Source organism: Rousettus aegyptiacus, unplaced genomic scaffold, assembly GCF_014176215.1.
Source record: "Rousettus aegyptiacus isolate mRouAeg1 unplaced genomic scaffold, mRouAeg1.p scaffold_m13_p_17, whole genome shotgun sequence".
Lineage (NCBI taxonomy): Eukaryota > Metazoa > Chordata > Mammalia > Chiroptera > Pteropodidae > Rousettus > Rousettus aegyptiacus.
Window position 1 is genome coordinate 21,153,598 of NW_023416292.1, and position 70,553 is coordinate 21,224,150.

General features: G+C 55.0%; 2 protein-coding genes across 2 annotated transcripts; one reads left to right on the forward strand and one right to left on the reverse strand.

The window, feature by feature from the left end:
* The first annotated feature begins 2,600 nt into the window (after positions 1-2,600).
* DPT (dermatopontin) lies at positions 2,601-18,712 on the forward strand. The gene is made up of 4 exons (XM_036234687.1): positions 2,601-3,027; positions 9,816-9,941; positions 15,930-16,037; positions 17,830-18,712. The coding sequence occupies exons 1-4, from the start codon at positions 2,723-2,725 to the stop codon at positions 17,894-17,896; spliced, it is 606 nt and encodes a 201-aa protein (XP_036090580.1). The 5' UTR covers positions 2,601-2,722; the 3' UTR covers positions 17,897-18,712.
* Positions 18,713-37,856: 19,144 nt separating this feature from the next.
* Positions 37,857-41,423, reverse strand: LOC107512753 (lymphotactin). The gene is made up of 3 exons (XM_016148601.2): positions 41,186-41,423; positions 39,760-39,874; positions 37,857-38,822 (listed from the first exon to the last, which is right to left on the reverse strand). The coding sequence occupies exons 1-3, from the start codon at positions 41,244-41,246 to the stop codon at positions 38,663-38,665; spliced, it is 336 nt and encodes a 111-aa protein (XP_016004087.1). The 5' UTR covers positions 41,247-41,423; the 3' UTR covers positions 37,857-38,662.
* Between the last annotated feature and the right edge of the window lie 29,130 nt (positions 41,424-70,553).

The window sequence follows — 70,553 nt, forward strand, 5'->3', positions numbered from 1 at the left end:
AGTGTGCACACCGACGACCTGGAGCTCCTGCCGGCCCCCTGTCTCCCCGCCCCGCCCACCCGCCAGACCCACCTGTCAAATGCCAGTGCAGACCAGACGCCGTCGAACACACCCGCCCTCCATGCTGCCCGGCGCTGCTCAGAGGCGCCACAAACACCGTGAACACAACGAGCAGGAGAGCAGCCGTGTGCACAGCGTGGCCCCGGCGGAACGCAAAGGGACCGGAAAGACTGAAGCACAGACCGGAGAGGAGCGGGGTGCAGAACCACAGGGCGCTGCCCAAGTGTCTGTCCCAGACAGGCGGTCGCACCACCGCCCACGGGAGCCAGGAGGCTCTAGGGGGGCCTACGGGGAAGGGCGGCACCGTGAGCTTCAAAGTCAGAATTCTTGGGGTCAAACCCCAGCTGCCTCGCCACCTGGCTGTATGACCTTGGGCAATGACGCAGCTTCTCCACGTAGTCGTCTCGCTCGTGAGACGCGTACAACCCCGTCTCAGAGGGCTGTCGTGAGAGTTAAACGTGATGGGGAAAGGAGAGAGCCCAGCTTGGCAGCTCCGTTACACCCGCAAAGTGTGCCTGCCCCTGGAGTTAAGCTCGGTACCCCCCGCCTTCACACCAAGCAACGGGAAACTGTTTTCCTCTGTTTTGGGATCAGGATATTTTTTAAAAAACAGATTTATGAGCTGAGACTAGGCAAAACCAATGTTTACTCTCTCGGGCCCCTTTTCACTAATAACTTCCCCTATGTGCTATTTTTTTGTTTTCCTGATTTCTTTAAAGTGAGATGTTTATGTGATTATCAGGCTGCCCCTAAAGGATTGGGATTTAATGGAGAATTCTTATTAGCATTCGCTGTCAAAGCCAAAATCTCCTGCAACAATGTGCATTTACCACTCACTACGCGCCTGACTCCTTTCACGAGTTTCATGCTATGCTGGTGTGTTTAATCGCCACAATAACAACATGAGGGAGAAACGTTCGTTTTCCCGTTTTACAGAGGAGGAAACGGAGGAACCGGTCCACGGCTCAGGGGCCGGGGACCCCCGATTTAGCATGTCTGTTGTGGAGCCCGGCAATCAGCATTTAACAAGCTTCGCAGGAGCTTAAGAGAGAATCAATCCACGACGGTAAGAGGCTTCCTCCAGAACAACCCTGACGAACAGCCAGGTCACCGCCGAGGACATGCGGGTGGCCGACAAACACGTGACAGGGTGCCCACGTCGCAGTCATTTACTAGGGAAAAGCAAATCCAAACCTCGCCAAAACACCACTAGCGAAGTGTCAACCGGCTGAAACGGCTAAAGTGCCTGGCGGAGGCGCACATGGCTCAGCCCCGGAAGACCTCGGCAGCTCCTCATCCAGCTGAGCATCCGCAGACCTTTCGACCCGGCCACCCCCACTCCCCAGCATCTGAATAAACAGAAAGCTGTTCGCAGGAAAACCTGTCCACGTTTCTCCCCCTCCCCCGTCCCCTCCCCTACTTCCTCCTCTGGCAACCACAAGTCTGATCTCTTTTTTTATTTCTTTTTCTTGCATCTATAGGAGAAGACGGGGCTGCTAGCTGACCCTACGGCAGCACCCACTTCGCAATATACATAAATCAAACCATCCCGCTGTCCACCTTAAACTTAGACGGTGATGGCCGCCAGCTATTTCTCAATAAAACTGGGAAAAAATACAACAAGTATTAAAAACAAACAAACAAAAAAAACTCGTACGTGGATGTTTATGGCAGCCTTACCCCTAAGTACCCCAAACTGGGAAAGCCAGACGCCTTTCAGCTGGGAAATGCACAAACAGCCCGTGGAGCGGCGCGGCCACAGCACACACGCAGCCCTGGGACGGGAGTGCTGGGCGCCCCTCCGGGAAGTGTCTTTCTCCGCAAGCCGCAGACGGCTACGGTCTGACACTGTTGGTCTGACTTCCTGGAAAAGGCAGCGTGAGGGAAACAGGCGAGGAGTTCCCAGGGCTGGGGAGGGGGCGGATCTCACGACCCAGGAGCGGGAGGGGGTGTGCGGGGTCCACGGAACTGTCCTCTGTCCTCACGGTGGTTAAACGACCACACGCTGGACATGGTAAAGGATGAGCTTCGTCACACATGGATTAAACCTCAGCTAAACAAAATGTGGGAGGGAGAGAAATAAAAAAACCTCGAAAGAGGAAGCGTGGCTTCACGTGGATCAGACTCGTCACGGAGCGGTTTCCACAGCAGCTGGGCCCAGCTTCATGTGGGCACGACGCTGGACCAGTGTCCCCACGGGCCCCAGGGCTGCCACGTGGGGCGCCATTCCCGGCACTGCCCCCCCGGACGTGCGGGCGGTGATGCACGGCCAGTCTGGGGAGCAGCCCCGGGGGTCTGCAGGCGGGGCAGGGCGCAGGGTGGCGAAGAGCCCAGAGATGACGGACGGACAAATGGACAAACGGACTCTCGCCGCTTTCCTCGGGGGTATTTCTAGGGAGTGCGAGGCCTCTGGCTTTTACGATCTCCCTGCAAAGCTGAGCTCGCTCCAGGCAGTTTCTTCCACTTTCCTAGAGTTCCACCTTAAAACGAGCCGGGGGACGTGTGGCCGCATTTCCGCACGGAGCAGTTTTGCATTTCCAACGATGACACACTGCATTGGCGCCTGCGCCCACATCTGGAGGCCACATGTCGGCTGCAGCTGTATATAAAACGGTCCGCCCAGCAGGCCCGGGGTGACACGTCGGACAGCAGCCAGGGCAGCATGGGCCTCGCTCTCCTGTGGGCGCTTCTGCCGCTGGCCACCGTGGCCCAGGGCCAGTACGGCGACTACGGGTACCCGTACCAGCAGTACCACGACTACGGCGACGATGGCTGGGTGAACCTGAACCGGCAGGGCTTCAGCTTCCAGTGCCCCCACGGGCAGGTGGTGGTGGCCGTGAGGAGCATCTTCAGCAAGAAGGAAGGGTCCGACAGACAGTGGAACTATGCCTGCGCGCCCACGCCGCAGAGCCTGGGGGAGCCCACGGAGTGCTGGTGGGAGGAGATCAACCGGGCCGGAATGGAATGGTAAGGGCGCCCCGGGGGGCTGCAGGTCCGCCCCCGCCCGCCCACCCCAGCAGACCCTCCAGGGACTAGAGCACAGCATGCACGGGGGTTGCGGGCCCGGGCACAGCCCCCACCCACCCCGGCAGACCCTCCAGGAACCGGAGCACTGCGTGCCTGGGTCAGGGCGGGGCGGCTGCCTGGCCCACTGCGGCCCAGGCCCAGCACCCAGGACGGCAGGCGGACCCCAGGGTCTGTGCCTCCCGGAGCAGCCGACTCCCGGTTCGGGGAGGGACCCGTGGGGGCCTGCCACACGCTTACAGCCCGCAGAGTTGAGCACAGGGACCGACGGGATCTCGGTCACCTCAGGGCAGTCTAGCGTCGCTGCACCTCGGTTTCGTGATGGTTTATTCTCACTGTGTGAGGAAAGTCCTGGCCCACCGTAGTTTCGGGGAAATAAACGACTGGACTCTTGTGACCGACAGTTTGAGAAACTCTGATTTGGAGCAAGGGGAAGGCGGGGAGGAGACAAAAGCGTCAGGCAAGGAGAAGTGGACTTCGCCCTCTGCTCTTGGCGTAAGGAGCGGGGGCCTGCCTTCTGTCTGAGACTGCATCGGGTTCCGCCGCTGGGAAACTTGCTAAAGGCTCTTGGGGAGAAGGGCGCCTCTCCCCGCCTGGCTCCGGCTGGCCCCAGCCTGGGCCCTGCTCCGGGGGTGAGCGCACGCTCGGCCAGGCCGGGAGCTGACTGCTACGTGGGGACTCAGGGGGCGGGACCTGTGGCCGGGGAGGGGGACCCCCACCGGCAGGCTGCTGCCCCTGTGGCATCTGCAGAGACATACTCTGGTTCGCAGCAGGAATGTGGTGTGGTGGGGGTGGGGGCGGTCAAGCACCGAACCCTGGGGGTCCCTCCACTAGCAGACAGGACCACGATGGGCCGTCTGGGGGGAAAGACGCTGAGGGGTGGGGGCGCCAGGCAAGAGAGCGGACCCCTGAGTCCCAGGGGCAGGCGCCTCTTACTGAGTGCCGGCCAGGGCGGGCCACACGCAGAGAGCTTCCCGCCCATCACCTGTCACTTCGCTCACACGCAGGACAAGCCACTGAGCCACATTACAGGTGGACAGACTGCGGCCTGGCGGGCCGTGGGTCCCCCAGCCGAGGTGGGGCAGAGCCGGGACCTGGACCCAGAGAGCCTTAACTGTGGTGCTGGGCTGCTCAGAGCCGCCACCTCGGCACTGGGGGCTGCCAGCCGAGCCTGGCCCTGCATGCACGGAGCTCGGGGCTGCGTGCCGGGGAGACGGGGTCTGCAAGACCACTCCCTAAGCCCAGCTCTAGAGGGACGGGGCCAGCGTGGTCACCACGACCGAGGAGGGGCTCAGGGCAAGGGTGGGGGTGGGGGGGGAGGGCTGCACGGCAGCGGCCGGTGGGGGCCCATCCTCGGGCCCTCTGCGTCCACCCCGCCACCCCTGTGGGCAGATGTAGCACCCCAGACCCCTGCCGATGGACGGCTAGCTCAGGGCCCCGCCGCGCCTGGATGACTGACAGCCTCCTCGACGGCCTGGCAGTGACGTCGTCACAGCTGTCTGCCTAGGCCTCCTGCCCAGGGGCCTCTGCGGGCGGGGCGCATGTCTCAGGCCCCTTTTTAGACCCGCGGTGAAGAAGCCCTCAGAGACGGTTCCTGAACCCCAAAGGACAAGACCTGGGCTGTGAGTCAGGAGGCTGGGACTGGGTCCAGTCTGAAGACAGCCTGCCCGGGCACCCAGGTCAGCGGTTCCCCGCCAGGCGCCCAGCCCTGGCGGAACCAACCGCCGGACCGCGGGCCTCGGAAGGCTGCACACCTCGGCCCTCCAAACGCCACGGCTTTTTCTTGTGTCCTGTTGTTCTTTCTGTTCACCTTTCCATTTAAAAGAGGCAAACGATGTTTAGTTTTTAACCCAACAGCTTGTGACTGGCTTGTCACAACCCCCAAGCCACCTGAACAGAGGGAGAGAGCCCCATGAGACGAGGGACCCTCTCGCCCCTACTCCCGCTCCAGGCTTTTGCGTTCGCAAACTTGGCGAGGCGGGGGTGCGGGGGGTGGGGGGGCGCAGGTTCCTCTCCCTCCACTCATCACGGCACAAGATGCACAGCCCAGACGTGAAAAGGGCCTCTTTACCCTGGGACTCAGCTGCCCCAGGGCTGATACCAATGGCCCCAGAGGCGATTTTTAAGGTAATTACTGCTTTGAGCAGAGACTCCCATTTCCGGGAAAACTCGGGGGGAAAGAAGTTGCCCACTGGGTGGGGGCCGAGCCCGTCTTCCCCACGGCTTGCGGGCTCGTCGTCTGTTCTAGGGGAGAGGTGGTGCTCATGTGCAATCCGGCTACCTCGGACGCCTAAATTAGCTTGCGGGTTTATTTTAAGAGGTGGGGGGAGTCTCGAACTCCTGCAAGAAAAGCCCAAGTGCCTCTCCAGGGCCAAGCAGAGCACAGAGCACGGTGATGGCCAGGGGATGGCGGGCGGTGGTGTGCGGCCTTCCGAGACGGTGCAGTCCAGCCGTTCATTCTCCAAGGCTTAACAGTATGTAGAATTTGCTAAGGACACTTGCCAGTTAGAGCGTGGCCTTAAAAGCTGCTTCCATCACGGCTGAGGGGCTGGCTGCGGTGGCTCCGTTGAAAACCAGGCTGGTGGAGTACACGCTGGGAGCTTGAAAGGCAAGTGGCCTAATGGTCTTAAGTGCACGAGCAGGCTCACCGTGAACGGCAGCCAGGAGGCTTCGCCTACGTCCCCTGAGAGGCACTTCGGCATCTCGGGGTGTGACTCGGCTGTGCTCAGGGCACCCGCTCTAACGCGTGGGGCACAGGCTGGAGGACAGGAGGGTCCTGCGTAGAACGAGACGAAGCGAGCACTTCCTAGCGTGGTTCGGCTCTCATGGGGCAGGAGGGCCTCCAGTCTCCGAATCAGGGAACCCTGGTTCGTCGCCCCCATCTTTGCCGCCTTTTAGCACAGTGCCCTCGGGCACTCGGTTCCCCAAACTAGCAAAAAATAACTAAAAAAGGCGTGACACCCACTTCACAAGTGTTAGGGACCCTTGCTGTGACGCCCAGCCCGTCACAAGGTGGTGAAGGAGGGCTTAGCCGGTCTGGAATCTGCTGAGGCCGACTTTGGACAGGCCAGCTATACACACCTTCTGACTAGTGGTGCTTACTCTTTTCCCTGGGCTTCAAAAAACCCCAAGAAGACGTGCTTAGACGGGACGAAAGATGACTCTTTGAACTTGTGAATTCACCAAAGACAAGCCACGTGACAAACAGACGAGAGCCATACCACGGCTAGTGAGCAGCAAGGCAGGTCTGAAGCTAGTCAGGTCCCGCATCTGGCTCAGCACGGCACACGCCACCCCATCCTGAGTCGTGGTTCTGGGGGCACGGTGCCCGCCTCCTCAGAGGGGCTTTCTCGGACCCCCGCCACTCCCCCGCCTCTCCCCGCCTGCCCGGTGCTCCCTGTGGTGTGCCTGTCATTACCCGGTCGTAGCCGGGTGGAGCCCAAACCAGACCACCTGAGCCCACGGCGCCGTGGGTGGACATTCCATGCTGGCGTTATTTTCGTTCTTGGATAAAGCCGTCGGGAATGCCCGGCTAATGGAGATGCCATATCCATGTAAGGCCGGCTCCTAAGGGCAAGAAGGCTGAGTGTGGGAGGACAGGGTCATGGCAGATCCAGGATGCTTGCCAACTCTCCGACTCGGTCACTCTCCTAAGTACTAGGAATCACCACTGGGGAGCTTTGTGGAATGGCTCTTGGCTGTGCTCATCGGGGTGGAAAGGTCCACTCCTCCCGGCAGGGCGTTTGCTCCTGCCTGGGTACTTGTCAGACATGCCCTTCCTAATCAATACATTTCCTAGGATAACTCCCTCCGCACGTGTGTACGTGCGTGTGTGAGTGTGTGGTGTCTCGAAGTGAAGGGAAGATTACGAACCTCGAGTCAGACAGCAACTTCCACCGTGACGTTCGGACAAGGCGCGTCGGCCTGCTAAGGCTCAGCTTATGCTCCCCGAAGACGAACGCCTGGGCCTGTGGGAGTTGCGTGAGGTGGCAGGCCTGGGTGACCGGCGGAGCGCCCTGCGGAGGATTCCGTCGGTTCTCCCAAGCTGACTTCCCCACGTACCACACCGAACGGCGATGGAAGCGGGGACCTGATTATCTGAGCCCGCCTTACAGCATTGTTTTGATGATTAAAATAATCGGCATATGTACAGCGCTTGCACAGCCCCCGACACATGGGGAGCCCTTGAGAAAGGTCACTCATTTTTACTATCATGACTACTCTGTAGACAGTGAAACGCAAAGAGATAAACGCCACCCAATTACGCAGCTGGAGTGGCAAGGCGAACCGCCGGGTCGCCAAGGGCCCTGGTGTGCGCTGTGCTGAGGGGCGAGCATGTGCCTCAGTTACGGTCGGTGAACACGAACTGCATAACGTGAGTGTCCCGAACGTCGTCCCATTTTCGAATCGGCCCTGAGGCGGCGCCAGGCCCCTTGGTTGACAAATACTGCAACGACGTGCTCCTGAGGTCCTGTGTGTAGGCCTGCAACCCCACACGGCCTGCAGCGCGCCACACTGACCACAGGATGTGCGTGCGTCCCCTGAGATGGCCCAGGCCTCCTCAGAGGCCTGTGGGTAGACGCGACGGCTTAATGGGGCAGGAGTCTGCCCTTGGGGAGAAGCCGTGTTTCTCCCCGCGCTCCGCTCTACGTCTAAATTTCCTAAATCTCCGTGGTACCGCATTGTCCACGGCTGAGAGCAACGCAAAGAATTCTCCCCAGGGAAAACAGAACCCATGGGAGTCAAAGCTTCACGGGGCTTTAGGCCCTCGGCAAGCTGGGTCGCGGGAGAAACTGGGGAGTACGGGGGCCTCTGCCACATGCTCTCCCCGACACAGGGAGCTGGGGATTGGCCTGGGGACGCGTCTGTACGTGTGTGGATAACGGACGATGTCCTGACCATTCATTCATTCATTCATTCTTCCATTAAACGTTTACTGGGCCCCAGCGTCAGGCACAGCGGGGAGGGGAATGCGAGCTGAAGATCGAACGACCCTTTCCCTCTAGGCCTTTGCCGTCCACTGGGGGCTCTGAGGCATGCTGAAGGGTCACGAGGCTCGGCTCGCTTCACAGAGGGGTGTTGGAGGCAGGAGGGGAGCTGGGGAGCAAGGGGCGGGTGGCTTCTGTTCTGTCGCTGACCTCTGCCGTCTGCCCCTGGGCCCTGGGTCTGCCACGTCCCAGAGTGAAGAAGACCAGGTCACCGGCGGGCACAGGGCCACGTCAGATCCTCACGCGCGTCCTCGACCTCCAAGGCTTAGCCCTGCACGGTCGGCGAGGACCGTGAGCGGGTCCTGGCCCCGGGACGTGCGTGGCTGACCGGGCGCCCGGCCGCCTTCTCCCCACATGGAGGGACAGTGATGGACACTGTCCACGCAGCCGTCCACGCTGGTTGGTTGGATGGACGGATGGATAAATAAATGCGCATGTGAAAGAATGTGAGCAGCAAATGAGTGAAAGGGGCACGTTTTCCGGCCGGAGACAGGGAGTGTATTGAACAGCTCGCCTTCTCAGACCCACGAGATCGTCTCCAGTCAGTAGAAAGAACAGACGAAGCCCAGCCGCCGACGGACGTGCAGACCGTGTGTCAGCGCCGTCCCTCCCGCCCGTCAGCACACGGTCCTGACTCTTATCTGCTGTATTTTCTGGAAACTCATCTTTACCTGGAACACAGGGTTGGGTCCCCACAGCCGTTGGGCTATGACACACCGACAGCTGCCTATTCTGCTCACCCACGAGCGGGAACATGGCCAGCGGCCAGGCAGGTGGGCGGGGGACGCGAAGGGCCTGCTTCGGAAGGGCTCGCGTGTGATCTCCCGGTGCGTGAGGCGGGTGCCCGGCCGCAGCCGTGTGGGGAAGAACATTCTCCCCACCGCGGCGAACCACAGACCTAGACCAGACCAGCCCGGACAGAATAGAGCAAGCGAAGACCCAGGTGGCCGCGGGGAGGTCTGAGGACAGAGACGAGCGCGTTGTCTTACCTTCTGTGAAGGATCAGACCCCAGCAGCTGAGGTGAGAAAGGGGCCTTAGAGGGTGACTGAGGAGTTCGGTGTGCCAGGACCTCGGTGGACACTGGCCGCAGAATTCAGACCCAAACGCTTCCCGACCCCGAGGGGCGTAAAGTCGAGGGGGTGGCAGGAAGATCGCTGACCGGCAGCGGAAACCCGGGGTGTGTCCACTGCTCTCCGGCTGGATCGGCTGGACAGGCCACTGTGACCACCCAGGCCATGCCCGCGGTATGAGGGTCGAGCAGATGAGCGTCCTTGGGCTTCATCCCCAGGGCTCTGCTCCGAAGCAGGAGAAACCTTCACTGGAAGTTCACCGACAACTCCTGGGGCTTCGCTCTACTTTTTATTTCGAATTCAAGCAACAATGAATTATAACACCTTTCATTTTAAATGGCATGAATAATCCGATCGCGCATTTATGAAACTCTAGATACCTCTCTATCCATCCACGTCTGCACCCGTCCATCTAACTGTATATTCACAGAGGTCGAACGGGAGCAGCGTCCCCAAAATTCCTTCATCTGAAAGATCCTGAAATGTCTGAATTTAATGGTGAGCGGAAATCCTTGTTACAGACACCGCGACTTGCTTAGTTGCGTTAAGATGGAGCAGGCCGTCAGGAACGTGGGGGGCAGCCACCTCGGGAACGGGGGAGCCGGGGTCCGCGGAGGGGCCCGTTGGCGCCTTCCCGTCATTGTTCACTCGGGGTTCTTCTCGTCTCTGCAGGTACCAGACGTGCTCCAGCAACGGGCTGGTGGCAGGATTCCAGAGCCGCTACTTCGAGTCCGTGCTGGATCGGGAGTGGCAGTTTTACTGTTGCCGCTACAGCAAGAGATGCCCGTACTCCTGCTGGTGAGGCCGCGGGTCCTGCTGGCTCCCGGGGGCGGGGGGCGGCGGGGGAGAAGCTGGGGCGGGGGGCGGGCCTCGGTGGGACGCATGCTGCTCGGACACCATCTCACACCTGGAAGAACTCTTGCGCATGCGTCGCCTTCTCTGCTCCTCGGATGGCCTTCGGGGAGGGAGCTGCTTCCCCGTCATGACCCTCCTATCTGAACCCCCCTCCCGCTGCGTTCGCCAGCCTTGGTCCCCTCCCCAGGGACGGGACGCCGTGGCTGGGGACGCTTTTCTCTCCCCACTGTGAAAGCCGCTGCGCGGCACGGAGCTGACGTCGTTCGGGACAGGGAGCACCCCCCCGTCGGCCCTGCGTGCGCGGGGCTGTGCGCGCTTGCCGGGGACCCAAGTGCTGCTGCCCACTCGGCCCGTGCCGTCCCCCGCGGGGCATCGCCATTTCTGCCGGGAAAGTGAACCCCTCACGGACGTGGGCGCCTCACCACGGGGGGCGCCCGCCAGACTTGACACACGTGGACTCACACGCGCTACTTACCTACGAGAATTCGCATTCCCAGTCTAGTCGGTCGTCTGCAAACCACAAACGTGTCGCTGAGGAAGCCTCAGCCCCCCAGAGACCGCCCGCGATGACTCCCCAGCCTCCGGAGCCGCTCCCGCCGCTGCCCGCCGGACGCCCCACCCCTGGCCAGCGCCGTGGCCGCGACGACCGGGTCCCAGGACCGAGGGTCTGGACGCAGCATCTGGTCCCTTCTCTGAAGGGCTCTTCCCGGACCCCTGGCCTTTCATTAATTCATTAGATGATGTGTTCTGGCTCAAAACGTGACGTCCTTCCTCAGAGTCAACATAGGTGACTGGTCAGTCTCACATTGACCTTGACACGGTGCCGGCCACGTTGCAGGCTCCTCTCTCCCTTATGCTCAGGCCAAACCAGAGACCCGTCTCCTTAATCCCTAGACGGCTCCAGTGAGCAAAACACCACCCAGACCAGTTCATCAGAATCTTCGTCATCCACACCAAGGCTCCTGGTCACAGCTAATCTTTAACGCCGACTCCACTGTCCTGATTGAATGCAGGATGGGTAGTGTTGGCACGACCTTGACCTTCGCCTGTGAAATCCTGGCAGGGGCAGCATGACCTCACAGGCACCTCCATGGAGGTGTCTGTCCCCCCCACCCGCCCCTGCTGCCCAGACGCCCACGCCGCTCGCAGAGCCCCGTGAGAAGGGCAGCTCCACGCCGGTCCCCTCCCCCCGGCAAGCGGGACGCTGTCGTTGCCGAGACGCAGACAGCCGCACATGCGGAAAACAGGGCCGGCGGGCACAGTTCAGAGCGGCTCGCATGGAGCCCAGACGCCGCCGGGCCCTGCGTGACACACGGCGCCCGAGCCTGGGCACCAGCCCCTCGCATGGTGCGCGGGGCCAGTCGGGCCTCCGTCGGCCGCAGTGGCAGCCGCGGTCCGCGCACCGTGTCTGCTGAGGAAGCCGCCGGCTGCCTGCCCACGGTCACGGCTCCCGCCTCCAACGGCAGTGGCTTCAGAGTGCGCCCGGCGGTCTGAGTCAGGCCAGGCGCTGCGCGCCCCTCAGAGCGGAGCGAACCTCGCGATCGCAGACGGACCCGTCCGCAGCCACAGGCGGGCATGCCGCCCCCTCCTCTCTCCCCGTCCTTCTACCGCGCCCCCTTCACCAGACTCTAGAAACGACTGTCCATTCCACTATTCACGAACTCATGTACTTGGCCAACGAATGCGAGTGGATATAAAAGGAGCACAGTTCGCAGGCTTCGATTCAGTTCCTGACGACGATGCCGACGACGGTGATAACTTGTACTTACTGAGCGCCTACCAGGTGCTCAGGTGGCAGCCTGTTTACTTCCCTCACAGGCGGAAATTGTGACGCTGAATCACACAGTATCATAATTATGTGTGACGCACACCGAGGGAGCTAAATGCAGGAGCTGCGACCTGTCCAAAGCTCCAAACTCGGATCCCACGGGTCTCCCTGCCCCAAACCCCCGTGCTCCTTGCACAGCCCTGAGCTCTCCCGAGCTGGAAACAAGAACTACGCGGAGGGAGGAGCAGGTGACGGCGCCGCCGGCTCCCGGTCCTGGGGACAGAGAGGAGAGCGCTGCTCTTAGCTGGACGGAGGCTCCCACGGCTGCTGAAAGCCAGTGTGCGTCACAACGAATGTGCTCACTGGCCCGGCCTGGGCCTGGACAGTGAGCTAGCTAGACACTCTGCTCCAAGAAGGCAATTTGGAAAATACTTAGGGACTTTCCTCTTCTAATTTAAGCCACAAACATCTCTGGGACTGTGTTCTCTGGGCGGTGATACATAGTAGTCCTTTTTGAAATATGAATCTCTGAAATGCCCCGGGAGGATGGACGTGAGCATATGGCATTCCTTCTCAGACGCCGGGGCTCAGGGCGTCTCCACAGAGGACGCTCTGGTGTCCTCAGAGGCCCTGGCCACTCGGTCCCACTAGGCCAGTTTCCCCAGCTCTCAGGGGGAGAGGCCAGGGTGCTGTTCCTTTGAGGGCGCCTTCCTCTGTGGATAACCACGCCCGGGTTCTGACCATCTCTTCTCTGCAAAACCAACTCAAGCAGGTTCTGATGCAGCTCCCATTGGCGAGGTAGTTTATCCTGAAATAGTCTCACTCCTTGTCACCTGGGAGAGCAGAAGGCAAGGGGACCGGCCACAAACAGATGCCGCTTATTCAAGAAACTTCAATGATCTGCCTGTCGGAAGCGGACGGGCTCTCTTTAGCTGGACATAGAACATAGGAAGAAACCACAAACTCCTTCCTCTAACTCCGAAAAACCACATCAGCTCTCAACCAAACCTGTGACAATAAGTGAAACGAGCCTCTTTAACTAAACCGTTTCTCTGCCCGCCTTTCTAAAATGAGCAACACGCCAACAAACTGGGCTGAGCCCGTGATGCCTCCTGCCCTCAGGACACCTCACGCCGTGCGACGTGCCGGCCAGCCATCAGACGCCGATTCCAGGACGTCTGCTGGCCATGTCAGTGGCTGTAAGAAGCGCAGGTGAGAAAACCCTCGACCGATCTTGAAAGGCCCTTCCGCGTACATGGGTTTTCTGCAGCTCACCAGGAAGATGTTATTGGATCTCATTCAACCTCCAACCTCATCGAACGCAAGAAGCTGTACGAGTGGTTCTGCGTTGGCCAGGTCTCCCTTAGCGTGCGCACCCATCCACCCACGCGCACACGCGCACACATGCACATGCACGCACATGCACATGCACATGCACGCGCACACACACAGACTCGTCTCAGCAAGTGGGATAAAGGTGCCTTTGTGATTTGGCCCTCCCCTCATCTTGCCAAGCTGAAGGCTTCTTCGGTTGTTTTAACTGGTCTGGGAACATACAGCAGAGATCAGCATGCAGGGTCCTTCGCCCAAAAGCCACCTGAAGGGACCCAGGAAGTCAGGAGGAAGCTGGCAGCACCCCGAGCTCCCTGGCACCTGCTCCGGAAGCCAGATGCTGCGGCTCACGCGGCCCCGAGCCCGGCTTCCTCGCGGCCTCTTCTAACTTCCTGACGAGGCATGACGCCCCGGTCTCAGCCTCAGGTTCTACAGGTTTCAAGTCTCATTGCCTCTTTGAGGAGCTATTACTGGGGCTTTCATCTACAAGGGTGGGGCGTGTGCGCGTGATGTCATCAGGAGCAAAAGGGAGAGCCATCCCCCTGGTTCTGAAACTCGGGGTCCCGCAGCCGCCCAAGGGCAGCTCTCCCTGTGGGTGCTGTCCCGGGGGCTGCTTCTCCCCCTGGGTTTGGACGTCAGCAAATTCTCCTTAGCTTTGGAACAACTCTCTGTCTCATTTGCCTGTGGACCATGGAAAAAGTACTGTGAGGAGAGAAATGGTCACCCCAACAGTCACTCATCCAAAAGGGACAGGAGGAACCCACAATAGCATCTTTTTAGATTCATCAAGTGGGGGTAATTTCTATCAATATCTGACTCCTTCCCCAGCGCCCCCTAATCCAGAGTCCTTTATAACTTAGTCTAACCTTGATCTCATGGTTTTATAACAAACGAAAGAAAACCACCACAAAAAATGGAGTAAAACTAAAATGTCTCTGGGGCCAAGATGGAAAAGCTCCAGTGAGCACTGTCCGGGGCGTTCTGAAAATTCCCTGGACAGCCGTGTCCTGCACAGATGCGTCCCACACAAACGGTCCCGCTGCACAGGGTGGGGGGCCGGGGTGGGGGCTGCCTGGTCACAACCAAAAGCGAAGTGATAGCGAAAGCTTGTTAAAGAAAGCACTGGATAACTTTTTCTCCCTTGAAGCTTAAAACTTCATGTGTTTTTTTTAAAAATGCAGGCCTCTCTTTCCCCCTTTATTCTAAACGTATTTAATTATCCAAGTAACAGGAAGGCAGAACAGTGAAAACTTAAAAAAATAACAACGATCCAGCCTGGTTATTTCCAAATAAGTTTCGGCCATTGGATGTAGCCTGAGGCAGCCTTGCCGGAGGTAGATTCTGCCTGAACACATATAAAAGGGTTTGGTCATTAGCCTTTATACACTGTACCAGAGAGGGGCTCGAAAGTCCTGGAACACATTTTGCATTCCACTGAAGTGAGGGCAACACCTCTTACCCCACATCTATCCATGTTCATCTTAATTTGCATTATTCATATTCTAAACAAATTCCCCTTCCTTTGGGTCAGCTAGCCTAGCGCTTGCTAGAGTCCTCAGGGACTGCGAACCCCCCATGTATCAGATCCATTTATCAGTTATTTAACATTTTCATCAGAAAGAGAAAGTCCTTGCCCTGCGTCGACCTCCAGCGCAGAACAGATTTCCGCTCACATGGAGCCTGCTCCGGTTGGGGCTTGGGGTCCCGGGAGAGCATAGCCACGTTCGGGGAGGAGGAAGCACAGGGAACGAGAGGGCTGCGTGATGCGGGGGAAGGGGTGACCATGAGCCCCGAGAGCGGGTTTTCTGAGAGCGGGTTTCGGTCTGGCTAGCCCCACGCTGTCTTGACCTTGTCTCTGACCTTGCTGCCTTGAAGCCCCGGGTGCCTCCGGGGAGACCTTCCAGCCTAGGAGTCAGTCTCCTCGAGATTGCACGACAATCCTTGAACGTTAGGTCTGCATCAGGGAAGGTCTTCCTGCCAACACACGGCTAGCTGTTTCTCAAGGAGCCTCGGAGGGGCAGATAGAGGCTTCGGGGACCCGTTTCAGGTCAGAAGGACTGCCAGTGTCCTAAAGGTCCTGATGAGAACGAAGCTTATTCCGGGGTGGGCCACAACAGACCCTACTTGTCGAGAGGCCCGGAACTGACATCGTCTTGGAGGAGAAAGGAGGAAAAGGAGAAGGGGGAAGGAAAAGCAAAATCGCCCCCAAGGACTCGACACGCACATTTGCATCGGCGCCGATGCTGGCCCCCGACGGGGCACTCGCAGACCAGGCCGCCGAGGCTCGGGGACCATCCCGAGGCCATCGAGCTATGCGGGGAGCACTCACTGTGTCCCAGGGGCTGTTTGGGGCCCCAGAACCGCGGGGCCCACGGCAAACGCCGCCCCGGGTGAGCTCACGTTCACCCTTGCTTGGCGTGTGCAAGGCATTCTCTGACAGATGCTGTTCTGGCTCCTCTTTATAAAGCTCGTTGGCAATCACCAGCTATGCAATGCCAGGACCCACTAATGAGGCTCGTCGAGGCTGACAGCGTGGCCCAGTGGACTCGAACAGGACGGACTAACGGTGACACGCATGTGCCATCCCTCAAGGGCTGAGGAGTTGCCAGTGTCCCCTTTGGGGCAGTTTCACGTCAAGGAGAAGGAAGAGGGCATTGGAAGAAAATCGCGCCTCTTCCCGTGGCCGGGAGGGGTCCCGCAGGGGCCCTTGCCCTGGAATGGTCCCCGCGATGTGCAAACGGCACCCCTCCTCCAGGGCATGGCTCCCGCATGGCCCCGGCAGTAACAGTGACTCTGACTTTGTCCTCTAACCTTTTGTTCTTCCCGCGCAGGCTGACGACAGAATACCCAGGCCACTATGGGGAGGAAATGGACATGGTGTCCTACAGTTACGATTACTACATGCGGGGAGCGACGACCACTTTCTCTGCGGTGGAGAGGTGAGCCTACCCCACGGGCCGGGCTTGAGGGGGGTAGGGGGAGGGGGGAGCGGGGGCCGAGCTCCAGACACGGGCACGTCTGCAGGAGTTTCCATCTGGGGTGCTCCTTATTTCTGTTTCCGGCCTGCTCTGGGGTTAACTGGGAGCCTGACTGCACGGAGGAAGGCAGTGGGAAGTGAACTAGTCTCGCACGCCCATCTCATGGAGCGGCTCACCCCTGGACACGCGGGGGCGCCCGATCCACAGCAGGAAGTCCGGCCCTGCGTGGCGCCCCGTGATGGTCTGAGCTCTTCCCCGCTCAGTCTCACAGACATCACGAGGAGAGGACGAGACGGCTGCAGGAGGGCCCACTGTCACACGGGGCCCCCCACACTGCCTCTCCAGCTGAGCCCTGCTTTGGGTCGTGGGGAGGGGAGAGAAGAGAAGGGGAGGGGACTAGAGAGGGGATTTAAATAACCCAAAGGAAACACAGCACTAACATTTTTCATATCCTCTCTCGCGCGAGCAGCTCCCCAATCCTACCATAAAGACATCGAAACAATAGGAAGAAAACAAGAATTCTTCCCCTGCTAATACACAGAGAGGTGTGGGCAAATTCAGGTGGCGAAAGGTTGGTCCGATCTACCTTTAGCCAAGTGATAATCACATCACCAGCAAATGAACTGAAAAGTTAGCAGTAAACGTACATGAACTCATTAAATAAGGGGCCGTGATAAATTTGAGTGTGACTGACCTTCCGTGTATATTTATACTTATAAATGAAATGGAATCTCACCTAACCTTAGTTAAATTATTCAATATGGCCCAGAATTAAACAAACAAACAAACAAACAAACATTAAGTAGCTCTGAAAAGGCACGATAACGTATTTTAAGCTCTGTGAACAATAACTGTCTTGTTTACACATTGGAGAACCCCTCAGGGCTTGCACGTGAATTATTTTTGTTCGAGGTACATTTTTGACTAAGCCGCATGTCCACGGCTGCTGTCCAGCGCTGTTCCCCTGGACTGCAGCCGCGAGGCTCCCTTCCACGTCAGTGGGGCCTCGCCAGTGTGGGCGCTGGCGGCAGAGGCCCTGGGGGCGGAACGTGGGGTCACGACTCCCCGCTGTGCGTTTCAGCGGGCACCAGAACTCGGCAGAGGGGGCGGCGGCCCCGTCCTTCGTGGGGTGACGGGCATCTGGGTACGGAGGCTTTGCGGGGTGAGGGAAGCAGCAAGATCGGAGTTCGAGAATCGCGGAATCTAAAACCGTCACCTAATCGTCTTCAGGAAAGCCACTTTTCCCCCGAGGCCAGTTCTCCACTGAACCATGAGTCGCTGTGAGGGTTCAGTGAGGAAACTCGGGGTGCACTGAGCGTGATGCCGGATACAGCAGGGGTGGGGGGCAGTGGTCAGCATGCGGCCGTCACCACTGTCACTGTCACTATTGAAGGACGCAGGACCCAAGGGCACCCTGTGCAGAGGCACCCGGTCCACGGGGACGGCGTTGGATCAACACGTGGACTCCTACGAGTCTTTGGGCACCTCTGGGGCAGAGCCGTGGGCTGCTGCCCCTCGTGGTGGACAGGACCCCCCCCAGCCAGTGACCTCGTCACCGTCACGAGGCAGCCTGATCTGGGGACGGCGATGTCGGGGGCTCCTCGCCTCGCACCCGACCCCCGTCTGTTTCCTAGGGACTTCGCAGAGGTGTCTTGGAGAGGGAAGAGAAGTTGGGGTCACCTGGGGGGGTTCCGTCTGTCACCCTCCCCCCTCATCGTCTCCCGCTGACCCCGGCTCTCCCACTCTCCCGCAGGGACCGCCAGTGGAAGTTCATCATGTGCCGGATGACCAACTACGACTGTGACTTTGCCAGCGTGTAGCCCGGCCGGAGTGGGGGTGGGGGGATAGGGAGCCGGGAGACCCCCGGACACCCACACCACGTGCGTGCTGGGCGCCGCGCCCTCCCCTCCTCCCTGGGCGGTCACTGGCCGCGAGTGCCACACACAATAAAACCCACGGCGAAACCACGTTTCTCACTTCGCACCGGCCCACAGCGACAGCTTCCACGACTGACGACAGCTCTGCTGCACGCCTCACGCCACATGCCACGTAGCTCTCACCACCACGGCCTGGCGTCCCACTTCCAGCCAGGCCGAGAGGGGTAGGGTTGGTCACTGCCCAGTGAAACTCAGCCGACTGCCACTGCGTGGAGGTTTATGTTTGCTAACGACTTACATTTATGTTACGTCGTCCACATTCCAAACCACTTTTCCACTAGAGATGTCAGGACTGAGCTCCTCCTTGCTAAACACAGGTCGAAAGCCGCCCTGGGTTACTGTCGCTGACCACACTTGCACAGTCTGAGGCGACTGCCCCCTCCATTCTTCGCAAAGCCGCCAGCAGACAGGTCACAGATTATAGCTCTGAAGTCGACAGATCGCAGGTTTGGCGAATCCCCGGGCGGGCACAGAAACCTCTGCGGAGGGCGAGTGGCGGAATTCCGCCCCAGTTTACGCAGACGGCAGAGGTGACCACACGGCATCTGCGAGGAGGAGCAGTCGGGGGGTCACACCAAACAGTGGATGGATGTCACGCCTGCAGGAGGTCAAAGGTCCTTGCTGTGGGCGCGAGCCAGAAGAAGGTCCAAGAACCAAATTTTACGACGTTTCCAGATAATAAACTCTTTGCTTAAGTAACGAAGTGTGGGGAGTTTTCCCTGCTTCTCGTCCCTGGTGCTGGCTAGTTGGGGGGACACCGAATGTCAGAAGGGCAAGGACACCAGAACTGGGTTCTGCCCTCTAGTCGACAGTACCACAGCGGGACCGATTAAAAGCTGGGGGGTGCAGGGGGCGGGTAATAATAACCAACAGAAACTGCTCTAGAGGTAGGAATTGGGGTCTGCAGAAACTCTGGGCCTGGCTGCCAGGCTGTCACTTGGTGCCACTTCCTGGTCTGGCATGAGATAGCGTTGCTGACCCACCCTGTGACACCCATCATTCCTCACCCACGAGCCTCCTTTCCAGAAAGTAGGAGTCAGATCTTCACCAACAAATGGTTTTCATTCCCAGTGTTTTCTGCATTTTACCAAACCGCCCTTCTCGCCAAGGAGTCAGACCAAACCAACAGGTCACCGGGCCGGGGAGCCACGCTCCGTACCACCCGAGCGGTGCGCTCTCCCTCGTTCACGACCTCACGAGCTACCGCAGGGGAAGGTCGGGAACGGGGAGAACGGCCGGCCAGGAGGAGCAGAGCGGGCCTGCGCACGTGCGAGTGTGAGTGTGAGTGTGCGTCGACGTGTGTGAGTGAGCGAGGGGCGGCCGAGCAGCCGAGTGCTTGCACTGGCCGTGGTTGTCCTGATAAGGACGCCTGGGCCACCTCGCTCTAAGGGCGACGTCGGGGACTCGGTCTTCCTACGTCCACTCAAAACCAGGTCGGAACCCGAAGCAGTGAGCGGAGGGCAGCACCGATGTGCCCTGCAGGCGGGCGGGGCGCGCAGGTGGCCGACGGCCGTGAAGCGCGTCCACGCCGCGGCCCAACCCCAGGCCGCTTTGTCCTTTCTCCTTCCTGCTCCCTCCTTCTCCACTGACTCCTTCCTGTCGCCTTTTCTAACTCCCTCTCCAATCCCCCCTCGCCCGCTCTACGTTCATTCTAGCCCAACAGGGATTTGCACGGCTCTCATTTCTCAGAGCTAAAGCAGGCGCTGCCTCCCCATTTTACACCGCTCACCTCGCGCCCAGCCCTTCTCCTCTTCTCTGGCCACTTGTGTGCATCTCACCCCACACTTCCCCTGCAGGAAGTGCCCGGAGAGTCACACAGGGTGAGTCACCGTGACGGGAAGTGTCCTTCATGTAGGACATTGACCGCACCAATCCACCGTCGGTGGGATACATGCCCCCGAGCGATTTTCTCCCTACCAGGAACAAGCAGGCACTGCCGTCTTCCCAACCCTCGCCCAGCTAAGTGTCCCTCAGAACAATTCAAGAATTTTGCTAGGCTGAGATCAGGGAACAGAAGTCAACCCGGGCTAGGAAGATGCCGACTGTCCGTCTCCCGAGGCTTTGCCCCATGCACAGAGGGCAGTCAGGACATCTTGCTCGAAAGGGATTTTACTCAGGGTTAGTTTTCATTATTTTCTAATTTGAAAAAAAAAAAAAAAAAAGTCAGGCGCCAGGTAGTCGAGTCCTCGATGACAAAGGTACCAGCTCGTGAACACAGGTAGGTGACATCATCTCTCGTCCCCTCGACCATCCTCGGGAAGCTGAAAATTGCTGAGATTAAGGAACTCGCAAGGGCCACGGAGCTATTATGCGATGAGCACGGGGCCTGACTCTCCCTCCCTCTCGATTCTGCCACACAGCCACATGTCACGGCTTCCGTTCCCTCTCTTCCTGGATGGCAACGAGACGGGGCCAGCAGTAGATTAAGTGACGAACCTCCTTTGGCCGACCTTCCCTTTCAGAGTCTCTTTGCTGCCCGATTCCAAGTCTCTTTCCGTCACCGGAGATCTGATGACTAACGCTTGTCCTCACAGCTTCGAGTGTACATTTTTACAACGTGCTGCCTTATCCCTGTTCAGCCGCCTTTACTGGGCGCTTACCTGCCCTCATGAATTCTGCCAATTCTATAAACGCTTATTAGAGGCCGACTACTTCCTAACTTTTTTGTTAAATGGTAAGGAGACTCAGAAATATGTAAAAAAAAAAAAAAAATCATAAATCTATCTAAAAAAAAAAAAAACACGCCAGGACAAAGATCCCCAAGACAACTTAGGGAGAAGGGAGGAAAGACACATCAGAAGCATCGACGAAGTGGAGCAGGAGCCCAAGGAGGACCGGAGAGGGTCTTGCAGAAGCCGCATCGCGTTGGTCCCAGAGAGGCGAGAAGGGTCTCTGTAGGGCGGAAGGAGAGGAAGACTCTTCCCGCCCGGGGACCCTGCTGAAGCCTCCGAATCGCGGGTCCACACTACGCACCCGACACTGTCCCCGTTACGTTACGCACATTGATGTGTTTAACCCCGACGGCAACCTCGAGGGCGGATGTTATGTTCTCTGTTTCACGCATCGGAAAAGCAAGGCTCTTGGAAAGTGAGTAGCTTGACCAAGTGCCCAGGCTGGCCAAGGGGTCTCCGGCTCAAGACCCCACGTCTTCCCACTACCCAGCAACAGCTTCCTGTCGCGTTTGTGACGTGTTTCACAGGCATGGACGCCGTTCTTGTGTAGGAACCACATTAACACACCTATTAACATTCATTGCTTATTTAAATAGGAGAAAAACCACCGACACAAGAAGCAAGCGAGCCGTGGCCAAGGCACGATGATAAAGCAATAACAACGTATCAGTTAGCGCTTCCTTTGCTCATGTGCACTGAGCTCTCCCGCCTGCCAGATGCTCCTGGACGTTCACGCTGAGCTCCTGTGTGAAGTCGTTACTGTCCGCTTCCCCAGCACAGACAGGGGCGTGCAGACCCTCATGCTTAGGTAGCAGGCTAACCTCCTGTCCCATCTGTTTTTGTGGAGCATTTCTTTTTTTTTTGGAGGGAGGGGCAGGAGGAGGCATTTTATCTGGAGCTTATTTTATTTAAATCCTATCCAAACTCTACTCCTTCCCCAGGCGCCTGCTTCCCTGACACCCCTCTTCCCTTCAACAAAAGCTCCGAATCTTTCCCCCCTGAATCTGGTCTATGAACATCCCCGGGCAAATGAATTCCACTGCAATTCGGAACAGGTGCTGCCGACTCAGGACTCCAGGGGTCCCCTCTGGCGTGAAGGGCACAGGCGTGGGCCGCGCAGAATTGTGGCCAGGCTGGCTCAGAGCACATCTGGATGCTTGAGATACCAACCCGCGCAAAGGCTGGCCTGCCGGAGGTTGGCTGACAGCTGACCAGCAGGAAAAACAAGGCTCCAGAGGGGTCACTGTCCCTTGTCGGCCCCCGGCTGTCACCCGGGAGTCACCTCGGAGTTGGGAACAAACTGCTGAGAGCCTCTTGTGTGGCAAGAGAGAGAAAACTGGTAACGAGAAGAGAGCTGCTGCGGCAGCCGCTCCTCCCGGCTCCTCCGCCGGCTGCAGAGAACACGCGGCCACGCAGTGCATCGCTCCCCGTGGATGGACAGCCGCCAGGCCCCCCAGGGCCCTCTGTGGCGCCCACAGGTCCTGTCCCTTCCCCCTCGCTCCCTCAACCACCCTCTCTCCTAGACGAGAATCTCACACCCTTTCCTCCCACCTGCGAACTCCAGCTCCTCTCCGGCCAGCTGCCGCCACTTCTGACCTCCTGCAGATTTAGAAACAGTCAGAGAAGAGCTTGCTCGTGCCCCGCCCACCAACCCACTGCGGGCAGCTCTTCCTACGTGTGGCCAGGTCAACCGCTACGCCAGTCTGCGGCCTGGCTGGAGGAGATCCCGGACAAGGGCCCCGTGACCCCCCCCCGGCACGCCCACGGCCTCTGCTCCCACCTGCGTAAACGCACTGCTGTTCATCTCCTTCTACATGCTCCTTTCTTCCCCGCTCTGCCGGCTGCCCCCACGGCCTCCGCTCCCTCTCCTCCCGTCCCCTCCAAGCCCACTCCAGTCAGACTCTCCTGCCCACTGCCCTGGCCTAGCCGAGCTCTCGGACCCCTGCCCCGCCATACTGCTTCCCCCGACACACGCAGACATGCACGTGCGCGCACACACATGCACACACATACATGCATGCACACACATACATATGCACACACACACACACACACACACACACACACATGCACACGCGGCCTAATCCGGGTCGAGCCGCACGACTTGCCCTGCTTGACCTGACAGCTGCGCTGCATCCCGAGGGGCACGGTGCCCCTCCCGGGTCTCTGCTTCTGGAACAGCTCTCTTGCTTCCGAGTTCGAGTTCGCTGGCTGCTCTTTGTCACTTTCCTTGGTCACTCCCACTACCCCTCCACTCACCGCCTGAAGGCACACGGCCCCAGGCTGGTCACACCAGCCCCCACTGAGATGCCCCTGCTGGTCACGTCCAGGCTCCCGGCAACAGAGGGCGGGCAGCTCCAGCTCCGACCCAAAGCCGTGGACACGCGCCTTCCTCCCACCACAAGGGTCTCTCCCTCACTCTTCATTGGCCTACAATCATGTGGGGAGGGTGACCTGACTGCCCCCTCCCCAACGCCCTTCCCAGCCTTCACTGTGAGTTTACAAGCTCAGTCCCCAGGCAATGTCTGGGTGAGCCACCAGCCCGGTGGCCTCTGGCCTCTGCCCCTGAGTGGACCCCCTGCTGCCTGGCTAGAGTCCTGCCCTGGGAGCTTGCTGGACATGCAGGACCTGAGGCCCCAGATATGCCAGAGGGGAAATGCATGTTAACAATCCCCCCATAACTGACTTGTACTTTACAGTCTGAGGGGGGACAGAGGGAATCCTGCGTGCAGGGAGCGGGCTTCTCATCTGCTCTGAGGGGTCTCAAGGCAAGTTCCCAGCAGGAAGTGACCTCTAAGGGAGGCCTCAAACCCACACCCAGCTGCCTGCAATTTCAGTGGGGAAGGGAAGGCCACGGCAGGGCCTGCGGGCAGCTCTGAGCCCTGCTCCCTCCCCTGCTCGGCCCGCCCTCTGGCTCTGTGCCTGGCACCTCGGGCACTCCTCACACACCCCGGGCAAAAAGGAAACCCCTCTGGCCCAGTGAATTCCCCATTCCACCCCGGGTGGGGTGTGGGCGAGCCTTTTCAAGGATTTTTCTCTGTATGTCACTTGGATGGAGAGATGACTGATGGCTTGATGAATCGTCCTCCGAGCTCTGAGTTTTTGGCACTAAATATAGCCCATGCACATGCTGGAAGAGCTAACTTTAGCAGCATGGGCGAGGGAGGGGGCCCGGGGGCTCTCCCGGGACGGGCTGGAAACAGCCCCGAACGAGGCCCGGGCCGCCACTGCTGCCTGCCATCGATTTCGGTAGGAGGGTTTGCTGAGAGACATTTTTCCATTAAAAAAAAAAAAAAAAAAAGGAGCTCAGGGGCATCCGCCTGTGTGGTGCTTACTCCTGGGGACTCCCACCGGGTCCGCCCCGTGCTGGCCACGTCTGCTTCGCCTCCTTCGACGAGGAGGCTGTGATTATTTAGATCGAAGGTCAGGTCCCTGACGCTGCCAAGCTGCAACGGCCTGAAGTGCCCTTTCTGGCTAAAAACCCCTGTGGCGTGGTGTGGCACGCTTCAGGGAAGCCACTTAGCTGCTCCTCCATGCCCGGGTGAAGGGAGGGAGGACAGTTCCCCCGCCGCCCTCCGGCAGAGTGAGGGGAGAGCCTTAGAGCGGCATGTGGCCCCGCCTGGTAGAAAGCGGGCAGTCAACACAGGGTGGCGTCAGTTCAGGACAGGGTGAGTCTCCTGGCCCTCCATCCTCCCTCCCTGCCCCCAGCCTGTGGACAGAGAAGTCACAGCAAACACCCACCTAAGAATCCTGTCCCTCTCCTTCAGAAGACAGAGAGGGCTCATCTGCATTTCCATTGTCGTCTTTGGTGATAACAACTGAAAACAAGCTCTGAGCTACCTCTGTGTTCACAGCCCATTAATTAGACCTAATTATCTGGTCCCAGGAAGGAAGAGAGGAAGAGGACCATCTCCTCGCCTGCCCACGAACACACTTTGTTTGATGGGTTCCACTGTTGTCCTTCACATCTCCCCGGTTCCCCCAAACCAGAGGGAGTCAGGGAGGCACCGGGCCGGCTCAGCCCTACACCCAGGATCACACGCCGAGGCCTGCTCCGTCACCCCTTTCTCCCAGCTGTGCCTCGAGAAACTAGCTGGTCTCACCTCCTAAAAACAGGGGGCGAGGAAGAGCTTGGCCAATGATTGTTTAAAAGTCTTTATGCTCAGCAGTTTGGGGACAACACTCAAAGTGACTGAAACTTGAGGGGGGGGGCTCCCAAACTATGCTTGGAGAAACACAGCCGACCCCCGGCTGGGGACTAAGGGCAAACTCAGCAGAGTTCCCAGGGACTTGTCCAAGAACCACACTCAGTCCTAGCGTTTCTGCTGGCCCCTGACCGTATTCCGATAGTTGGGGGATAGTAATCCTGCAAGACCCAGAGAGCAGGGCTAGGGCCCAGCCTGGTTCCTTGAGCAGAATTAGCCCGAATAGATATTGGGGTTGCAACAACCTGATTAGGGCAACATGGAGGCGCCTGCTCAACTGAGATGCCTGCGAGCATCCCGAAACACAACCGCTCCAGCAGAGGCATCTGGTGCTGGCTAGGCAGCGGTGGGCCTGGCTTAGAAGAGAGAAAGATGAGGCAGAGTCCGGCTGAGGTTATAAGGATGAAGGATGAAAGAAATCCGGGGGTGGTGGGGGGGAGCGTCGGGGAGAGGCGCTGAGGGGAGAAATCTCGCATTCTCCCGTCTCCCCGCCCCCCCCACCCCCGTCACACAGGAGCCCCACTAAGGCAGCTTTCCCCAGCGTCCCCACCCCGACCCCAGGAGCGCTGTCAGCTGTCCGACTAGGGCTCTGCGCCCCGGCGGTGGAAGTGAGCCCCCTCCCTGCTCTGACACCCCGCCCCCCGCGGGCTCCCCGCAGCAGCGCAGTCCGCACCCGGCGAGCTGCGAGCCGCACTGCGCACTGCGACGCCCGCGCGCCCCCCTGCTCTGCGCTGCGGCTCACATCCGCCCCGCGCACGCAGCGCAGCGGCTTCTCCCCGCCCGAGCTCCCGGGAAAACCGTGAACGCTGAGATGCCGAGAGGCACTCACGGCCTGAAACCACGCCTGTGCCCTGGGACGGTCGGAAAGGCGCTGTCCCCACCCTGGATGGAGCTTCCCAAGGGACAGGGGCCTGGGGAGGGGCCTCTGAGCGAGTGTCTCAGCCCCCCTGCTCACACGGGGCTACCTCCTCTCACCTGCTGGGGGTGGGGGTGCGGGGTGTGGGGGTAAAGCCCCCGACGTCATCACATCTACTTTGCCAAGAGGAATGAAGGGCGGACTGGCTTGTGCTGGACCTTCACTGCCTCCTGGGCTGACGCGTAGGTAGCTGCTCCCCACCCCTTTTCCTGAGATCTCACCCCAAGACATGAGGACCCTTCCTTGGAGCAGTGGGGCAGGCCTACGTCTCTGCTGGCAAGAGCAGGTGGCACCGATGTCTCCTCCAAGGTCCCACCAGCCACGGCCCCCCTCTTCCACTCCTAGGGGCCTCTCTAGTCTCACACGGAGCCCCGGCTCCAGAAAACCTGCCCTTCACCTCTACCCGGGCCGTACAATCCATGTGCTTCTGTTGGCTGTGGGTACAACCACATGCCTTCCTAGTGAAGACGAAGCATTTTGCGGGGTTCGACTCGTCCCCCCAAAAGAGGCAGGAAGAGGGAACTCCTTCAAACACCACTGTCCCTGAGCCCGAGAACCCATCTCCCTCTGCCTCCAGCTCCGATTGACTATTCAGAAGCCTGCTGGGGTGTCAGGGCTGACTTGGCGAAAACTAGTCCTACGCGTAAGCATGAAAGGGGTGTGGATGCAGGGGACCAGGTGCAGGCGAGAGGCCACGGCCTGAAGCCCCGCCACCCGGTTTGTTCCGGTTTGTTCCAGCTGGGAAAGCTCCGGGCAGGCGGGGACAAGGTGGCCACCCAAGGCACCGGCAGAGACGGCAAAGCGACTTTTCCTGGCGACTCGAGCTCTAGACCGAAAGGAATCTTTTTCCTCTCCAAAGCAGAGGAGAGGGTATCCGCCCCGTGAAGCCTGGCAGGGACGGTGAACATTTCAGAAGTGTGTAAGAGGGAACTCAACTGGGGATTGAAACAGGACAGAACTCTGGGGCAAGGGGTCGCGAAACCAGTGGGCTAATAACGTCCGGGACATTTCATCCTCGGCTGTGCCTCATTTACGCCAGGAATGAGCCATAATAAAAGATGCCAGGATGGCATCCCGCCCCCAGCCCCGAATGGCCCTCCCCGAGGGACACCCGGAATAGTAACAGCGTCTTCTGCACGGCGCTCTCTGGCCAGTGGATGCTGGTCTCTCGGAAGCCAGCAGTTACAGCAGCATGGAAAGCACCCTGGCCAAGAGGTCAGCCACCTGAGTTCTATTTTCATCTTAGTCCCTCAGACTGTACGACCTTAGACAAGCACTTAACCTTCCCCCAACTGTAAAATGGGGCAGCCGGTTCCCAGCCGCGCCCCTCTGTAGTGGTGGGGATGAAAGGAGGTGACGTGGGCTTCTTCCGATGACGCTGAAACATTACACCCTGATGGAGGATTCCCCCAGGACGCCTGAAGCCCTAGCGTCCCCCACTAACCCACTTCCTGCCCCAGCTTTGGGAATCGTCACACCCTCTCCACTTGAATTCCTGTGCATCTTCTTCTGGGGACTCTGCACGTTCTTGGCTAGAGCTCCTTGGACTCTGGAAGGGTACATTTTTTCTCTTCCCAGGTGTGTTGACTGAATTGACACACTTTTCACAATAGTTCAGTCAAATGGTCAGACCCCCAAAGTTACAGGTGGGCAAGGTGCAAGCTAGTCATGACCGGAGGCAAAGCGCCTTGTGGCCGCAACTCAGGGTGGGGACCCCTGAAGATGAGCTGACCTTGGAAGAATTTCTAGGGTTTGAATCCCTGAAAGATCAGCAACTGAGCCCTGAGTAGGACGTCTGAGGGACTGTCTGCAGCCTGTTCCAAGCTCATCATCGTTGTGCCCACTGCACACGAACTGCTTCAGGTAGGCAGTATTTCGTGAGCAGAGCACACTGCACGTACACGTGGCTCAGGAGAGGGCTGAGAAAGCTGGAAATAAAGACGGGTACAATTAAACAGAGAAGTCTGGGCTGACCAATCGAGCAGCAGAAAGACCATGTGCCAGGTGGATAGGGATGATGATCAGACTCAGACCTCTGGGATCCACCGTTCAAGGCAACGCCTGTTCTTCGCTCAAGGTCACTGATCCATAAAACTATCACGGTCTTTACTATAAAATTATATCACCGTAATCCCTGTGTGCCTGATGAGCTGTACAAAATGCATACCGAACCACGACCCAACTGTCTGTGTGGTCGCCCTGGGGCTACTGATGTCTGTCTTCCCATGAAATCCCCTTGCCCTGTCCACATGAGGTTTTTAACGTGGATGGCGGAGGCCATATCCACTGCATCAGAGACCTGCTGTCTTTCTCTTCTCTCTTTGTTTCTTTCTTTGCTTCCTGACATTTCTGTACATTTGCATTTTTCTTTTGTCAAGAAAAGGATATGAAGCAAACTTCCAGGCTAACGACTCACCTGCTGCATTTGACTGTTAATTCTCAGATCTGTTAATGGCCAGACAGGGAGGCTGGGCTAAGAAAGGGAGCCAAGCATAGAAAACCAGAGGCATCTGAAGGAAGAAATGGAACTGAAGGGTCTCTGAAAACTGCAATCTATGTCCAGGGAAAAGCAGACTATGGTTAAAAGAGGGGAAAACAATAGGCTATTAACCAAAGCATTGTGTTTTCTGTGTAAAAGAAGGACACGGGCAGTCCAGAAAATAAGTGGGTGGTGAGTCATTTCAGAACAAATGCCGTGCCTCATACACCGCTGTGACAGGGACGTCTCCTTGTTCCTCAGTATCTGTCTTTTTCATAACTCTTCTGGTTCTTAGCTGGAAAGTGATCACGTGGAATAAAGACTGGATTTCCCACCATCCCGTGCAGCTGAATTTGGCTCTATGACTACCTTCGGGGCACTAAGCTGTAAGGGAAGTGCCATGGGCAACTTTCGCACAGTGTCTTCTGGAAAGAAGAGGCATGGCTTCTCGTCCCTTTTCTCCTTCCCACAGGATGGAACGTAGATGCAGACTTGGGAATGGAAAATGGAACGCACCTGGGTTCAGCGGAGCCCATACCAGCCGTGGCCTGCTTAACGTCCGAGTCTGTTGATTTGAGAAGGAGAAAAACCGTCTGTCTGGTTTAAACTGCTGGTGTTTGGATCTCACCTGCTCCTTAGTGAGACACTCCCATGGCCTCTGGAAGGATCCCTCGCATTCGATCAACAGTTACAACTGACGCCATCGCCACCGCCTCAGAAATGTCGGGGTGCTACCTACTTCCCTTCCATTTTCGGAAGGTTTGGTGTCTTGGAATCCCAAGGACGTATATGAGGGCGAGGACTGGATCACAATTCACTTTAAAATGCTAAGTAAAGCAGCCTGAGGGAAATATATATACACACATAAATACATACATGCACATATGTACATGTGATATGTATTTCACATATATAACAAGGAAAATATCTGCACAGATGATGGATTAGGTAGAGATGGGTGGATGGATGGATAGACGATAGACAGATAGACAGATAGACAGATAGATAGATAGATAGATAGATGATAGATAGATAGATAGATAGATAGATAAAACACGGGCTGGTCCAAGTACAAATCGGGACTTCGAGGAAGCAATGTTCCAACCTGCATCGCAACCTTAAAAGCATTTCTTATGTTACACAGTCACTCCATTTTTTAGGACTCTACCCGAAGAAAAGAATGTGGGCCAAGAGCGATGTCCAGCATTTTTGCCCTGGCCCTGGGCCCGGAGACAGTGTCTGAACAGAGGGCTCCAGACAGTAAATAACGCGTTTGGTGAGGCATCAGAGTTGGCGGTTAACTGGATGGTGGTCACCGAGGAAAGGGCCCCTGAGAGGGAAGTCTGGCTGGAACACCGAGGGACAGAGGTGGGCGGGCGGTGGAGCAGGCCATCAGGTGTCTGGCTCCAATCCAACCCTGGCCCCTGGGTCGGTCCTCGGGACCCGTCCGGCTCTCAGGAAGGACGTGCGGGACTCGGTCCCATTCGGGGGCAGCACCGACAGCGGGGACGCGCGACCGTCCTGCGGGCCAGGGCCCGGGAGCATGCGCAGACGCGTGGGGACGGCCGCCCACCAGGTGGGCCGCGCGGGGGCGGTGGGGACGTGCTGCCCCCTGGTGTGCACCGCCCGGAAGCGCAGCGACGGGCCGGGAGCGGAAGGGCGGGGAGGAGCATCTTTGCGAGGTGAGCTCACCTGAGCTGCTGGAGAGCAGAAATGGGGCGTGGTTAAGAGGCATGCAGGTGGCGACAGAGGCCAGTCACAGCTGAGTCGCCACTGTCCCACGGGTGGTCCTCTGTGCAAGACCTAGCAGGGCCCCTGGGACTTGAACCCAGCTCTGTAAACAGCGCCCTGCACAGAGATGCTCCTCAGACGACGACGGACGCCCCGCGTCCGCCCTGCGTTCCCATCTGCAGGCTGGGGAGGTTACAGCCACCTGCAGGCCGCCTGAAGCTGCCTTACCCCATCCATTTCCTTTCTCCTGGGGCACCTCCTTGAATAAATGAGTATTTTATTTTAAAAACAATCGTTTCTTGTATTTCTGTGTTCACATCTCTATCCAAACAACACGCCCACCTGCTAAGCCATTCCGAGCAGACATAGCAAACGTGACCCTATGATCATGTCTTGTTTTTCTTTCTAAAACCCGGACCTAGCAAGCAGCAATCTGTCGACGTGAAACACGCCGGACCGTGCTTGTTACAAAGAGACGATAGTCAAGCTTATCTACTCATCGCTTCCATGTCTCATGTCTCCCCATCGATCGACATCTTGAGAAGAAATACTGTGTCAGTGGGAATTTTTATTTAATTTCCTCTCCACTGTGCTTGAGATGGGGTCAGCGTACGGCAGACGCATCTGTCACCCGAGTCACTGGGCTGTGCGCCGGTGGAGATAAAACCGTTAATGCAGACACGCCGACTTTCGGCTACGGAGGAAGAAAGAAAAACTTCGACGGAATCCCGCACCGGCACCGAGGTACACGTGGGCGTAGCTAAAGGACCCTGGTGCTTCAGGAGCCGTGGGAAGACGCCGTCGCTGACGTCAGGCGACAGTGAGGTTGCGGGAACACGGGACAGGTGTGAAGGTGAAAAGGACCCGGCCGTGACGACGAGACTCTCCGGATGTGGGGGCGTCCGCATTCGCGACAAGACCTGGCGCTTGGATGTGGCCTAAGTCAGAGACCCCGACCATCCTCCTGTGGGACCCTCCCCTCTCCTGACCACGGGGGGCGGGGGAGAGGGCGCCGAGGGCGCGCTCATGCTCATAGCCAAATGGCAGCCTGGGCCCAGGTGAGCCGCCTACACCGCGAGGTGACTGACAGGACTCGGCTCAGAGCACACCGCAAAGGGCAGCAGGGCCCCCGCAGCGACAGAAGCCACGGTGGACGTGGACGCGGACGGGGCCTGGCGGTGGCCGGAGGGACCCCGCGGGGACGCTCGGACGCGCGTGCAGGAGACGGGGCCCCACACGGGGCTCGGGGGGGCTGCGCCAGCCGGTGCTGCTTTAGAACCAAAGCGCTGACGACGCCTGGGGGACCCATGACCGTGAGGGCAGAACCTGAAGCCTCACGTGTGGGTCTCACGTCACGCGACTGCGCACGGGGAAAACGCAAGTTCGGAGCCACGGACAGAGAGCGCACACCAACGAACCTCCAACACGGGTAACCCTGAGGGAAAACGACGTTTTTCCGTTGCTCTGTGTGTGTGCGTGAGGGCTCGCTCAGGGCCCCCCAACCGGAGCCGGTGGCCACAACCACCACTGGGATTTCCTCGAGGCGCACGTCAGCAAGGTCTGTGTGGTGCACGAGGTGCAGCCGCCACATCCCGTCCTCCTCACGTCTGCTCCCACTTTAAGGAATTTGACCCCTTTATTCCAGAACCTGAAATAAATGCGTTTCGGAAACACCGAAAGTGCCCGGCACTTACACGAATCCAACTTAACACCACGATTCAGAGGGCGGGAGTACGGAAGGTGGATGACACCGGGTCCTCACAATCCCCAACGTGCCCCGGGGCAGGACACATCGTGCATCCGCATTGCAATCTGTGTGACTTATTAATGCAGCCGGGCGACAGCCAGCCTCTTAGAATGGTTCTTGCTCAAAAGTTGTACACACAAAACGTAATCGAGAAAAAAATAAAATACTTATTCACATCCAAACTCATCTCGACGTCAAGAGACTCTGTTTTCACCTGTTCCTTCCTTCTTTTCCCTCTCAGCCCCCAAAATAATAACTCCGGGTCACATCGCTGGCTGGCGCCCTCAGCGGTCCAGCCGGAGTCTCACTTGCTCCTCCCACAGCAAGAAGAGGCCCCCCGGCCCCTCCTGCCCTCACCGGCCGCCACCTGGGGCCGCGCCCGGCCACTCCTGATCTCACCCCAAACCTCCTCCACCTCGCTTCTCCTCTTCTCTCATCACAGATGCATCCCTCGCTCCACTCCTCTGCCTCCCACTGCCAAGTGACAAATCCCTCTTAAAATAACACGGGTGACTCACTCAGTGGATACTGTATCCATTTATATCTTACTTCCCCCTCCCCCCAAGGGGCATGAGTGTTTCGCAGATATCCAGTCTTATTTTTGCTTCATCCCTGTGAAAAGATCGTCTGTCAAAAGGGAGTAAGACTGCAGCTTGGGCTTTAGTCTGAATTTCTTGGGTACCGAGGCTGATAACCAGCGCTTTGCTTCTCCAGGCCCCTCCTGCTCATCTCCTCCTCCGGGTGCTCCTTCCCTGAGGGTCTGCGAGCAGCCACACCAGACGTGAGGCTAAAATCTTACCAGTCGGTCACGCTGTTTCTCACGTGCGTCACCCAAGGGTGGTCTCGATTCCTCCAGGGCCCACACCCCACGTCCTGCCGCCAGCCAGGCCACGCGATCCCATCTCGGGGCCCCTCGCTCTATTCCCATGGCCACCTAATTCAGGCCACCATGTCCTCCACCCTGGACAGAGGCAGTGGTCACCTTACTGCCCCCTCAACCATCTTCTGCACGCATCCGACCCCGGGTTCTAAACCTCGGACCGGACTGTGTCGCGCCTGGGACCCTCCGTGGGCCTCCCACCTTTGTCCTGGCATGCAGGGCCGTCTTGCTCCAACCTCAGCTTCCTGTCCGCTGCGATCCCCAGCCCTGCGCCTGGCCCTGCATCCCACGCTGCGCCTGGCCCTGTGCCCGGCCCTGCATCCCACGCTGTGGCCAGCCCTGCGCCCAGCCCTGCACCCGGCCTGCAGGAAGCGGGCAGTCACCCTGAGCACGTCCCGACCTCTCTGTCTCTGCTTCCCTCATGTGGCCCCCTCTGGCCAGAGCAGCTACCCCAGCTTCTCTTCCGGGCAAATGCCTCCCCAGGTTTAAAGACCCAAGTGTCACCCCACCTCTGCACAGCTTGTCCTAACTGTCACGGAGCGGGTTTAGGTATTCTCTCCTCTGCGTTCCGACAGCTTTTTGTGATAACTGCTAGCAGGGAGATGCAGAAAATGCAGCATGTATCCCACAGAGAAGTGCTGGCGGCCAGCGCTGTCCCGGGCACTATGCAGATTCTAGGCCAGCAGAGACCAAATGCAGTCCCAACCCCGAAGACATAAATACATAAATTGGTATTTCAGGGTGATATGAGCAATAATAGAGGTGAGCTCAGGAGCTGAATGGGTGCATGAGAGAGGTGTCACCTTGGCAGGGACATCTGAAAGGTCCCCCTGAGCCGAGCCCTTTGGAACATCCAAGTGGAAATGGCTTTGGTGGCCACACTTTCTCACCACAAGATCACGGGCCTCATGACAGTGGACAAGGCCCTGTGCCCCGAGACTGTGCAGGTGCTCGACAAATACTCAGGAAACCGAATGAATCAGAAAAGGCTTGGTCTCCACGGACACCAAGTTTACTGCTTCTCAACTCTGCCAACCTCCCCCTCGGAGGTCGGCTCCAACCTTGGTCCCACGAATCCAATCTCAGCAACTTATAAAGAGACTCCCGTAAACGCAATTTTTTCCCCATCCCAGCCCTGGCTCCCCACAGCCAAGTGATCGGTGATTGGAGCGGCCGCCTGAGGCATGCAGTAGGGACAGCAGAGCCACACGCAGAGTCAGGCAGTCACCCTGGCTGGGTGGAAGAGGCCCACGAGGAAAGGCCACGCTCCAAATTCACCAGAACCAAAGCTGCCTCCCAGTCGGCTCCCAGCCCCCATCTCATTCTCTGCACCCCACCAGGGTCATGCCTGGCCTCTAAGAGGAAGTGCACGCTCCGTGACCTGGAAGACAAAGCCCTAGTGGACAGCGACCCTGTCCTTCTACCCTCACCTTGGCCCACGCCCTTCGTGGTCCGGCCTTCACTTCCCTCGGTCACACTAAACCACGGGGGACCCTTGAACGGGAGTTTGAACTTTGCAGATTCTTCTCAATAAAGTCTCTAAATGTATTTTCTCTTATGATTTTCTTAGCAACTTCTTTAGCTCGCTGTATTGCCAGCAGACAGTATGTAACGCATATAACACACAAACGTATGTTTATCAACTGTTCACATAATTGGCACAGTTTATGTTGTCGGCTTAGCTCAGTTTGGGGGAGCCAACGCTTACACACGGATTCCGGACAGTGCGGGGGTTGCCGCGCTAACCCCACTCGTCCGAGGCTCCGCTGCACCCGCGTTTCCATAGCAATCCGCATCTCTCACCTGCAGGCCTGTCATGTGCTGCCTGCGCCCTTTGCCCGGAACACACTGAATAACCAGACTCCCCCTTCGGTCTTGGGGTGACGGCTGTCCCCAGGGGGGAGCCCGTCCTGGCCTCTGCACGTGGGCAGCCCCGCGCCCGCGTGTCCACACCCACACACTCCACTGTCCCCACCGTCACACACACGACGCTGCGTTGACAGAATCTAATCTACATACTGCGTCAGCTTCCTGCAGACGGAGCCCCAGCTGCTCCCCCCGGTGCGCTCCAGTGCCCGGCACGGCGTCCTCATTGGGTGCGTCGGGCTTAGAACAGGCGTCTGTCAGGTGAGTGGGCAGATGAGGAACCCTGGAGAAAGAGAAGAGGGGACAGATTTTACTGGGTGCAAGCTCCATGAAGGCCAGAACTTCAACCCGCTTGGTGCCGCATCTGCAGCTCCTGGCCCGGGATCGACCCTCCCTGAACATCCACCAAACGGATAAGCGAGGTTACGCATGACACAGTGGTCGAGAGCCGCACGCAGAGCCGCACCTCCATGGGCTCAGCTCTGAACTCCATCCCTCGCAAACCCACAGCCTCGCGGTGCCTCAGCGGTTTTGTCCTCGAGGTCTGCTACGTGATTAAATGTCTTAACATGTGCAAAGCGATAAAACGGCACTGGTCACATAATGAAGCCTTTTAAAGTATTTGCTGTAGAAAACAGAACAATCTCACAAAGCGGAAAGTCAGGACGTACTGCCCGCAGTCGAAGGAAAAGACATAACCGATAGCTGCGTTACGTAAGACGATAAACATAACCCACTGAAAACATCGGCATCATTACATGGAGCAAATGGAAGAGGTTTGGCACTAAGTGAGCCACATCCGCACGGACCACAGCAGCAGCCGCAAGGAAACTCCACAAAAGCTGGTGTGCAAACGCCGGTGCTTCAAAGGTGACTATTGGGACCATTGGCTGAAAGAGTTCAGAGCGGCTGCCAGTGAGGAGGAGATTAAAAATGGGAAAGAACAAGGCAAGGGGTTCCCGGTCTTCATGAGCAGCCCTTCTGTGCTATTGAAACATTTGCCCACATTCGCATGTTACTCTGATAAAATAAAAACATTTTTTAAATAATTATATAGAAAAAGTCAAATAGGAAGCACTTCTCATGTGTCATGAGGATCCCGAGTCCCACACAGTGACGTGGCTGTGCTTGGACAACTCCCATGTGCATCCACGCTAGAATACCCCCACTCTGCCGCTCTGCTCCGTGAGGCTGGGGCACCACGGGCAGCCGGGGTCTGAAGTCAGGCTCGGTTTCCCAATAGCCATGTGCTCGTAGCCAAGACAACTGACCTCTCTCTGGCTCAGCTTTCTCACCTATTAAATGACAGTGATAGCATTAGTCTTACTACATTGTTCCATCGGACACCTAGAAAAGAATAAAATACTACACAAATATCATAATCGCTTCCTAGTCAAGAGAAACATGTGTGACAACATCCTTCTCCCAACCAATTAAGGGCGCATCTTCCAGGCATTTTTATAATAATCCATAATTATATATAAACTCAAAAGTCCTTGGAGAGAACATTCCCAAGATAGGTAATCACTCTGTTTACCATGTCGTTTCTGTTTCTTGAATACATTTATATTATTTCCTGTTTCAAACCCTGTGCAATTGGCTTGTTTACATCATAGTCTCATCTACCAAGCTGTGAGAGTCTGGTGGGCAGAAATGGGGTTTGCTTATCTTGATATGTCCTAAGCTTAACGCAGCACCTGTCCTAATCATGCACCTCAAAATGTTTGCTGAATTGAACCTCCTTTGAATAGTTTGTTTTGTGTTATATGTAATTTTAGAAATATAAAACAGTAGAATAAAGGAAATAATATAAAATGTTCTTTCTCACATTTAGCCAACAAATATTAATTGACCACCCACAGTCTATGCTAGCCACTGGGGACCCAGTGTGAACAGCATGCACAAGGCCAAAATATTTGAAAACACTCATTTGTAAAGATGTATATATATATATATATATATCCCCTATGTTCATTGCACCATTATTCACGACAACCAAGACATGGAAGCCACTTCAGCGTCCTCTGATAGATGACTGGATAAAGAAGATGTGGTGTGTACACATGACGGAATACCATTCAGCCATAAAAAGATGAAATATTGCCATTTGTAACAACATAGACAGATCTGGAGAGTACTGGGCTAAGGAAAATAAGTCGGACGGAAAAGAACAAGCAGCGTATGATTTCAGTAACGTGGAATATAAAGCAAAAAGCCACGAATGAACAAACAAACAAACGAAAATCACATATACAGAAATCTGATGGTGTTTACCAGAAGGACAGGGGAGCAGGGAGAGGATGAAGGCGGTAAAGGGGTCAGACACACGGCGATGGGCGGGGACTTGACTTCGGGTGGTGAGCGGACAATAGTGGACACAGATATCACACCGTAAAGATGCACCCCTGGAATCTATGCTACTGTTATTAACCAATGTCACCCCAATAAGTTTAATTTAAAAACAGGACAAAGGAGAAATAATAAAGCACACAAGCAGCCTCCAGTCTAACTGCAGAAGAGGGACACAGACAGGCAAACAAGCAATTCCAATGCACATCGATAAGTTTCGGGTTAAATTTAAGTGCAAGACGCCATAGGCAGATAAAGGAGGGGCACGGCCACGGGAAAAAATAATGTTTTGAGATCTCTTTTTCTTAGATTACTTCTCTGAAGTGAACCGAAATCCAATAAACCACAGGGGTACAGCCAGTAGATTTGGGTCCGACCTTACAAATCCAAAGCGTCCAGTCAAAGTTTCACACACTGTGTGGTCAAAACCCCTGGTGTCACGTAGCGCCACCTTAAGAAACATGTCAGGGTAACGGGATGTGCACACCCATATCACATTATCATCCCATGAACTATCTCGGGGCCGGGAGATAGTTGGGAAACCACACCTGTCCACCGTCTGTGACTCTGCCACATTTCACTCCTCATACCTCTTCTCGGTATTTACTTTAAAATCTTTTGAAAATCGTTGTGGGCCAATACAGACGAGAAAGGAGAGATGACCCAAGCTTTCGCTAAAACGGTCCGCACCCTGGTTCACTAGTCAGAAGCGACCTCGCCCCCAGATGCCCTCTGAAAGCCCTTGACATTGCTGGGTGTCCCCTCAGGATGAGACAAGTATTTTCTCTTCCCCTGAAACGATCAAAGCCTGGTCAGTTCTGACAATTCGGAGTCAGACAGAACTGGACGTATACATCACCAAGCTGGGGTTACAGCAGACCACAAACAAGAACCAAATCAACAATTAATCACATTACCAGAAAGCGTGAGGCTGGAGTGTTGAGTGGCCAGGTCAACACGTAAAACTTTACTGCAAATTATGATCGCATTCAAGTGTTCCAGGCGGCTCTCCGTTAGGGTATAAAAAGCTACCAGCAGAAGAGTATGACTTGGATGATAACCAGAGTAGTGACAATCACAAAAGTCACAGAAAGGCAGCGAGATCACTGCCCACTTCAAAGAGCAATTGATTTATTTGAATAAAGTATCTTTTCACTGACAGTCTAACCATTGTTACCTTGACAAATAAACAATGAACAAGCCCTCTCTTTTCTCTTTCCATAGGAGATCAAATGGAGCACAGAGAAACAAGACAATCTGCTCGAGATTAAACTTGAGTGAAGTTACTTTCTGAGTAGTGGACCCTCAGAATGCAAACCCAAGGACAGTTAGATTTTTCTCCCTTATTCCATGAGAAGAACTCCATTATGAAGACATGTTGAAATAGCTCTTGAGTTGTTGCCATTATCACAATTGTCACCTATGACTCCTGAGTTGAGAACCATTTCAAGCTGGAAACGAAGAACGATGACTATATTTTTCAACCCTGATAAACACTGGCCCAAAACACTCCCGCCACAGATACCATCAGAGAGAGAGAGAGAGTCAGGACAGACGCGGAACGCAAATGATGTGTGACCTTTCCTCGCAGGCAATGAACAGACTTTGGGGCTATTCTTAATAATAAATATTTATTAATTAGAGCATCTAAATGAAAACAAAAACACGAAAAATAAAAATACAGGGAAAAACCACGTGACACATGCGGCACTTTCAGAAAAGGGGAAAACAGTTTAATCGGTCGTGAGCTTGTGAAGGAAGACCAGCGGGCTGGCTTGCGAGGGGACCCGGGGTCGGACGGCCACTACCTAGCCAGGGTCACAGCCGCACTGGTGGATTGCCGGGCTCCTGTAGGCTTGGTCTGGGTCCTGTTTTTTCCGTTGGACTTCACATGTTCAACGGCCTTTTTCACCCAGTCTTCTTGTGGATTGGCACAGATTTTTAAGCCACGTTTGGTAATAAATCTGCAAGGTCAGGAACAGATGGGCAGAGTTAGTCACATCCTCAAAACCTCAGGAGTGGGCGTTAAGATCTGACCAAAGGAGAGAGCTCTTGTGCAGAAATTACTGGACAGAGCGGTTTCTCAGAACCGTGAGACCACAGATGGAAAGCTTTCTCCCGCCGTCTGCACTAACGGGAAGGAGACGATATGTCTCAGGTGAGACCAGGCTTTGTTCTCCACGACTCCCAGGCTCATTTCTCTCCAGGGCCTCTGAATGTTGTAACTAAACTGGACATCATCTAGTCCGAGCACTACGCATCACCTTCCTTTCCAAATCTAAATATGTTCGTCTTATTTTCTGTACAAAAGGTGACTTCTTTACCTCAATTTCTGTGGGTAAAGTGGCAGCTATGTGTTGGGAAGAACTGCTAGTCTGAAAATGAGATCCTGGGAAGAGAATGGTACCAGGTAGGCTGGTTTTTGACACATTTTCTTGAGATACGGCAACCGATAAAACATGGCACCCTACTTTATCCCAACATGCCTCATGAAGGTAAGAGAGGCATGGGACAGGATGGGAGGAGGAGGGGAGGGGAGGGGAAGGGGGAAGGGAAAGAGGGGAGTGGAGGGGAAGGGATGGAGGGAGGAGAAGGATCTCGCATCAGTGTGGCTATATGGTCAAATCCCGATCTGAACCAGCCATCTCTAAACCTAACCCTCGGAGCTGACCCCGGTATCCATCTGGTTCCTAGTCAGATTCCTCTGCTAAGCTAACTCAGAGAAGACGTTGCTATTCTTCATTTGGTTGCCAAATTTTTACAATAAGCGCTATCTGGTGCTACCTACAGGCGTGGGGAATGTGGGAAAATGGAGGGGCTGTGGGTCTGATTTTCCCTGAGGAGGGCAGCAGCTCTGCGCCCGGTGTCCCATGGGGCCCCGGGTGGGGGAGATGGACTCACATGACCGCTCGCACCGGGCCCTCCTTGATGGTGTAGGTCTTGATGTTTTTCACAGGGAGGCGCCGAGTGGTCAGACTCATACAGATCCTCTCCTCCAGGACTTCGCTCCCCACCCCTGGAGAAGGAGACCGAGCACATGGAAGTCAAATGCAGCTCCAGAGAGCCGTGAGCCCCACAGTACCACGACCGGGATCAGGAAGACTGACGCGCTGAGGGGCCATCTGGCGAATGCGACACTGAACACGGCTGGCTTTCGGCTGAATACAGGTGTCCTCACTGGACACAGAAGCTAAGCCCGGCGGGGAGGTGTGGAGGTCGGTCCAGCAGAACCCCTGGGTATCGGAGCCAAGTGTCTGCGCCCCCCCCCCCCATCCCGTCTCTAACAAGCCTGCATCTCCTTCGCGTGGCACGCCCATCGGGTCAGCAAAATGCCGGCCACGTGGCAACCCTCGGCCTCACTTAGTCACCTCAAGCTTTTTTGTGTCGTGGGTATTGGGTCATTGTGCGGCTGCAGAGTTTCAGGCTTTGCTCCCCTCCCCCCATTCATAGACGCCCCTGGGGATCCATGGTTTTCGGGGTCGGCTATTCCAGTCTGAGAAATAAGTCTAAAAATTGGGAGGTTGAGAGAAGAGTTCACTGCAACTCGCTGTCCCCAAAGGACAGTCCCTCTTGCTGCCCGAGGCACACGGGGAAACAAACTCCAAGCAGTCGGAACAGACAGTCCTCTCGGAGACGTGGGTAGAATGCGCAGCGAGGCGCTGTCCGGGACGTGCATGCGACAGGGATCTATCGGTCAGCACTGATCACAGGGTCGCTCAGAAACTCGAGAAAGGCGCTGTGCATGGGAATTCACCCCAGGTGGCAGTCGGATATCCTCCGCCACGCTGGACAGCAACCCCGACTTCCCGGCGGGAACGCACGTGCTCCCGGTCATGCTCTCGCTAGGGAACAGCGACCTGCGTCAGGACCGACATGCCGCAGCTCGGCTCGTCCCCACGTGGTGGCTGACCTCTCACATAGTTCTAGGACTTATTGAGACCGAGGCTACACAGGCCAGAGCACATGGAATCGCCACCACCCTTCCACAGCAAACGTCCAGCCAGAGGCGACGACTCGTGAGGAAACCTGGTGAGTGAGCCTGAGATTTGCTTCCCTCTCCTTCCGGGGGAGAGTGTCTGTTCCGACACTCAGCTTCTAGGTAAGCAATTCCTACGCCTTTCCACCCAAGATCACCCGACTGGGAAAGGCAGGAGCCCAGACTCTCACCACATTCTCTCTGTTCCTGGAGTCTACGGGGTCCCCTTGCGTCACGAGCATCATCCCCACTTTGCACATGGGGAGTCTGAGGCTTGCCCTGGGCAAAGTCGGAACCCACGCCTATGCCGTGTGCACCCGCCCACCTGTCACAAGGAAGCTTCGGACTCACCTTCCACGATGCGCACAGTGAGGCAGCAGAGCCCGAGGAGGGCCAGGATGAGCGTCCTCATGGCGGAGGTCGGCTGGGCTGGGCTGGGCTGGGTGAGGAGCAGCTGAGCAGGAGCTGAGTGAAGTGAGCCCCGTCTCCCCCGAGAGCCTCTTTTATGCACCTCCGATGGTCAGCGCACTTCCTCTGCCACGCCGGGGGCTTTCGGGGTAGGTGTGGGACCACGGAAAGTCTTTGCAACGCTGATGCTGGTTTTTTTTTTTTTTTTTTTTTTTTAATCTTTTGAAGAAAGTTCCTTTGCTTCCGTTCACACTCACCCCACACACCTCATGGCCTTTTCCTCCTCACCTGTGGTTAATGTGTCAGTGAAACCAAACGCGTGAGGAGGCACGGCCAGCCCACCTCCTGCCACCAGCCTGAATTCAAATCTTCCACTGGGGACCTGCCTGCAGGCCGTGCCGATGTCACAGCCCAGTGCCGAGGTCGGGTGGTCGCCGTGGTCCTGCTCTCGCTCCTACCCCACGCCCCCGCGGTGACAAGAAGCTCCCACCGCCAGCGGCGCCGAGGCCCTGACGCCACCACGGTGCCTCCCCAGGGCGGGGCACGGGCGCTGCTCATTCCTAGTCCCGCTTCCCCCATCTACCCCAGTCAAGCGGCCGCCATTCCTTTACACGGCCCTCCCAGGTGCTCAGGGGACAGTTAAGTGACAGCCCTTGGAGCTTGCCTCTACGCACATCTGCTTCATTGCACCTTTGTACCTTTTGAGAAGCTTTTGAAAAATTGTACTGACATGAACTTCATTTTGGAAAAAAAAAAAGAAAATTATCCATAATCTTACCATTTTGACAGTTTTCATTTTTAATGTTTTTCCAGTGAGTCTCTATTGGCATACCGATACTTGCACAGTTGTGACAATTATAAATACTATTTTCATGTCACTGTAAATATCTTTCCATGTTTCTTCACAGTCTTCACGTTTCTGCTCTGAGTAGAAACACACACACACACACACACACACACACACACCCCAGACCGTCCCGTCAGCTGACTGTTTCATAGATCACCTCCACAAGGTACGTTTTCACGACGAGACGCTGAATCATTTCCCTTTAATATGCAGAACTAGGATCAGTGAGCAAAGCCACAGGGCCATCCTCGCAGCCCTGGCGACGCGTCGCCACGCGGCCTCCCAGAAGCGCGCGATGGCTCCAGCAGGGCTGGGTCTCGGCTGCGGCACCGATTTTCCGCCCCTCCGTCTGACATTGTTCTTCACTCGTTGCGGTTGTTCGGTCTTGTTTGGTTTCACATAGGTATCTATAAAATATGCTTATTACCTATAGGTGTAGCTAAAAGTTTTTGCCACTGCTATGAGGAATCTAAACTTCTACATTTGCATAAAAAGATGACAGGTTAACCTCGAAGACATTTTTCGTGAATGGCACCTCGTCTTCCAGGCAGACTTCACTGCGACCCTCAGCATGGCTTCCTCGTTAGCCCTGCGCGGCCGCACCGCCGGGCCGCAGACCCTGGGCACACCCGTCCACTCGGTGGCTCCTTGACGCGGAGCAGCGTGCTGTCTCCCGCCCACTTTCCAGATGCACCTTAGCCTCATCGCGGCCCCACCGCCTGTCACTCCCAGCTGTGCTGAGCACGCACTCTGCGTAGCTGTTCGGCGCGGCTCCTCCTCTCTCTCCCTCGTCATGCCTGGGCGGGCCGCCTGCAGCAGGCAGACTGGCCGCCCCATCCCTGACCCACCCTGCGCAACACTGGCACGTGACCGCGCCAGAGCCTGAGTCTGAGCGCTTCGTGGCCTCACCGAGCTTGTTGCCAGTCCCCGCCGCCCGCGGGATCCACCTCCAGCCTCTCACGGCCATGCAGGAGGATGTGCAAGGCCGCACGCAGCCTTCCGCCACTCGCTTGCAACCTCCCGGACCTCCAGCCTTAACAAGCGTGCGTGCAGTCAGCCAAACATGCCACCCCCTTTAATTCCCCCCACACGCATCACCTCCTTCCCCCCAGAAAGCCCATCCCGGCTCCCACGTAATTACCTGTAAACTCCTCAGCTTCCTGCAACTTCTCCTGAACTCTGTCATCGAAATCAAGCCATCCCACGCTCCGCCCCCATGGAACTTTGTCCCCACCGCTGCCCATCACTTTATCCCCCTACTCAGTTACATTTCTGCATCTCCCACTACATGGCAGGCTCCCTGGAGCAGGGCACGTGCCTGGTGCTCTCAGGGTCCCTGAGAGTAACAGAAGGTCTGCCATGCAGGAGTCGCTCACTTTCCAAATGGTTTTTGGATCAATGAATTCTTTTTAAAAAACCAGAATTACGATGATTGTACATCAAGCGAAGGATGACCATCTACACACAGAAAGCCGGGACTTGTGCCTGCGGCCTTTCCTGATCTTTTCCATCAAATGGACGATCTGGCCAAGGCATTTTTACTTAGCGCACTGAAATGCCATTCTTTAAACTCTCGGAATGAATCCTTCGCTTCCAGTGTTTCGAAGCATGATGAGAATCTCCGGTGGAGGAGAATTAAGTAACAAAGAAGGAAGCAGAAACCTAGGACCGAAAAAGAACAGTCTGCTAATGCCGACAGACAATAAGCAGGGTGGACACCGGCCATTGTAATGTCCAAACTAGAGCCCCCGAGAGAGGCTGGAGACTAAGGGTGAGCCCGACCCCGGTGGAGACGGGGAGCTTGGCGCTGGGCGGAAATCCTGTTGGGTCACACACATTGGTCAGCTGAACCCCCAGCCTGGGAGTAAATGTTGGTTCGGTGGTACTTTTCTCCATGAATGTGAATCTGCTTCTGCTCACCTTCCAGTGAAATGCAAAACTGCACATCTTGTTTTTCTCACAGTTAAAAAAATGTCTAGTCTGATGCTGTTTAGTTCCATACATGGCTAATAACGAATGGCTTAACTTTTACATGATAGCTTTTACTTTTTTACTTTCACATGAAATATAGTGAAAAGAGAATTATTTTCTTCCTTCAAAAAAAATGATATTATGTAGGGGAGAAAAAAGCTATTTAACTGTCACAGACTTTAAGTAATGGTAGTCAAACCGGTAAAACTGTATATAGGATTTGAATCTGGGTTTTTATTATTATTATTGAATTCTAATGACCTATGCTAGAGAGACATATACTATAACCGATAGATACATTATGAGTAAGTCAATTTTAACAGCATAGCCCAGGGGTCAGCACAACACCTAGTCTCACTTTATAAACAAAGTTTTATTGGAACACCTAAATGCCTGTTTGCTCACTATCATTGATGGCTGTTTGTACACTACAACAGCAAAGTCGGTCAGCTGCATAGTCTTCAAAGTTTAAAGTATTTGCCACCTGGCCCCTGACATAAAATGCCTGCTGACTCCTGGGTCTCTGATTCGTATGCAATATTAAAACCAGTCACGTTCGATAGAATATCAACTGTGTAAAACGTGCAGAGAGAGAAAAAAGACTCTTCGGGTATACCAAAAGGTCTGCCAGAACTCCCCCAGCGGCCACCATCTGGCACAGCAGGTGGAGTAAGGCGCCCGGCAGACTTTGCTTCTTGCATTTTGAGCTCCTGGGTCACTCAGAACTCCTTTATTTACTTGTCCTTTATTGGTGAAAATATGTGGTGTGAAGGCAGGCACTTTCTCTCCAGGTGGGTTCATTTTCATCTTTTCCCTTGATAAAAGGTACACAGCCACCAAAAAAGGTTCTTTGTGGTTCTCACAAGCTTAAAAACCACCACTCTGCACGACATAAGCAGGTGTTACTCGGGGCCAGGAACTCATAGGCTCAAAGCGACAGAGGAGACGTTCCACACAGACGTTGCTGAAAACAGGCTGGGTGACATCGTTCGTTGTTCACAGAGCAACAGGGCATCCGAACAGAACGGGCAACAGAGCCAGCACGGCCGGCTCTCCAGGGCGGGACGGGCTGGGAAGAAGAGAGGCACCTCGTCTCTGCGCTGTCCAGTAAGTCGCTTCACCAGGAAATCAAAGTCAGTGAAGCAGAGGTGCAGGGTTTTGGTTTCGGTTTTTCGGAAAGCCGCCATTTTGGCCACAAAGTCTGCCATCAACTTGAAACCCTCTGCAGGGGCAGAATTCAAAGCACTTAAGGACTTGCTGAGCTGGAAAGGCTCGCCACACCTGGTCTCCCCGCGGGCTGGATGTCAGAGGCCAGCGGCCATCCTACAGAGCCTTCCCCCAAGAAGCCGCACACTGTGATGGGAACGCCAAGCTGTCGAGTCAGACCAGCCGGGCTCCGCTTACCCTGCCGCGGCCCCTGCAAGAGGCTGCACGAGGCGGGGTCAGAATCATCCCCACCTCGTGGCCACAGGAAGGAGAAACAGAACATGCAACATGTCTGCATCGCATGAGGGACGTGACACATGGCAGTGACTGTGATCAAAAGGCAGACACTAAAACCATCGCAAACACCCTGAAACTGGAACTGCATCTACCAGCTAAGCTGCAGCAAAGAAGCAACAGGTGGTTTTCATCAGCCGCTCTGATTTGTTTGTGAGTAATTGCGATCGATCGTTTCGGGGCGAGCCCGACCTTCGATTCTTGCTGCTCCGCACTTGGCCTCCTCCCCATGTCTGAAACGCCAGGAGGAAGACACACATGTCACCGGACGCCTCTGACCTGAAGCCGGAAGACATTTCACCTTCCCAGTGAAAGAGTCAGCCACAAATTCAAGACCTCTCACCGTGGAATGAGTAGTGCACGGGGGTTATGGATTACCTAGGTATCTGATCGGCCCAAACCATTTTTTTCATTGAAATTTTTTGCAATATATTTTTTTTCTGATTGAGCAGAAAGAAGAAAATCGAATCATTGATGACAGAGACGTATTTAGCCCTGGTGCCACAGGCCAGTGGCCCAACCCCTTCAGCAGAGAGTAGAAGGGCTCTGGGTGCATGCGTTACCGTACAGGGCTCGCGACACTGGACTGAATCCGAACGGGTCCCAGGGCTGATTGTAGAAGCAAGCCGATGGGATGTTATCTCAGCAGAGGCCCGTCCTGGTCACTCAAATATCCTGGTCACCTGCTTTATTTGAACTCATAGCTCTTATCATCACCGCTTGGCCCAATTTTTACATAATCTGTATATTGCTCTCTCTCCTAGAATATAATGTCCATAAGAGCTGAGACTGTTTCACAACGGGATCTCCAGCACCCATAATGCAGCAACTCAATAAATACTTACTGGTCAAATAAATAAAAAACTAATTTTCTTGTCATTTTCTTCTTTCTTCTAAGAACTAAAAACAGAAGGACTATTCTACTTAACTTGGAGCTAACTACTTTTACCTAGTATAACAAAGACAATGAGGAGGAGAAAGGTCAAAAGACATGGGGACTAGAATAGACCTTAAAAATGATCTAGACGATCCACCATCTTTTTAACAAATTTCCGTTATAGGAAACACCAAGAAACTAATGCCTATCCTGTCACATCCCTCAGCAGGATTCAGAGTCAGAAGAAAGACCACCGCCAACAAAAAATCTGATATATATGAGTGAGAAAAATTAACTCATGTTTGTTTGCTTTTCCGGCTACAACAGACAGAGCTCGTGCAGGAAGAGGGCGAGTGAAAGCAGCACGTGGTGGACACACACTCACGCACACTCACGCACACTCACACACACTCACACACCAGCCTGCGGCGGCAACTTTCCAGCTGACCAATTCACAGTTCGGTGCCTCTGGCCACAACGGACATTCAGGTAAAATTAATTACAAACTGCAGTGTGACCTGGGATGGCCGCATGTTTCCAACGCATCCTCGGCACATGGCTAAGACCGAACCAATCGAATCACCGGTGTGAGCTGGGATGCAGAGGGGACCAGCAGAGAGGGAGAGGCTCCACGTGGAGCCCCTCTTCGGGGAGAGTTTGTGATTGTGGACAAGAGCCACAGAGTCTGTTTTTAATTGACTTTTTTTATAAGCAGTTTTAGATCCCTAGCAGAATTAAGCAGAAAGTAGAGTTTCCCACATACCTCACACACAGACATGGCCCCCACTATCAATATACCACACCAAAGGCCGTCGCCAACAACAGGACTCACTCTTTGCATTGTGCGTTCTTTGGGTTTTGACACATGTACCCACCCTTACGGTTTCGTACGGAGTAGTTTCACTACCCTGAAAATCGTCTGTGCTCCCTCTAGTCTTCCCTCCCTCCCACTAAACTTATGGAAACCACGGATTGTGTTACTGCATCCACAGTTTTGCCTCGTCCAGTATGCACACACTTGGAATCACAGAGTAGGTAGCCTTGTCATATTGGCTTCTCTCACATACTGCTATGTCTTCAAGGTTCTTCCATGTCCTTTTGTGGCTTGATAGCTCATTTTTCAGTACTAAATAATACTCCACGGTGTTTTGAATGTTTGCCATTCCGATGGGTGTGGTGTCTCGTTGTTATTTTAATTTGTAATTCCCTGATGTGGCATGACCCTGAGCATCTTACCATATGCTTGTCATCTGTATATCTTCTTTGATGAGGTAGGTGTCTGTTCAGACCTTTTGCCTGGGTCATTGAATCAGCCTATTTGTTTTCGTACTGCTGAGCTTTAAGAGTTCTGTGTATGCTTTGAAAAACAGTCCTTTATCACTTAAGTCTTTTGCGAATATTTTCTCCCAGTTTACGGCTTCTCTTTTCATTCTCTGTACCGTGTCTTTCACAGAACAGGTTTTTCATATTAAGTCCAATTTAACTTTTTCTTTTAAGGAGTATGCCTTTGCTGTCATATCTAAAAAGTCATCTCTAAGCCCAAGGTCATCTAGATTTTCTCCCACATCCTCTCCTAAGAGTTTAATTATTTTGCGTTTTACGTTTAGGTACGTGGCACATTTTGAGTTAATTTTTATAAACTGCGTAAGGTCTCTGCCTGGATTTTTTTTTTTTTTTTTTTTTTTTTGCATGTGGATGTCCAATTGTTCCAGAACCATTTGTTGAAGATGACTCTTTCTCCAATGAGTTGCCCAGGCTCCTTTGTCACAGGTCAGTTGATGATATTTGTGTGAATCTACTTCTGCGTCCTCTGTTCTGTCCCACCGATATAATTCTCTGTTCCTTCGCCAACACCACATTGCCTTGATTAGTGTAGTCATGGAGTTTTCAGAAGTCACCACAGCAGGTGTCCTGAGGAGTGTGACTCACGCGGTACTCAAGATTCAGGTTTGTGCCTCTAACAAGTACTGTGAGAACTCACTAGCTGGCAGTCCCACAATGTAATTTGGGGGTTACTCCCAACTAAAGTGTGTTCTATTGTTTGCAACTAAGAACTCACATGGAAAGAATGACCTCCATAAATGCTCTACTGTATACTTTTGATGGGAATCTTGCAAATGTAATTCTTAATAGGTCTTCTCAAGGCAGTGTGGTACAGTAAAAAGAAATGGCATTTAAAGCCAAGAGACCCAGGTCTAAGTCTTGGCTTTGCCCACAGCTAACTCTATGCTAAGGATCCCCTAACTTTCCTGACTCCCTATGTATTTTTCTGAAAATGGGGATAACCTCTGACTCATAGGGTTATTGTGGAGAAGTGATACTAACCGAAAGCATTTAACAGATAACAGGAAGTCCTCGATTAATGCTGCTTACATTTAGTATCTGCCAAACATGGGTGATCTTCTTACTGCAAAGAACCTAAAAGGTAAGGTAAGACTCTCCCTCTCCATTTGTTTGGATGAACCAGCTTAGGAAAATGAGGACAACCAAGAAAATAAACATTTTAAGGAAATACAAGGACTTTTAGTCCTTGTATGCTGAATTTTTTAGTAGCAGCAGCTTTATGCTTTAAAAATAATAATTAAATTTTAGTATAACAGCCAAACGAAAAAGAAATCAGTGTATCTTGTGATAGAAGATGGGACCATATCAGATGCATGTTTGGATGAGGAACTGTGGAAGAATTCTCTAGAATCCGTTCCAGTCAGTTAGGGATGGCTTCACTGCAGAAGTGGTATTTCTAGAAACAAAGATAAAGTTATATAGTCTATGTCTGTTGAAAATTATTTTTATGTATTTTTCTTATTACATGAGCAACTTAACAACTATTAACCATAGAAAGCTATTTGAAAAAACAGAAAAGCAAACCTGACATTAAAATCATCTATCATTCTACTATCCAGAAATAACCATCCCCAGCATTTCAGTACCTGTCTATCTTTCCGGAATGTTTCCTATGCACTTAGGTACAAACAGATGACGAAAATGAGAATGTAGTATATATACTAGTCCTTAGCCTGTCTTCTTTCCACCTAGAAACATCCTTGACAATATCCCGGGTATACAAACACAGAACCGCATCGTGGTTAATGCCACAGAGAATCTCTTAAGTGCATGTAAAAACATTAATGTAACTCGTCTCCTGCAGATGGACTTGTCATTTTCACGGGGCAGAGGAGGTGATTACTAAGCCTGCAGGAAGCACCCTTCCCCACACGCTTCTGTGTACCTTCCGGTCATTTCTTTGGGCAAATCCCCAGGAGTGCAGCTACTGGGTTCCGTAAATGCTGCCACCTTGGTTTCTCAGGACCACCCACATCTGCGGAACAGAATCCTTTTACCCCCAGAAGCCACTCAGCGGAAAGGAACAAGAGCAAGGCTGGGTGATTTGGGATAAAGCATCACAAAATCGTGGTCATAGCGAGCCTCCCCACAGCAGAAGCAATGTCGCCGAGCCTAAAAGAAGAGGTACGATGCTGGAGACCGAGCGTGTGGAGGCAAATCACACCAGGCCATGTCCTCATGGGTCCTTCCGCCCTGCTCCCCGCCCCCCACGCATGCTCACACCTCCCCGATGCAGAGTCTGTCCACTGTGGGTCTGTGTGGTTTATTGAAAGTAACCAGAACTGCACCGAAGTTTCGTCAACAACGGTGATGAATACTTTCAAAACCATTACCCTCGACGCAGACACACTGCTCAGAGGCTAAACTTAGTCATGAGAAACAAACTTTCTCCAGTCACTCACTGCCTGTCCCCTCTAACGTCAGGTAATCCGGGTCACTCTACCCTGTCCATCTGCTCCCTCCACGTAAGTGTCTGTAAGTCCTGACGCTGGGCTATGCAAGCAGCAGTTAAAACAACCTGTTCAGTGCAAGCACTTGATAAGGGGACTTCGGAAGACTGCCCCCTCACTTGGCAGGGAAGTAAGTAAATGTCGGGATGTAATGATTTGTTTTCACTGTAAATCCCTACACTTAAATCCTCAGGAAAATGCACGAAAGAAGCTGTTTCCCTAAGTGCCAGTCTTCACTGCCTGAGTCGGGGACGCTTCAAGGACAGAGTTCCGTTTCCCGAAGTCCGCGGGAGCGCGTTTTCCCACGGGCGTCCCGCAGAGGACCGTAATTCTTCACTGGAACGTGCACTCGAGTCTTATAAAGAGAAAATTCCTACAGACAGGGTCTGCCCAGAAGACAACATCCAGGCACCATCACTCAACTCGAGCACGAGCCAGTTATTTGTCAAAGCTCAAAGCGAATGGCTGAAAGAGTTGGGAGCCTATGAACCAGAGAGAAGAAACCCCGAAAGGCAGACTGAGCGTCGCCACCTGGCGAGGGGTTAGGGGCGGACCACGCGCTCGGCCCGGGATGACTGGGAGGAAACTAGCAGGAGCATCCTCTGGCAAACTGACTTGTTTCCCACGCAAGAGGTGGGAAGCACGAGCCGGTGGGGCTGGTGACAGGTGCCACGCCTGGGGCCATCCAGTCAGGCGGTCACGACCAGGGGTCTATGAACGTTACAGAGCCCAAGGCACAGGCTCAGACCCCAGAAGACCCAGTTCACCCCACGTTTAACATACTGTGATTATGTTTATGTGTGGCATATCCACCGCCACGAAGTATATACCGCAGTGGTTAAGGACCAACCCGACCGCGGCGTCCACAGCCGGCTGCACCCCAGCACGGTGCTCAATGCACTTGAACCTGGCCATGCTCCCGTTTCCCCATCTGTCCAAAATGAGAGTGATGGTGCCAATCGCCACCCGGGGCTGTCGCAGGAAGTAGATGAGTTAGCGCATGCGAAGCACTTAGAAGTGTCCCTGCCCTCTGCGAAGCTCTCGCTCTCGCTCTCTCTCTACCCGCTATGTATGTGTATATGTATATGTGTATGTGAATGTGCATATATACATATGTACATATATATATACGTACACACCTACACAGATATACATGTGTACATGTATACACATATGTATATATACATGTATACATACACATACATGTACAGATATTAGTTGGTGTCATTAATAGTGTTCGTATTATACAAAATGTTATGTACTTAAGAGTGAAAGTTCCTAAAAGAACATTTTACAGTCATGCTATGTGAGGAAAATTGCCTGCTTGAGTTATGGGAGAAGAAAACACTTGCTTTCGCTTAAATGACTGAAGAGCAGATTCATCAAGAGACTTAACCTTTCTTTTACTTATTTTTTTTTTGTTTTTCGGGTTTTGCATCTGAACACAGAACACCGGCCTGGTGTACTTTGTCCCCACGTGATTTGCTGGGTTTTGGGCAGCGGGGCAGAGCGTGGTCCAGGGCGGGAGCATGTTACTCTAGCAAGACCTCACTGAATTCCTGGGGTGTCCCCTAGACCTAGGGCTGCCTGTGAAGTACAGGGTTCCCAGCTACACTGGAATTTTAAGTAAACCACAAATGCATTTTAGTATAAGTACATCCTAAACATGGCATGGAACACACTTATGCTCAAAATTATTTGTCATTTACCTGAAATTCAAATTTAACCGGGTAGCCTCTGCGTTCACTCGTTTAGTCTGGCAGCCCTACATTCAGCTCTGCAGCTGGGAAGTTGGGGGTCCTTTGGACATAGTTCTCGGCTGCTGGTGACAAAGGGGACATTGTTCTCCTGCTAGATCTTGTCCCCCATCCAGAATCCACTCCGGTTACCAGTAACCGGGATCTCTCTGTGCACATCGCTGTCTCAGAGCCCACCGACAGACACAGCAGCATTTTCTGGTTTTTAGAACACAGTGTGGTCAACAAAGAGAGAATAAATCAGCTTCAATGATCTTCCACTTCCTCTAGTAAGGGAAGTGATTTTCAAACTGACCAGGGCAGAGCAAACAGTGAAGAGAGAGCTAAAGGCAGGTGGTAAATAGCAAGAGAGAAGCCCAAGCCTCTGGAGCACGATGAATTATGCCAGTCCGTTCTCAATGGCCTGGGCTCTGCCCTTCCCATGGCGCCATGGTGAGGGCCACTAACAGTCCCCTCTCAGGCACGGTCCCGACGTGATCGCTCCTAAATCTGGACGCGGCTTGACCATCCGGCATCTAAGCACCTGTCCTGCTGCACCAAAGCCAACACAAACAGGGAGAGAAACCTCCGCCACCCACTACGGAAGATGGAAGAGGACAGCTCTCTCCCTGGGTCGCCTGGACCCAGGGCAGGTTTAAACTGCACGGAGCCTTCTCCCTGGAACTCGGACTCCAAGGACTGTGGAGTGGTTCAGGGACAGACCTTCGCTGTGACGGGACCAAGCGCCGAGTAGCAAGGCAGCCGTCGCTGCGGGAGGCTGGCATTCCCCCCTGGGCTGGCGCGCGCTCCACGGCAACGGGGCCAGCAGGGGCCTGCTGCGGACTCTGTCCCTGGGTCTCCTGTCTGCTGCCCTGTGACCCAGGATCTCCGTCCCTCGCCATTCGGCACGTTTCCCAATGGTTTTCTTTTCTTACGCTTTCTCGAGTTTGTTTCTATTTTGGCATCCTAGAGACTCCTGCAGAACAGCCCCCCGAGCCACTGCCCTCCCACACGGGACATGCCGTGGAGGGGTGGCGGACAGATGGTTCCCGAGCTCAGAACCAGCGAAAGTTCCCGGCCATGGAGACCTCTCTCCACGGCCACGTTCAGACCCGAGACGCGGTGTGTGTTCCCAGAGCTTTCCCATCAGCCGCATCCCGACTCCCTCTTCCTGCGGACCAGCCCAGCAGCAGAGACTTTTTTATTGTTTTTCTTTGGCCTGGCATGGGCTGAAGCTTCCTCGGCTCGGTGTGGCGCCTGACAGGAAGGCGTCTCGCTGTCAGGCGGCGCAGCATGTTTGTGGTAGACCACCTCAGGGCCGGGGCCGGGGCGTGGCAGAGAGGAAAGAGCTTCTGTTGGAAGGCATTACGTGGAGGAGGGAAACTCTGGTGTGCCCCTCGCCCCCCAGTTTCTCAGCCCCTGCTGGCCACGAGCCCGAAACCCAGCTCATGAGACTTTCCGTGGGAGAAGGCTCCTGGGCCCCTCCGAGCGGGCAGTTTCCTGGGGGTGAGGGGGACCACCGGGCGCGGCGGGGGAAGGAGCCCCCCAGCGAGGCGGCGGCGGTCTGGGCGAGCTGCCGGGCGAGCGGGAAAGCTGACTGCTGCCCCGTCCGCCCTCGCGTGAGTGTCCAGTCACTCCACGAGTCCCTCCTCACAAAGCGTCACCACGCGGCTCCGGGGCGCAGCGTCCGCGGGCGCCTGTAGCAGAGGCCAGCTCCTTCCTCTGAGGGCCACACACGCAGGCTCCGGGGGCCTCCACCGGGCACCGCAGGACGCCTGAGCTCCATGACCTGGCGGGGTGGGGGGTCAGGGCACCCCCTCGGTGCTAGGTTGGCTGGACGTGCCCGGGACCCCTGTAAGCACTTGCCAGTCCCAGCGGTCACAACAAGACAGGAGGGCCCACGGGGCAGGCGGCGTCACGCCTCTGGCTGACGCACACGTACCACATCGCGGGCCACACGCGACAACTGAAATCGTCCCGCCAGTCACCCCCTCGCAGGTGACGCCAGTGCACCTGCCTCTCGCTCAGCGTACAACCGACGTTTCGCTGAACATCTAAAGACTCCAAGCTCAGTGACAGCAGCAGGGCCGGTGGGCGAACCAAGGAGACCGCCGCGTTGCAGAGCCGTGACCCAGGGACCCAATGAGGCGAAGGGCGAGGCAAGGGCAGAGCAGGAGGAGGGGGCCACAGACGGCTGGCCACTCAGAGGGCCTTGGAGTCAGAGTAACTGCACGTCGGTCACAGAGGACCACGAGGCGGGTGCGTGGGTGGCTGGCTTGGCAGGAGCAAAAACTGTCCCAAAGAGGGTTCAAGAAGCACTGGGGGCAGCCGGTGTAGACAGCTCTCCAAGGAGACCACAGTGGCCTCCGAAATGTCATGATAGGACCTCACGGAGAAAAAGGCCAGCCGTCTAAGGAAGTGGGGCCAAGAGAGGGCTTCTTGTTCAGTTTGACTTTCGGATCAGAGAAATAATATCAAGTGTGTGTCCTGGGAATGATCCGGTGGAAAGTATAACAATTAATACAACGCCCAGTGTACCGACCATGTATATTTACCCTCCCAAGAATCCGAACCTAGAAACAGGACGTGTGTTCCTGACTCTGGATGCTTCCACCTCATTACTCACAAAGTCATTTTCCACGCATGGAAAATTAGATGGTTCGCGCATCGTGTTTTCCAAAATCCTTTCCAGTTCTAACATTTTAAAGGTTTATAAATATGTTTTTTGAGTCATTTCTTTCTTAGGATAAGTATACGGTCCCTAGAGTTCCAAGTAACTCCCTCTGCAGGAAACACACGTCGGTTCTGGGTGCTGTACTGAGCTGGGGGGATGTGATGGCCAGAGGGGCCACCAGCGAGCCTACATGCCACCAGCACGCAAAGCATAAGAAGACATCCTCTCACCTCCGGATGTGTTGGAAAGGGTGCCCTGCCATGAACACACAGCCCCACGGCTTCCTCCTGCGCCCCCAGCCCGGCCGGACACCCCTGTGCAGTGTGCAAAAGGCTCCACTGAACACAGCAGGCCTAGTGGAGTCCAAGACTCTGCTAGCATTTGCTTCAAGCCAAACTCAGGCATCCTGAGGAAACCTGTACAGGTGAGAGCTGGCAGCACGCAGGCTCTCGGCTCCACAACGGAGTCGGAGGTCTCGTGGCGGCGGTGCCGGCCTGCTGGCCGATGCCCCAAAGGAGCAAAACGGCGCCTGTCTCAGGAAGGACGCAGTGCCCAACAGCCGTGGCTGGAGCGTCGACCTGATTAGCTAGCCCACAGAGGGGACGCGTTACCCGCTCGCGAAGCGTCTCCTTCAAACAGCCTGAAAATTCCTCAGGGCAGTAACGTTGTCTGTTCATTGTTATGCCGTCAGGGCTGACGACAGCGTTCAGCACAAAAGAGCTGTCCAAACGACAACGACCGGCCGGACTTGCTGTCTGAAGTTGATTCGAGTCACGTGCCCCACACCTGGAGATGATGGACATAAATGAAATGTGATGGAATTGAAGAAGAACTGGGTGAAGTCGGCCTGGAGCCGCGTCCTCAGCCTGGCGGGCACGGGACTCCCCCTCCCCCCAGTGGCGGACTCTGGGGACAGCTGGGCGCTGGGCCTGTGGCTGATGCCGATCCGTTTCTCTTCGGTAACACCGCTGGGACTGCCGGTAGATAGTCCGAGCGTACACTGGGAGAGTTCTTCGTGGAGGGTGACGGAGGCAACCAGTCCCACCCGCTCCCTGCAAGTCTGCTTTCCCTTCCGCCTGCACCCCCTTTCCAGGTACGAGTGTGAGAGAGAACAAAGGGGAGGCTCTCCGCATCCTTTGGGTGGAAACCCAGGGAGCAGAATAGTTCATGAGGAAGTGTGCCCCTTGGCGGCCGACGCGCGGGGCTGTGCGGCTTGGCTCTCAGGCCTCCTGCAAGGGGGCAGGTGGGGAGGGCAGGGCGCATCATCACCAGATCCCCTTAAACGAAAGCCCACCCATCACAGGCCCCAAAAGGTCACCGAAGGGAACGAGGGGGAGGCAGCAGAGAACACGGTGACATTTGCGAGGGCCCCAAGGGTCACAGTGATAAAAATAGAAGAGGCTGTGGGGTGAGAGAGTAACCCACCCGCTGACAGCCGCACGTCGCCGTTCCTTCCCCACCGCCCGCGACAACAGGTGCACACACGCGCGTGCCCGCTGAAGGGCAGCCTCAGCAGGGAGGAAGCAGTGGGAGGAGCTGCAAGCTGGGCCGAGCAGGGGCTGGGGGAAACCGGGCAGCCATAGGAAGTCACACCTTCAAGGTGTGTCCTGTGCCTACACTCATAGTCTGGGGTTCGAGTCCATTGTAACAGATCAGCTCAGTTGGTACGTGTCCTGAGATGATGAACAGACGAGAAACACACAGCGTGAAGAATCAGCAGAAAGACCAAAAAGAAAGGAGAAAATTCCTCGTTCTAGAAATGACTAAAAGACAGCTTTCTTCCCCCTAGTACCACTTCTATTCGTTGGGGGCGATCTTCAAAACAACTCCATCAAACAGAGACGAATGGAAAAGGGGAGAGGAGCGGCCCGATCGTGGGGGGCTGAACGGCCTGTCAGACACCCCGCGACGCTCTTCTAATTAGAAACCCAGTATCAAGAATAGACGAGACCACCACATGAGATGGAGTCACACAGCAAGGAGGAGGAGGAGGGCGGGGACACATCCCAGAAGGCGAAGACTGACCCTCGGGGTAAAGGTCGTGGGCTGTCGGAGAAGCTGCGGACAGAGCAACCACCGGACAGCACGAGGAGCCTAGACACAGAACCGCAGAATCTGTGACTGACCGACGGCAACACGGCTTACCAGTGGGACAGGGGGACAACTTAACACAGGGTCCTGGAGCGACTGCTTCGCCACAGGGGGGCAGATGAAAGGAGATCCCTCCCTCACGACCACGCCATGAACATCCCGGACGGATCGAAGGCTTAAATGTGGCAGGGAGGGGAAACAAAAAAAAACAGAAAAAATACAGATGATCTTTATGACTGGGGGGAAAAAAAAAAAAAAAGCTGAAATCCTACTGAAAGAGATTCATAAATTTAATCGTCTTAAAATTAACAACTTTTGTTTATGGTAAAGATGTAGAAAGAGAGCAAAAAATATAAACCACCATTCAGGATAAGTATTTGCTACACATATAACAAAGTTCAGTATCCACAACTACACACTTCCTATAATAAGTAATAAAATGACCTCCTCCCTCAAAAAAAAGAAAACGTAAAAATGCGTAAAACCGATGAATGGGCGTTTCATAAAAGAAACAATGCCAAGAGCCCATAAATTAAATAAAAACATGTTTAACCTCATTAGCAATGAGGAGGAAGCAGATTCAAGCTAGATTGAGTAATCAAGTTTCCCTCCAAATTGGCAAAAATAAAGTTGAATAATACCATGTGTTGGCAAATATGTAGAGAAAAGAAGGACTCTCGTTCAGTGCTTCTAGGTGTATAAATTTATGCTAGAACTTTGGAAAGCAGTGTGGCATCACCCGGTAAAATTGCATGTGCACGTATCCAATGATGCAGAATTTTAGTCCCAAATTTACAACTAGAAAAACTCTTGGTTCTAGAAGTTATAATCAAGAATATTCGTAGCAGCCTTGTGTGTGACAGCAAACACTAGAACCTACATGTCCATCGACAGCAGATTTTAGAAAAGGCATAAACTATAGAGATAGTTTAAATTGCCCAGAATTCTACCACCTAGAAATGACCGCTATTCAGGTTTTAGGGTATTTCTGCACATGGGTGCAATATCACCTAGAGACAATTTTCTCTGTTTGGGGACATTTTTTTGGTGTCATCTTTTTCTTTTTTTTTTTCTTTTCTTTTCTTTTTTTTTATTTTACCAACAAGAGCCGTTTGAGTCTCTTCTTCTTATTTTAATATCTTATGTTTATCTCTCATGATTGCCAATGGATACCAAGGCTTGGACATCAAGAATTTTTTTTTTAAATGTGTCATCAATTGTATTTTGAACGGTTAGATAGCTATTTATACATTCGTACATTCAACAAACATGTCTCGTGTACCTTTCCCACGCTGGGAAGAGTTTCGGGTGCCGGGAACAAAGCCTAGAACAAAGAGACGAAGTCCCTCTCTCCGTGAGCTGATCTTATGGCAGAAGAAACATAAAACAGATAACGACACGTGGTTTTGAGCATAACAGAGAAAAAATAAAGCCGGGAAAGAGAAACAGAGAGTGCTTGTGGGGAGGCAATGGCAGTGGTGGTTTTGTTTTACATCGCAAGGGCTGTCAGCAAAGGCAGCAAGGGGCGCTTCACGAAGTGAGACCACGGCGAGACTCAAGAGAAGAGAGTCCCAGCCAGAGGGAGCAGCGAGGTGGAGCGGCGCACGCCCGGCAGGCTCGGAGGAGGCCGCCCCCGCTGCTGCCAGGGGGACCGGGGCCGAGGCGGTGGCTCTGAGGTTACACGGCTGTCAGGCCTGGTCATGGACAGCCTCCTAGGCCATCACGGGAACCCCTCGGTTCTCCTGTAGCCTGGGTTCTGAGGGAGGTGAGTGCGGAGGTGGAGGCTGGAGGACTGGTGAGAAGGTGGCCGAAACAAAGAAGGTATCGTGTGCTGGTGGCCTGGCCGGTGGAGATGGGTTTACTTTTAAAACTGACAGAGGCCAGACCCACCTGGGCCACCTATCCTGCCGAAGACACCGTTACACCTCAGGTTCACTGGACTCTGCGGACACCCAACTGCTGTGGACTTTACAGGAGGCTGCATGTCCCAAGCAGTGGACGAGCTGTGCAGGATGCTGGGGGCCCTGACCCAAGTGCTTAAACCTCAGGTCGGGGATCCCCTTGGGTCCTTTCCGTGACATCTAACCTCTCGAGACAATTCTCCTCCCTCCCCTCCTCCTTTCCAGATGATCACGTCCCTCACAATTTTCCGGACGTAGAGGATGGCGGCTAACTAGGGTGCTGAAGCACCGATGGGCTTGGGCTCGCTTTAGCGAAGCCCTGATTCATCTAGTGACGCCGACCACCTGCGATGAAGCCCTTGGGTAGAGCACTGGAAATGGAGTCCGAGAAAGCCATGATGCCCAGCGGAGACTGTGACAGGAGGCAGGCTGTCACTGCGAGAGGCCGCTAGAGGGCAAGGGGGACGAGGTCTTGCAGGTGTCTAGATAAAGGGGCAGGATGCCTCACACGCTCCTAAACTTCGCAATCTAGGCCCGAAAAGCCTCGTGACAGGCAACGCCACCATGGCAAGCTACGCCACCATTTCCCGGGCCGGGGCAGAAGCTGGAGAAGATCACGGACTTCCTGGCTAATGGCCACTTCCACTGCTCACTAACGCCCCTGATTACTGACCACATGGAAACTGCATGGCGCGTCCTGAGCCCTGGACTCACGCGGTAGCTGGGGCTGGACTGCCGACCCGACCCAGGTCACACATCCGGTCCATCACTGACCGGCTCTGAGCTCCAGCCAGCTGTCTTCAGCTCAGCTCCTACACCCCCATTTCCTCATCTTCAAAATGGGAATGAGACCAGGACATACTCCGTACAGGGCTGGAGGGGTTCCACCGGTGTGCCTGAGACCACAGAACGCTCGGCATTGCTCACGTGCCCCGTTCGATCAACGTCTCCGCCTCCAACTCGACATGCTCGAAACTCAAATTGGGTTCGCGGTTAGAGCGGATAAGTTTACCTGCGAGCTCTCCTGTTTGGAATGGGGGCGGCGACTCAGTGTCCTCTCGTGGAATATAAAAGTGAGCAGAAGTCCTGACATCGGCCGAAAGACGTGACCATCCTTATTCAGAAGGGGAGCCTTCTCTGAGTTCTTAAAATCACACTGACTCTTGCACGGAGGAGGAGAGAGCTGCCCCACCCTTCAGCCCTCGGTCACGGGGTGCCGATGCCAGCAGGGCCCTTGTCCTGCAGCACGGTCCCTGTGGGTCCCTCCCAGCAACGGCTTCCGAACCCTGTCTGCAGACCCGGGAAGCCCACCACTCAGCAGTCAAGGGCACAGACCCCCCCCCCCCCGCCCGGCACACCGTGCACCTGGATGAGCTGCCTGCCCTCCCAGCCTCAGTTTCCCCAACTAGAAATAACTTCACAGGACTCGCCCTGCAGGGTAGATTCGACGTTCCAGAAAGCCAAAGACTTGTTCTAGCTGGTCCCTGTCACACACCGCAATGAGCCACCTCATCTCTCTTGGCCTCAGTTTCCTCCTCTGTAAAATAGCGAGCCTGGGCTAGAGGCTCTGTGCTGCCTTCTAGAATGCTCCCTGACGTCCCTGGCACCGTGACTCCCACATCCAGCAGCGTGACCTGACTCGCTCCCCCTCCCCCTCGGTGGCGTTCTTGGCATTCCGCCCAGCCGTTTCTGGCTCCCCACGTTCTCTCATTCCTCAAGGTCTGTCCCCAGAAAAGCAAGGGAAATCAGTGAGGCCGCCGTTTCGAACAAACCTCGGACCACCCCTGAGGCTTCGTCCCCTCTCTACAGAAAGGAAGTTACGAAGCTCACCGTGCATCCCTCACCACGTTACGGAACAGATGGATGAACTAGTCTGTCTATAGTCTCTGTAGCTCATGGCCGCGAACGAACCAGGCATTGCTGACGGCTGACGGCACCCCCTCCCCGCCCCCCAGCCCCCACCCCTCCCCCGGGGCTCACTCCCAGTGCCCCGTGCCCGCTTGCTCCCGCCAAGCCACTCCAGGGCTGGGCCCGTGGCCGGCTCCTCATGCCGCCTCACGGCAGTTACCTCAGCCCCCGGCACACGGTAGGTGCTCGGCGAACACCTACTTAGTGCGTTCATTGATGCAACAGATACTTATTAAACCATGCCGCGCTCCAAGGTACCGCGGCGAATGGGACAGACCGATTCCTGCTTCCATGCGTGACGGACATTAGGTAGATGAACGCAGGATCGATTCACTGTAGCAGTAACTGCTAAGATGGGAAATTACAGCTGTTCATGGTGTGGGTGTATCCAGGAAACTTAACGGATGGGGTCAGCGGAAGGGCTATCACCCGAAGAAGGGACAGTGAAGCTGTGAGCGCTCAGAGCTAAGATCTCAGTCGGCGCATGTCGGCCTCCCCTGCAGGGCCCTCCAGGTCAGCTGAGCACGTTCGCTCTGTCACCAAGGTCCGCGGCCCAACTCGAGTGCCACACATGCAGAGTGAGGAGGACGCCACTGCTCCTGTGACCCTGGCCTGCGCTGGACCCCGCCGACAGGTGCCACGTCACCCAGCGGCCCGCTAACCACCCAGCCCAGCATCCGCCCCTCTCCCACCACCCCGCAGCCCGCTGCAAACAAGGGAAAGTCTCGAACACCCCGGTGAAGCTCCTCCTCATGCCCCCCACACCCTGTTCCCTCCTCTCGCTGCCTCGGGCGCCGGCCCCAACCCGGCCCACGTCGGGCCCCCCGCCGGCCCCGGCAGCAAGCCTGGACCGTTGCTTCGCACTCCTCTCACACCCCACCCCCACCACACGCCTCTAGCCCACTTATCAACCCCTCCTCGGAGGAGGGGAGAACTTCCAGTCCACTGCGGCGGTTTCTCTCCCGGGCTGTTTGAGGTGACGGGTATTTCCTGTGCGCCCCCACCCGGCCCTCTCTCATTGCAGATTGTGGAAACCTCCTTCCTCATCCCCGAGTCGGCAGGCAGGGCTGGGAGCCAGAATGGCCGGCCACGCAAGGTCCCGCGGCCGGTCCTGCTGGCAAGCCCAGCCTTCTCACCGGCTCCTCTCAGCAGAGCCCTGGGAAGCTCGGGAGCGGCTCTGGCAAGACAGCGATGTGGCACCCACCCCTCTAACCAGAATCACACTTGGGACACGTGGACTTTCCCCTGCAATGACTCAACTCTGCGTTACTGGGGGGAGGCCACAGGGCCGCTTCACGGGTTCACATGGGCTTATTCACTGGCCTCTGAGCAATGTAGAAACTAATGGGATTGTCCTCCAGGCACGGAATAAGAGCGTGTGGCCAAGCTTCCGGAAACTCTACAGAAGCACCATGCAGCAGAAACAAACACTTAAATCATCCTCGCCCCCAACAGTCCGCCCTCGATTAGACTAGATGTAAACCAGAAGCACAGCTGTCATGGAGACGTCCAATGTGAGGTGTTACACAACAATTTACAGCGGCTAACATGGTTACCAAACTTTAATGGATTCTTAACGATTCCTACTAACTGATGAACGGAGAATAAAAGGAGGTTCCCATGGAAAATGCCCCACACGGGACCGCGTCTCTGAGGGAGGGAGACCCGGGAAAATGGCAGTGGGCTGGCCTGAGCATCCTCGGACACCAGCCATCCGCCCGAGACCAGGACATGCACCGCCTGCCTCAGAGGCCTGTGCGGGCATAGAGGCCCGAGGAGGGTGGCTGATGGGAGTGGGGCCGAGGCGAGCCGGGGCGGGGGGGGGGGGGGGTTGGGGATTGGAAAGGGGAGGGGCATGCTGCGCAGGTGGAAGATTCCAGACGGACTGGCAGAGAGGGGAAGGCAGACACCGACCGAGGACGCGCGAGATCCCGGGGGGCGGGGGGTCACCCGTTCTCATCATGAGTGGACGCGGGCCATACAGGGTGTCAGGCTCCTCGGAGGGACGTAACGAAATGGCCTGGCGACAACGAGACTGCAGCGTGTGTGACGGCGCCAGCCACTGCTCCCCGGCCAGAGCCAGGCCAGCGGCAGGCGGGAAACCGGCTCGGGCTGGGACCCTCTCTCTGCGTGCCCGGTCTGCGCGCTTGCGGGTGCGCCCCGAACGCGGGAGGAGGGCAAAACCCCGAATGCAGGAGGAGCTATAGCAAACCAACCGAAAGATAAGAGAACAGACAGCAAGCCAGGGAGAGAGGGGACAGCCAAGGAAGGGGCCGAAGAGCCTTGATGACGCCGGCGCATCACAGCAAATGCGACGATTTTGATGCTACTCCTGGCCTTTTCCTCGGCCTTTAGTCCTTCCGCAGAGTCGGCTAGGCCCATGAAGGCTGCATGTGTGCGTGCGTGTGGGTGTGTGTGCATGTTGAGTGTGTGCGTGCGCGTGTGTGCGTGCGTGTGTGTGATCAGAGAGCAGAGCTGAGTTCTCTTAGCCACGCCAGACACACAACTGTATGCGAAGGACGATCCAGAAACTAAACCAACTCAGCGTCGGCAGAAGTCTCGCGCTGGACGCCCCATCACGCACTCGCGGGGACCCGCGCCTGCCACCAGCCGGCACGTGGGCTGCGGACGCAGGCTGAGCGCGTGGGGAAGCCGCGCACCCCGAGAGCAACGGCCCCCCACGCTCTGTTCTCTAAGGCACCACTTGTGCCCCTCAGCATTTCAGGGGCACAGAACCGAGACACCACCCCAACCCGACGCCGCATCTGCTCCACCCCTCTGAGCCCCGGCCCCCCAAGCCAACATGCGCAGTGCCGTCCGGCCCCTCTGGGCGACTGTCCGAGCCCAAGAGACTCTCGCTGCACGGAGCCTGTGACGAACGGCCGCCAACGTCCCTCGCAGCCCACGCTGCCCCCGCGGGAGCCGGCCGTCCGTGGCAGCGCTGGCGACCTCGCCAGCACAGCTGGCTGCTTTCTGCACAGTCTCTACATATGTGATCTCGTGTGGCCTTGACGCCAGCCCTGGGAGGGTGGCCCCTCCATAGCCACCTGAATGGTCAGCAGAGTGACCAGCCAGGAGGCACACAGAGGCCACGCTCATCTGGACAAGCTGAGGTCGCGGGACTCACACGAAGGTGCCACGTGAGTCGTCACGGCTCTGGCTGTCACTGCCCCGTGTCATGCCCATGAAATGAGCCACCAAGATGGTACAGGGCTCACCCATCTCCCAAACCGGGTCTGTCTGCCCTGCGGGACCGCCTCCGTGTTCGGAGGGAAAAAGGAAGTCGGAGAAACGTATCAGGGTCAACAGACCGAACGACCTCGATGTACGTGCCCAAGGAGGAACCTCTGAGATAGAAAGTTCTGGAGCAATGCTGCTCCATGCAAAGGCACAACCATCTGACCCCACAGTCACCCACGAGGCCTTGGCCAAGCACCGAGCACAGGTCTCAGCCCCAACAATGAAAGGAAGAAGGCAGCAAGTGACCCTGCCCTCGAGAAGCTCAGCATCGACACCCAGAGACGGCCAAGCGACAAGCGGGAGACCGGGTAGGACCAGGCGGAGCGCGCCAGACGCTGGCGTTTGGGTCGGGCGGGACACGGAAATGCCAGAGCCGGGGTGGGCCCTGACCTTGGCCTTGAGGCGGCAGAGGAGTCTCTGCGGAGACTCGGGGAGTGGGCGGACCCGGAGAGGTGCCCGCCGCTGCTGGCCACTGAGCCGAGCGGAGCTAAAGGCCACCTGGTCTCTGCGGGGGCTCCCAGCCGAAAGCCCACGTCACAGGCTCCTGCCCGCGGGCCCTGTGCCGCACGGACGCACAGTGTGACCGCAGCGAGGAAGGGACCGGCCCCAGGGCGGGCGGGGAGAGACAGAACACACCTCCGCGGCCTGACCTACCCGGCTTCCAGACACTGCAGCTCGCTGGTCCTTGGAGCAGCCGGCCACGTCCTCCTCGGGGTGCCGAGCACAGCAGGGGTGGCGGACCAGGCGCCGGCGCCAGCTCCGGCCTCGGTGACAGTTCGGGAGGCCGTTCCCGCGGGGGTCGCCTGTCTGGAAGGGGGCGACCAGCGGCCTTCCCAGAGCTGGGTGCGGGTCTCAGAGAAGAGGCGGCCCCTCCGCGTCCCCGTCCGGGGGGGAGGAAGCGGCTGTGCGTGGGGCCCGCGCTGCCCCCACACGCGGCACCCTCTCGTCCCTCAGTCCTCGCACCGAGGAGGGACCCGCCCGCCCGGGCCGACAGGTGCGGAGCGCGCGCTCACGGGGCACGGACGGCAAGGGGCGGCGCGTCCGCCGGGCCGCGGGCCGCGGGCCGCCCGCTCCCGCTCTCGTCGGCCGCGGCCACACCGTCCGCGTTTCTCCTTTTCTCCGCCGCGGGGGACTTGGTTGAAAGATTAAGAAACGATGGGCATCTCTGCCACTTCAGAGATGAGCAAACAGGACCCGGAGGTGGAGGGCCACGGCCGGCGTCACACGACCGCGGCCGAGCCCGAGAGGTGGCCGCCGGCACCGCGGGACGGCGCGCGCCACGGCCCTGCCCCGAGCGGGCGCGCCGCCCCGGCGTCCTCCTCCCGGGCGGCTCCTCACGGAGCGCGCCGGGGACACCTGGGCGCCTCCTGGGGCCTCCCCTCAGGCCTGGACTTTCTCGCCCGCCAGTCCTCAAAAGGGCGGGCGAGGACCAGCAAGGCCGCCTCCTCCACCGTTTCCTGTCAGAACCGTCTGCTTTTTCTGCTTCAGCTGACAAACGTGCCGGTGTCCCCGTCCCCTTCTCCTCAGGCTTGCTGGCTTTGGTTTCGGGTACCCCCGGTCAACCACAGTCCGAAAATATCCCGTGGAAAAGTCCAGAAATCCACACCTCATGCTTTTAAATGGCCGCCGAGCCGAGCGGCGGGACGAACTCTCGCGAGTCCTGCCGCTCGCAGACGCCGGCGAGAAGCGGGAAGCGCGAAGCGGGAAGCGCTTCCGCGTGCGGAGCCACGTGAGGCGTAAGGTGGGGGCGGGGCGCCCAGGGCTGCGCAGGCCCAGAGCGCCCGGCGGCCTCCAGCGATCACGGGGCTCCTGGCACGTGCTCCCCGCAGATCAGGGGGGCGCCTGCCCTCCACACACCATCCGTTCCTCCGTGCCGCAAATATTTATTGTGCCGGCGACTGTTTTAGGCATCAGGGTTACAACAATGAACAAAGCCTGCGGTCTCACGGAACTTAAATCCGGAGGAAGAGAAAAGCAATAAACAAATCGCTGGCCGCAAACACATAGCTGTACAGTGTCACGCGGTGCTAAGTTCCACGCAGGAAAAGATGAGCGAGGGTCCGGGGACAGAGAGGACGTGTTGGGATTGACCGGAGGGGTCGATGACCGCCTACGGCGGTGACATTCGAACTGCATCAGAAGGAACCCAGCTATGGTTAGACGCAGTTCCCTCTTCATGACTTGTATCTCCGAGTAGACCGCAGGCATTTCGACATAGTGACCCTGGCGGAGACACTGAACATCCAGCTGCCCAGCCGTTGTAAGCGCTCAGTGAATACTTAGCTGTTTGAAAAACCGTATCATGGAAGCTAACCCAATCCCTCGCTATTAAGCCATCAGACAGTCACGTTTTAGATCTCGTCAACGCTGCGCTGCTCCAGTGAAGAAGAAACAGACAGCCCGGCCCACGGCGGAAGGCCAAGACACCCCCGTCGCACCCCGTGGCCGCCAGCCCGGGCAAGGCCGCCCCAAGTCCGCTCGGACGCGCACTCAGCTCAGACCGCCGCCGGATGTGAGGGTGGAAGGGGCCCTGTCGACAGTCGTCATTTCACCCGATCAAAACTAACCCTGAATTAATTCAGTTAGTGAATGGCGGCAGCAGCGGCTGGTTCACGGCCATGCAGCTAGTGAGTGAGTGAACATGAGGGTTCTGATTCCTGTCGCGGTAACGTGCTCGTGCTCCAGCAAAGACTAGCATTTCCGGAAGAACCATTGCTTGAAAAAAAAAGAAAAATGACTCAAAGAGGTGTTTGTTCTCCAGGTCGAGGTATGCTGGTCCTGCAAGGCAGCAGCTGCTGGATGTAAGACCGTGTGACCGTTGGCCATGCCTGTCCCGTGCCACCTTTCTCTCGAGAAGGAACTCCATCCTCGCTGTCCTCGTGGACGGCCCTCCATCCCCCACCCGGCGTCTACGTGCAGGAGGCGCTCACTTCTCAGACAGCCCTGCCGACTAATTTTAGAAAGTTCAGTGAAGCAACTTTCTTAATTGCATGCAGAGGCATACACCATGGTAAAATCAGATGCTTTTATAATAGAAATTTTAATAGGAAGACTATTTATGTCCAATGCGTGCCCAATAACATCGTAATTAAAAATATACATATCTGATGGAAATGTAACATAAGCGATCCATCTGGGTCCATTATTTCCACGATGGCCCCAAAACCATCTTTCTCAGAGACATAGAGAACTAAAAGGTCGGATTTAAACGGCTCTGCCATAGCCAAGACACTAAATATGGGTTCTGCTTTTTGAAAAGACACGCCGTAAAGAATAAGAAATGCAGACTTTCAAAAGCAAGTTGTGTGTTATTTTCCATGCTTTTCTAAGCAAATCATTAAAAGGTGGAAATTTGGAGTTATAAGATACAATGAGTGAAGAGAATTGTCACCAAACATATGGTATTTGATGTAAAATTAAGCAGAAGCTACAGAGGTAGATAAATTATGTTTCTCTTCCCCAAGCCAAAGGAAATGCTAACAGTACATTGGCACCATCAAGGATGTTGATTTTTTTCCCATAAATGTTTAATTTTTCATGAAACACACACACACACACACACACACACAATGATTTAAAAGTGTGGCTTTCATGAACAAGAATATTCACCAGAAAACTAATCTCCAAAATGCACTAACCCAGGAAAAGACCCACCTGGTTAGTAAAAACTCTGGCCAACAAAATGTGTTTTAAAGAAATGCAATTTCATTATTCTCATATACATATGAAAGAATGTATGTGGTTGATAAAATATAATCTTCTACGTCCTTAAAAAATTGCTTTAATAAAGATGGATTTGCAATCAGCAAAAATCATTATTAGCAGACAAAGAGCTTGAGAATGTTTTTCTCTTAAAATCATGATTATCCCAAATCTTGTTTTCTCTACTAATTCACTTAAGCTATGTAATAAGTTAAAAAAATATATATGATTCTTGCTCCAAAAACCTCAAATTTATGATCAGCACCTTTGAAACTCTCATCTTCCAAGACAGGTGGCCAAACGGAGAACTTTCTAACCCATTAAATTAGGTCAAGGGAAGAAAATTATTAGTATCATGCAAAATATCTGAAATCACCCACTCCAGCACCACAATGAAACCCGATCGTAACAGTTTCCCCTGATTGCTTATGATGTGCTTGACCTCATTTCAATCACTGGAATCTCAATGTTCGTGGCCCAAACCTAAATTTTCCACAATAGCTGGCCACAGGACTTCAACGCTAAGTACAGAAGTGAAATTTATGTTGCCGCAGGCTTCTTTTTTAATCTGTCATTTGTACCAAAGTTTTTAAAACCACTCTAGATGCCTCTTAATTTTTTATGAGCATCATTTAGTGTCTGAGGATGGTTTTGGGTTTTGAAAAGGCCGGTCTGGCATAGCTCGCCGAGAGGGTCCTTCCCAGTGCCATCTCGACAATTGTTTTAAACTCTTCTGCTTCCATTGGTATCATAAAGGTAGTTCGTTTCCAGGATAATCTTGTCATCAGGGAAATGAAAGAATATTAAAAGAATAAAACTTCACCTCTAAAAAGTCATTTTGTCCTCCCTTTTCACAAAATTCTTTACCAGTACACACAAAGTAGAGGTAATTGGGAGTTTGGAAGATGAGGGTAATAATGAAAGGTGTATTGGGAGGGTGGGTCTGGGATGCGCATGCTCAGAGATGGAGTCCACACACACACATCTACAGTGGAATGCTGCTCGGCCGGTAAAAGGAGGCAAGCCTGCCACATGCGACAACAGGGATGGACCTTAGGGGCGTCATGCTAAGTGACGTAAGCCAGATGGGAGAAGAAAGTACCACGTACAATTTCACTTACGTGTGGAATCTAAAAACAAACACGAAAGAAACGAACAACTCATAGGGGCAGGAAACAGATCAGCGGTGCCTGGAAGAAAGGAGGTCGGGGGTGCAATAGGTAAAGGGGTCGACCGGATGTGGACAGACGGGAACCACACCTGTGACCCAGCCGTGCGTACAGATGTTGGATTACGGAGTCGCACACCTGAAACTTAGGTAACGTCGTAAACCGATGGTACCTCGATGAAGCCAAGCTAAACAAAATAATTCTCAAGTATCCACATAAGTTCATAGTTTAGGTTCATAACGGACTTTACTGTTTAATAAGAATCATTCTTTTAAAAATGAAATACAGTGCAGTACAGTGTGGGAAGGTAAGAAACAAAATCGAACCAACTCTGTCTCAGCCCATAGACAGCAACTCGACAAGTAATACAGAAGCATGGCACTCGGCCTGCTCCCCAAACATCGCTTTCGGATTATGTTCCCATCCCTGCCATGATGCAGAATTTTAAGCAAGGTTATACAAAAAACAAAAAACAAAAAAACAAACAAAAAACAGACATCATATGTGATATATGGCATGTATCACATATCACAGTATATAGTGTGTGTGTGTGTGTGTATATATGTATAAATATATACACACTTTGAATACACAAGGCAACTCACAAGTAACATGGACAATAAACTGAGTAAAAGAGTATGCAAAGATGTGTTACACTGCAATCATTCTAAACTAAATGTGATTTCAAGAAAAAAGACAAGATATGTAATCTGACTGCAAAGGGAAGGACTTATCATTTTGATATTGATGAAATTTCAAGACGTGCCGCAACATTCTCTATAACTCTAATTTCCACTGAAACGGGCTATTTTTATATTCAGAGGTTCAGCATGCTAGCAGCTGGCAGCGTTTCCTTAAATATGTATTTGCTCTGAAATCTGATGCCTTCTGGATTACTTCTTGTGCCAGGCATGTTAGATTAATTGGAGCAAAACAGGAAACAATTCTTCATCATCTTACATCTCCAAATTACTTCATTTCAGGTTAATAATCAAAGTCCCCCAGATTATATGAATTATTGCTTCAGCATTCCACATCTGTGATGAGGAAAAGTTGTTGGCTGAGGACGACTGGGACACCGTTCAACCACAGATTGGAGCTACAGCAAACCTCCATTAGCTGAACCTTCTGAGAACACGCTCTCCGAGCTGACGGAACTTTCTGGTGCACTGAGGGATCGCCAAAACACTTTCCAGCGCTTCCTAAACAATGTCCTGGGAACAAGAGCATTCTGTGAGTCATACAAATTGTTCTGCCAGGAAAAGGAGGCCGAAGAAGAGGAGGAGGGAGGAGAAAATAGAGGGTGGGGGGAGAAGCTGGGCCGAGGGGTACTTCCCATGCTCAAACAAACCTGAGAAGCGGTTTTTTTTACCTGTAGAACTTCTGTACATGGTGAATCTCCAAGAGAGAAAAAAGTCTACACAACATGCCCCCGTATATGTAACCAAAAATTTTTTGCTCAAGATTCCTAATATTATAAATCTTTGTACTTTAGGAACTGCTCTTCTAGACTATTTATTTCTTGGGCTAGGAACAGTGAGTAGCTCTACTGTCCCAAGTTCTTCAAACAGCTTGAGTGCTTTTTTTTTTTTTTTTTTTTTTTTTGCTTGTATGAAGTCTCTCTTGATTTCTACTCTGATTGAGGACCGTCATCCACCCCCAGTGCCTTTTGGAGTACCTGCCAAAAAGAAGGTAATCGATAAATGTTTGCTTGACACAGAGTCGTTAATTCATAAATATCCATACTAAACACTTAGTACAGTACATAAATTTTAACGAGGGCCTCTGTAAGCCTCAGTTTCCTCCTCCGCAGAAGGGAGAAGCTTGTCTAGTCATCTCTAAGGGTCCCTGCAGCCCTAATCCTCTCGATTCTGTGACTTCTCAGTGGTTGGGACCACCAT

Coding starts and splice junctions, on each gene's coding strand:
- DPT (XM_036234687.1), top strand. CDS start 2,723: ATGGGCCTCGCTCTCCTGTGGGCGCTTCTGCCGCTGGCCACCGTGGCC. Junction 3,028..9,815: donor AACCGGGCCGGAATGGAATG/GTAAGGGCGCCC, acceptor TCGTCTCTGCAG/GTACCAGACGTGCTCCAGCA. Junction 16,038..17,829: donor ACTTTCTCTGCGGTGGAGAG/GTGAGCCTACCC, acceptor ACTCTCCCGCAG/GGACCGCCAGTGGAAGTTCA.
- LOC107512753 (XM_016148601.2), bottom strand. CDS start 41,246: ATGAGGACGCTCATCCTGGCCCTCCTCGGGCTCTGCTGCCTCACTGTG. Junction 39,875..41,185: donor CACTGTGCGCATCGTGGAAG/GTGAGTCCGAAG, acceptor CTCCTTCTCCAG/GGGTGGGGAGCGAAGTCCTG. Junction 38,823..39,759: donor GGCCCGGTGCGAGCGGTCAT/GTGAGTCCATCT, acceptor CTGACCTTGCAG/ATTTATTACCAAACGTGGCT.